Consider the following 72089-nt stretch of genomic DNA (forward strand, 5'->3'; position numbering starts at 1 on the left):
TAGAGGAAAATAATAGACTGGGAAAGACTAGAGATCTTTTCAAGATAATTAGAGATACTAACAGAACATTTCATGCAAAGATGGGCTCAATAAAGGACAGAAATGGTATGGACCTAACAGAAGCAGAAGATATTAAGAAGAGGTGGCAAGAATACATGCAAGAACTGTGCAAAAAAGATCTTCACAACCCAGATAATCAGGAAGGTGTGATCATTCACCTAGAGCCAGACTTCCTGGAATGTGAAGTCAAGTGGGCCTTAGGAAGCATCACTATGAACAAAGCTAGCAGAGGTGATGGAATTCCAGTTGAGCTATTTCAAATCCTGAAAGATGATGCTGTGAAACTGCTGCACTCAATGTGCCAGTCAATTTGGAAAACTCAGCAGTGGCCACAGGACTGGAAAAGGTCTGTTTTCATTCCAATCTCAAAGAAAGACAATGCTAAAGAATGCTCAAACTACCACATAATTGCACTCATCTCACATGCTAGTAAAGTAATGCTCAAAATTCTCCAAGCCAGGCTTCAGCAATATGTGAACCATGAACTTCCAGATGTTCAGGCTGGTTTTAGAAAAGGCAGAGGAACCAGAAATCAAATTGCCAACATCTGCTGGATTATCGAAAAAGCACAACAGTTCCAGGAAAACATCTATTTCTGCTTTATTGACTATGGCAAAGCCTTTGACTGCGGGGACCACAATAAACTGTGGAAAATTCTGAAGGAGATGGAAATACCAGACCACCTCACCTGCCTCTTGAGAAACCTGTATGCAGGTCAGGGAACAACAGATAGAACTATACATGGAACAACAGACTGGTTCCAAATTGGGAAAGGAGTACATCAAGGCTGTATATTGTCACCCTGCTTACTTAACTTATATGCAGAGTACATCATGAGAAATGCTGGACTGGAAGAAGCACAAGCTGGAATCAAGAGAGCCAGGAGAAATATCAATAACCTCAGATATGCAGATGACACCACTCTTACGGCAGAAAGTGAAGAAGAACTAAAGAGCGTCTTGATGAAAGTGAAAGAGGAGAATGAAAAAGTTGGCTTAAAGCTCAACATTCAGAAAATGAAGATCATGGCATCTGGTCCCATCACTTCATGGCAAATAGGTAGGGGAACAGTGTTAACAGTGACTGACTTTGTTTTCTGGGGCTCCAAATCACTGCAGATGGTGACTGCAGCCATGAAATTAAAAGACACTTACTCCTTGGAAGGAAAGTTATGACCAACCTAGACAGCATATTAACAAGCAGAGACATTACTTTGCCAACAAAGGTCCGCCAAGTCAAGGCTATGGTTTTTCCAGTAGTCATAAATGGATGTGTGAGTTGGACTATAAAGAAAGCTGAGTGCTGAAGAATTGATACTTCTGGAATGTGGTGTTGGGGAAGATTCTTGAGAGTCCCTTGGACTGCAAGGAGATCCAACCAGTCCATCCTAAATGTTATCACTCCTGAGTGCTTATAATAGGGTTGATGTTTAAGCTGAAACTCCAATACTTTGGGCACCTGATGCAAAGAGTTGACTCATATGAAAAGACCGTGATGCTGGGAAAGATTGAAGGGAGGCGCAGAAGAGGCTGACAGAGGATGAAATGTTTGGATGGCATCATTGACTTGATGGACATGAGTTTGCGTAAACTCTGGGAGTTGGTGATGGACAGAGAGGCCTGGCTTACTGTGGTCCATGGGGTTGCAAAGAGTTAGACACAACTGAGTGACTGAACTTCATATATTTCTTTTTTAGAATGGTCATTACAATACAAAATACAAAGTTTTAATCACTCAAAGCAAAGTGTTAGTGACCTCATGAACTGTAGGCCACCAGGCTCCTTTGTCCATGGAATTCTCCAGGATAGAATACTGGAGTGGGTTGCCATTTCCTTCTCTGGGGATCTTTCCAACCGAGGTATTGAGCTCTGGTCTCCTGCACTGCAGGCAGAATCTTTACTGACTGAGACACCAGGAAAGACAACACAGTCATTAGAAAATTTAAATTGCTCACATTATGTTTTTAATAGACAAAACTGAATCACATCATGAGTCTTACCTGTCCTGGAATCTTCCAAGTGTCATGACTCTTATTATATGGATTTGGAGGGAAAAAAGTGAAATATATTCAATGGATATTTTTTTCTTATTTACAAAAGATGTTTTTGGGCTGAGATTAACCATCAATTGTCTTTAAGCTTTAAATGTAATGAAATCAGATTGGATTCCTTATATCTTTATTTTTTAGTATCAGAGTTATTTGAAAATTGACATTAAAATGCTTTGACACTCAAACAAATAGTTTTCTGTACAGCTACAAGGGAGAAATACAAGTTCACAAAACTGAGTGGAAAATTCAAAAGTACTAAACTTTAACTCAGAAAGATACATACACTTCAGTTTTCACAGTAGCACTATTTAGCCAAAACATGGAAGCAACATAAGTGTCCATCAACAGGTGAATGAAAATAAAGAAGATGTGGTATATAACCATGACAGAATATTACTCAGCCGTAAAAAGGATGAAATAATGTCATATGAAGCAACATGAATGGGCATAGAGAGGATCATACTAAGTGAAGTAAGCCAAACAGAGAAAGACAAACATCATATGACATTGCTTTATATGGAATCTTAAAGAAATGATACAAATGAACTTATTTATAAGACAGAAATAGACTCACAGACATAGAAAACAGACTGAGTCATCAAAGGAGAAAGGGAGAGAGGGGTTAAATCAGGAGTTTGAGATTAAAATATACACCCTACTATATATAAAATAGATAACCAACAAGGTCAAACTGTATAACACAAGGAACTATGCTCAATATCTTGCAATAAACTAAAACCTTTTGAAGGTTCTTTTCAATATAACTGAATCACTTTGCTATCATCGGAAACTAACACAACATTGTAAATCAACTATATTTCAATAAAATTTTAAAAAGTAAGCAAGCATAACAGCAACTAAAATGAAACATGGATGTCAGGGTATTGAGTAGAATTCCTATTAGTGCTCTGGAATGAGTGGAGTGTAGAGCTGAAGACAAATAGACACCAAATATCACAGGTTTAAACAGAATGAATAATTGGGATGTTATTTCCTTGTGTAATTACTAGGAGGTTACCAAACAGGTTTTGTTGTCTGCAGACATTTTATTCCTTCTCTTCCCTCACTCTTTAAAGGGGAGGAAACATGGAAGAGGGAGAGAAGAATTGTAGAGGCATTAGCTATAAGCCAACTTAGAGTTGAAGTGAACTTGGCCTTTCCTTCCTTTCTCGTGGTAGAAGGGAACTGGCTACTTCTCCAGGCAAAAGCCAAATGGGGAACTCTCTCAGAGAATCACTTCCACAGAGACATGGAAATGATGACAAGAAGGGAACACTGGCATCTCGTGTCCCATCAGAATTTTGTATCTGCCTCTTACCTGTTTGCATGGAAGTAAAAAGAGGAAGTAGGGAGAGATGGCAAGGCCAGGAGTGGCTGCTAAGAACAGAGAATTGCATCCATTTTTTTAAAATGTGTGATTCTTACCTGTATTCAACAGAAATGGTTTCCTCCTGTGTCAGAGTCTAGCTACAAGAGGAGGTGCCTTGTATAGTGGTAGTGGACTGGAAAGTCTAAAATCAGAGTAATATTCCAGGGGCCTCTGTTCCCTATTAGTCTCCCCTTAAATGCCCAGCAACACACACACACACACACACACACACACACACACACGCCACACACACACACACACACACACACACACACACACACACACTTCACTAGTGATCCATATCCTTATAGCTTGCCAATTACCAGTCAACACTGGCCAGGAAGTAGGTACACCCAAGACAGTATTAAAATGTGATCTCAATTTAATTAAAAAGATTCCATGCCTTTCTCCTAGACTTCAAGACCAGAAGAGCTAAAAATAGCAGGAGGAAAGAAGTGAAGAAGCAACTTGAACCATATCCTTACCCTTATGTTCATTATGTTCAATACTGGCTGGAGCTTGGGAAAGGCAAGGCAATAAATATAAGTTAGACATGAGATTGACAATTTTACCTGGACTAATCTGGTCTAGAATTTTTCATAAATGAGAGTCGCCAGAAAGCTGTGAGGAAAACGGCAAATATTATCAAATTTCAGGGGAATAGTTCTTACAGAGATGATGCAAAAGCAGCGAGAAAAATAGAGCAATTTTAATTTAGAATCTGACTGACTTCAGTGAACAGGCTGCAAGCAAATCATAAATGTCTGCTTCCCATTTTCTAAGGTCCTGGACCACAAAGTGACAGAGATGTTAAGTAGCTACTCTCCAATTCAAGGAGATTGTAACAGAACAAAGGATCCCAAGGAAGGTAGCAAATGAAAAGATGAATTTAAGCAACCACTATTCCGAAGGACTTTCATCATAGAATGACCATCTTTTTCCTCCCTTTCGATTTCCATCCTTCTCTCTTTTTGTTCACTGTTTCACATGTACTCAGCAAGGCGTTCTTCTCAAATATATATTTTGCAAATATAAAATTTTACAACCATGGTGAAAAGATTCTCCCCTGTGAGGGACACCCATATGGCCCAGCAATACCACTTCTGGGCATACACACTGAGGAAAACAGATCTAAAAGAGACACGTGCACCCCAATGTTCATCGCAGCACTGTTTATAATAGCCAGGACGTGGAAGCAACCTAGATGCCCATCAGCAGATGAATGGATAAGGAAGCTGTGGTACATATACACCATGGAATATTACTCAGCCGTTAAAAAGAATTCATTTGAATCAGTTCTAATGAGATGGATGAAACTGGAGTCCATTATACAGAGTGAAGTAAGCCAGAAAGATAAAGAACATTACAGCATACTAACACATATATATGGAATTTAGAAAGATGGTAATGATAATCCTATATGCAAAACAGAAAAAGACACAGATGTACAGAACAGACTTTTGGACTCTGTGGGAGAAGGCGAGGGTGAGATGTTTCGAGAGAACAGCATGAACATTATCTATAGTGAAACATATCACCAGCCCAGGTGGGATGCATGAGATAAGTGCCCAGGCCTGGTGCACTGGGAAGACCCAGAGGAATCAGGTGAAGAGGGAGGTGGGAGGGGGGATCAGGATGGAGAATACATGTAACTCCATGGCTGATTCATGTCAATGTATGACAAAATCCACTGCAATGTTGTGAAATGGTTGGTCTCCAACTAATAAAAATAAATGAAAAAAAAATTTTTACCACCAAATAATTTTTGAGTTAGTAGAGATGATCTTAGGGTGGAAATTAGTATGAAATGTAGGAAAAAAAAGAGAAAACCTTCTTTGGTTACCAAAGGGGAAAGTGGACAGGGGGTGGATTGGGAGATTGGTATTGACATACATAATGAATGTGTGCTCAGTTGCTTAAGTTGTGTCCAACTGTTTGCCACCCAATGGTCTGTAGTCTGAAAGGCTCCTCGTCCATGGAATTTCATAGGCAAGAATCCTGGAGGGGGTTGCCATGTCCTCCTCCAGGGGATCTTCCTGACCCAGAGATCAAATCCATGTCTCCAGCATCTCCAACATCTCCTGAACTACAGATGGATTCTTTACCCACTGAGCCACCTGGGAAGCCAGATATATATACACTAGTGTATATAAAATAGATAGCAAATAAGAATCTACTGTATAGCACAGGGAACTCTCCTTGGTACTCTGTAATGATTTATAAGGGAACAGAATCTGAAAAAGAGATGTGTACACGCATTATACGTGTAATATATATCAGTTCAGTTCAGTCGCTCAGTCGCATTGGACTCTTTGTGACCCAATGGACTGCAGCACACCAGGCCTCCCTGTCCATCACCAGCTCCTGGAGTTTACTCAAACTCACATACATTGTGTCAGTGATGTCATCCAACTATCTCATCCTCTTCTCCACCTGCCCTCAATCTTTCCCAGCATTAGGGTCTTTTCAAATGAGTCAGCTCTTCAAATCAGGTGCCCAAAGTACTGGCATTTCAGCTTCAACATCAGTCCCTCCAGTGAACACTCAGGACTGATCACCTTTAGGATGGACTGGTTGCATCTCCTTGCAGTTCGAGGGACTCTCAAGAGTCTTCTCCATTCAAAAGCATCAATTCTTCGGTGCTCAGCTTCCTTTATAGTCCAACTCACACATCCATACATAACCACTGGAAAAACCATAGCATTGACTAGATGAACCTTTGTTGGCAAAGTAATGTCTCTGCGTTTTAATATGCTGTCTAGGCTGGTCATAACATTCCTTCCAAGGAATATATATATACACATATATGTATATATGTATATATACACATACACATATACATATAGATACACATACTTCTGTATATACATACATATACATATATATATATATATATACACACACATGCATTATATATGTATAATTGATTCCTTTGCTGTAGAGCAGAAACTAACATAACATTGTAAATTAACTATATTCTGATAAAAATTAATTTAAGAAAAACAAGGAAAAGGGACAGAAATCTAAATAAGACAATTGGATATGTAGTTTTTCTGATAGTGGTGAAAAATTAGATTTTTAATAGAATTGAAGTAATTAAAATGATCTTATATTCTCAGGGGTAGAAAAAAATATTGCAACCTTAGACAGTATGAGGGCTCCCCAGGTGGCATTAGTGGTAGAGAATCCATCTGACAAAGCAAGAGACTCGAGAAACTCAGGTTGGATCCCTCGGTCAGGAAGGTCCCCTGGAGTAGGAAACAGCAACCAGCTCCAGTATTCTTGCCTGGAAAATTCCATGGACAGAGCAGTCTGGCAGGCTACAGTCCATGGCGCCACAGAGTCAGACTGACTGAGTGAGCACACACACACAGACAGCATGACTTATGCTGTTCAGTGGCTGATTCATGTCTCTGTGGCCCCATGGACTGTACCACACCAGGCCCCTCTGTCCTCTACTATCTCCCGGAGTTGGCATGAGTTGGTGATGCTATCTAACCATCATCAGTATGACTAAAATGGATCTTTTCTGTTGAACTCATTCTAGTAATGGATCCTCTAAATTTAGGAAATATAGGAACTACAAAAAGAAAACACAAGTGACTTTAGTAGTTCACTATTAAATTGGGGAAGCAGAAATGCTTTTAATTATATCAATATTTGATCAATAACTGCTTTGTACTAAGTGAACACATGATGGGTCAGGGTACAATTTAAATAAGAAATTAATTGTGCTATGAATGATTACTTTTATAAGATAATCCATTTGGAATCTTTCAAGGGAAAACTAACTCACTTTTTCTTAAGTTGCATGCAAAGGAGATATATATATATATATATATATATATATATAAATATACACACACACATATATATGTATATATATATATAAAATCTCTGGGGTGATACTGACTCATTGGATAATTGGATCTCATGTCATAATAAGGAAGAATAATTCCCCTGAGGCAATGATGCACTTAAACAAAATAGGTCAAAGATATGAATAACAGAAGAGGCAGTTACAGAAAGTCAGAGTCAGCTTAGAGACTGTTTGAAAACAATCTCTGTCTCTGGAGACAGTTTTGTTTTCATTAATAGCCAAATATTCCTAAACAAATGCAGGAAGAATGAAGCCAGATAATGTATGAAGACTTAAAGGAGGATACCAACATCTTACCCACATGATACTGAGTATACCAGCAAAACAGTACAGTGCAATCAGAAATGTGGGCTAACGGCTAATTTGTAATTCTCCTCTTGGTTTAAGAACGACTAATTTTTCTTTTGCAAACCGATTTTGCACTTGGAATCATTCTGGGGCAACTCTATCCATACTGCTGATCACAACTGGCTGGTTCATTCCCACCAAGGCTGCCCTCACTCTCATCCCCTTGCATGGGCTCAATATCAGCATCTAAGCGTGACTGTGAGAGACTGCTGATAAAGAATTTTGTGGTGTAGACATTGCTAAGGGGAATTGAAAATAAAGATGCTGTTTCACTTATGTCTTCCTGCTCTTGTTTCTATTTTGATTCTGTCTTGCAAAGACTTTATTGACAACATTTTGGATAGCTTATATTTCCTGTCTCCTGTTTGAAGGTATCAGGATCTGATATAAGGTCATATATAGGGTCTGAATACATCCAGATGTTCTACAACATAAAACTTTTTAAAACAAAGATCATGCATGCTCTTCCTGCCAGTTTTTTAACCTCATTTTCCTTTCTCTCTTTTTCTTTGGTTCTGAGAGTTAGACTGACCACCATTCTCAGTTTTCAAATGGGAAGATTATGATGTAAATGAGAAAGTTGGTAGGAAAGTACAGATTCAGATAACAGGGATCTAGTTATTAGCCTTTGCATCATTTGGGGAAAGCCAAAAACCAAAGCTATAGAAACATCGATTATGAACATGAAGCTATGGATAAGCATGTCCTAGACTGTAGATTCAGTCTGTGATTCTTTATTGTTTCTCAACCCCTCCTCTTTCCCCTTAGTTTATAAAATAAAATCATGGTAAAAGTGCCTTTGGGACTGCTTATGTGACTATATGCCACATTATACACAATTCTGACCATAAGGTCAGGTAAAAATTGCATTAAGCTATTTGAGGCTAGATTCACTAGTTTAAATATAAGTACAACAAAATTATATCATTTGTGGCTAACCAAAGTAGGCACCTTAACCTCTGTCCTGGGGGAACATCAAGTTGGCAGGTGGTTAAGGAATTCTACTCAGTGCTAAAAATTGTTGTCCACTATAGCATTTAGGTTCAAAGAGCAGTAACTATATAAAATGGGATATAAGGCTGTGATCTTGGTTGACAATAACACTGAGCTGTAAATAATACAAAGGATTTACTGAGGCTAAGTTAATATTCCCTATTTTGAGTCAAAAGTTTAAGGACATCAGCAAAAATGAATTTGCAATTATCTACATAAAAAGTGGCTCAGATGGTAAAAATCCACCTGCCAGTGCAGGAGACATAAGAGACATGGATTTGATGGATTGGGAAGATCCCCTGGAGTTGGGAAGATCCCCTGGAGAAGGGAATTACAATCCACTGCAGTAATTTTGCCTGGAGAATCCCATGCACAGAGGAGCCTGGTGGGCTAGAGTCCATGGGGTTGTAAAGAATCAGACACAACTGAGTGACTAACACTTTCACTTTCAAGTATAAAGTAAACAGTAGTTAGTTAATCATGAATTTAATATGTCAGCAGCAATATCATGCTGCATTAATAGATTTGGTGAATTACAAAGAGCTTTGAATAGGGAGACAGAGCATCTGAGTTTGAGCCCAGGCTCAGTGACCACTTGACCCACAACAACTCTGTGGTGCTTAGTTTTCACATCAATACACTGACACAGTTGGATTAAACTCTCAGTTTATACTAAATCCTGAATGTAGAGTTAAGCAGGCAAGAAGAGCAAGAAAGGAAGAAACAAAAAATTGATTGATTCTATAGAAGAAGAGATTTGCACTAAGCCAATAGGAAAACCTTGGGATATAAGATTATGTAGAGTATTGTTGATGTTAGTGCTAAATCAGACAGGAGTAAGAGAATTAAAAAAAAAAAATCATAAGTAAGTTAATATGGTGCAAGTGCTGGCAGAAGGAGATATGACACACAAATAAGAATACTTTGAAGAATTTCCCAGTAACCCAATTATTCTGTATATTCTGTATAATTGTAATGACAATAGGAACAATTATGTACACATTTCTCACTTTTTGGATGGCATGGCTGTTAAGTATTTTACATGCACTATCTCATTTAAGAAGTTAATGTGAAGGACTTCTCAGTAGAAAACATTAAGACAGAAGGATCTGTTCAATAGTCGAAAAGCTAATGTAAAAACTGCAGGCTTCCCAGATGGCTCAGGGGTAAAGAATCTGCCTGCCAATGCAAGAGATGCAGGTTTGATCCCTGGGTCAGGAAGGTGTCCTGGAGAAGGAAATTGCAAACCCACTCCAGTATTCTTGCCTGGAAAATCCACAGACAGAGGAGCTTGGCGGGCTACAGTCCATGGGGTCACAAAAGACTTGGACACAACTTACAGACTAAAACAACGACTTAGCTACTAAAACATCAGAGTAAAAACTGGTGAACCGTGATACAAAGTTTTGAGTCTGAGTTCTGCCCCAGTGATGACTGGCTGTTAAGTTCTGAACAGCCAACCATTTTGGGAAGACGAACTTGGTGATAACTTGAGAAATAATTTGATTATGTTCAATTTCAGAGAATCTCTCTAGGGAAATATAAAACACAGGAGTAGCTATTTCTGAGCTATGCTATATACTATCATATAGATATATATACACACACATATATATATATGATGTGAGCTATGACTATTCACATCCTGAAAATAGATTAAATTTCTAAAGGAGCAAAAATAGATATAGAGAACCTGAATTAAAGTCTTGGTCTTCAGGAAGAGACAATTATAGTTTGATGAAATAGAACCAAAGAAAGAAAACAAGGAGAATGGAAGATGATCATCATAAATGCTAAAAGAAGGAAGAATTTCAAGATTGGACGAAATATGGCTAAGGTAGAGGTCAGCAGTGAAAATGCTACAGAAGTCAAGGAGGTTGGCTTGAGGTCTGGCACAAAACAGCTGGACTCAGCTAGAAGAACTAAATTGAAATTCCTCCTTCAATATCCACCAAAATATGGACAGTAGGCATTGAATTTCCCTAGTCAAGTGAACTGGGGCCTCACCTCTATAGTGTTCAATAAAAGTGGACAAAATAGTTCCAGAAGTTGAACATTTTATAGCTCAAAATCTTTCAAAAGAAAAATGAAACTTTTTTTTTTTTTTTTTAATATAATGAGAAATACAGAACAGATACTGGAGACCTAAAATCCAACTACTATTCCCTACCCCAACCTGCCTTGTTCATGCTGGCAGAGCCCTAAAGGTATTTAGATTTTCCTCCTCCTCTGCTCAGTCTTTAGCTTCATTAGGAAGTTGGCTCTACTGGCAGCCCCCGGGAAATTTTCTAATACACTCCTGGTGGTCCTACTTCTTTCATTAATCACTGTTCCAGAAATGCATATGTGACACAAATCTGGCCAGGGAGAAATAAGAAGTTGGCTAGGGGCCTTCTAGAAAATGTTTTTCTGACTGATTTAAAAAAAAAAAAGAAAAACAAAAAAATCAGACTTTGTCTTTCTTCCATAGATCTGGATGGGATGCCTGGGACTGTTGCAACCATTTTATAACCATGAGGAAAGTAGTCTCTGAGGACAAATGGCTGAATAGAGAGTTGAAAGGAGCCCGAGTCCTTGAGGACACTATTGAGCCATGCATCATACCATGCTGCGTCTCCAGGATTTTCCTTTATTTAAGGTACTAGAGTTTTCTATTCTTTGCATCTAAACACAATCTATTGTAAAACTCTGAAGATTACTATCTGATGGTTTCCCCCTCTTAATTTTCTATTATTATCTTTTATTCAGCTCTTTGTATTTCATGCCTGTGGAGTTCTTTTTTATAGAAAATATAACTACTCTGTAAAAGTTCAAATTCTAATTCCTAATTTTGTAATTACTGCTGCAGTTGAATTCTTAGCTGATGAGGTTGGGTGGTGCCAGGGTGCAAGAAGGTAAAAAGAGTGTGTGAATAAAGGAATAGCCTATTATTTCCCAATTTTGCTCTCTTTAATCATGGCATGGGTTTAAAAAGCACTGTGTATACCATTATTTCAGGGGGATTACAATAAAAACTAAAACCTTTATATAAATTTCTCAAGCCTTTTGTTTTGGGCTCCCATTTTATGGCTATTTACAGGCACGGCACTTTCATTAACATGTGCAAGCAAAGTCCCATTGTTCAATATGGCTCTCTAATGAGAAAGAATACGACTAAGTATTCAGAATGAACGTTGTACATTTTTATGTGGTGGTTTATAGACTATTACTTATAATTGAAATTTGAAGTTCATCTTTACAGTTAAGGTGAAAGCAGAAAATCACACATTATGTCCCCCTCTGACATAACAGACTCCAGACTGAAGTGAAAACTAGTCTTTGACAAAAGGTAATGCTTAAATATCAAAAGAAACATAGAGCTGGCACTGTCCTCAAAGGTTAAATTTGAATGAAGTCCAATGTCCATAAAGAGGCCATCTGCTGAAGTTAAGGACTTATGGCTATTGGAAATTTTTTGAGAGTGCTAAAAATGGGGTTGAGGGGGAAAATCTATTAGAGAGCTTGTCCAGGTAATGTCAGTGTTAAAGGATCCAGTTTTCTGATTGTTTCTTTTCCCCAACCTGAGAACTCTGCTGTGCAATTTTTTTTTTTTTGAAATGCTACAGAAAAGAACTGGAATGCTTATTTCAATCATTTTAGCAACTATATTGGATAAAATTTATAGTAATTGAGTTTTATAAAGCAATATTACATTTGAGTACTCTGAAATCTGCTGTTTCAATCTGCTACTTTATCTCATGCCCTCTCAGTAAGTCCAATACTGCCCATGTATATATGTGTGTGTGTGTGTGTGTGTGTGTGTGTTTGTGTGTGCGTGCTCAGTCATGTCCTACTCTTTGCGACCCTCTAGACTATAACCTGCCAAGCTCTTCTGCCCATAGAATTTTCCAGGCAAAAATACTTCAGTGGGTTGCCACTTCCTACTCCAAGGGATCTTCCTGACCCAGGGATTTAACCCACGTCTTCTGCATCTCCTGCATTGGCAGGTGGATTCTTTATGACTGCACCACCCAGGAAGCCCAATATTGCCCATACATACTGCATGCTAAGTTGAGTCATTTGTGACCAACTCTGTGCAAATCTATGGACTGTGACCCACCAGGCTCCTCTGTCCATGGGATATTCCAGATGAGAATACTTGAGTGGATAGCCATTCTGTTCTCCAGGGGATCTTTCTGACCCAGGGATCAAAACCAGGCCTCCTGAATTGCAAGAAGATTCTTTACCAGTATAGAAGAAGCTAAGAGGATTTCAAAAGAGATCAAAACAGAGCATTCCTCCAGTAGAGAGATTTGAAGCAAAGATGTCACCCAATGGGCCTCTTATAGAAATCACTTATGTTCCTTCAAAACAGAAAGCAGGTATGGAGTTTATTTCCACCCAGAGGGGCATTGATGGCCATAGGATGATCACAACATCCACTCAATGGAAAATAGTTTTGTCCTTTTAATCTTTACCACCATTTTTCCTAACCCTGAGAAGCTAAAAAAATAAGAGAATGAGAAAAGGGGAAGGGCAGTTACAACCCTTTCCACCCCCAAAACCAGAGACCAGGAGGAGGCAGGCCAAAAAAAGAAAAAATGAATTTGCAGTTCAAGTTTTAAGCTGGCAAAGCTTCCATACCTAGACTTCCCTAGCAAGCTCTGAGCTCTGTCACAGAGATTAGAGAAGGGAGATTTGACAGCGCATGTTTGAAGACAAAAATGAAAGAAAGCAGTAATACAATTCCTCTTCACCCACCTTTTGCCCCTTACCCCAGTTTAGACTGTTCAATAAATAGACTATTAAGGTCAATCTCCATCAGACTGAGGAGCAAATTTGACTCTACACAGAAACTTCAATTTTAAAAAATGCTTGGTTAGAATTTGGTTGCTTTCCTCTATATCTTGTAGTTTCTCTTTCAACATGCTCTAAAACTTAGCTTATTATCAAAATCTTTGCCTAAGGGTTTGTCCCCATATCATTAGACACATTCAATCACTAAGAATGGCAGTGTTCTTTATACAGCCAGAGAGTCATGTTCATTCTTCTGTACTGCTTCCCAGACTTCCAAGGGCTTCAGAATTATACAGAACTTTGGGTGTTTTTAAAATATATTCCTAGGGGTGTTATGGACTGAACATCATTCCCTCAAAATCCATATGTTGCTGTTTGTTGTTCAGTCACTAATTCATATCCAACTTTTTGTGACCTCATGGACTGCAGAACCCCAGGCTTCCCTGTCCTTCACCATCTCCTGGAGCTTGCTGAAACTCACATCCATTGAGTTGATGATGCCATCCAACCATCTCATCCTCTTCCCTTTATCTTTCCCAGCATCAGGGTCCTTTCCAATGAGTCAGCTCTTTGCACCATGTGGCCAAAGGATGGGAGCTTCAGCATCAGCATCAGTCTTTCCATTGAAAATTCAGGATTGATTTCCTTTAGGACTGACTGGTTTGATCTCCTCTCAAGAGTATTCTCTAACCCACAGTGTGATTGTATTTGGAGATGGGGACTTTAAATAAGCAATTAAGACTAAATGAGACATAAGGGTGGGACTGTAAGCTGGTAGGACTGAAGTCCATGTAAGAAGAGGAAGAGACATAAGAGATATCTCTATCTTCCCAGGCAACAGGAGAGGTCATGTGAGGACACAGCAAAAAGGCATCCTTCTGCAAGTCAGGAAGAAAGCAGACATCTTCATTAGGCACTTCTAGCCCCCAGAAAATAAATGCCTATTGTTTGAGACACCCAGCCTGTGGCATTTGCTATGGCAGCCTGAGCAGATTAAGGCAGGGCTTTTCTCTGAAGTTCCTAAATTACTAAGTCTGAGATGAATCCCAAGAATCTGTGTGCAAGGGTGTGTGTGTGGGTGTGTATGCATGTTTTCAGCATTTGAAATGACTGTTATGATCTGGTGGATTTGGGAGGCCCTACATTTAAGTTATTATCCTTATGAATATTCCTGTGTGTACCTCTTTCTTTCAGAGTTCTCTTTCCTCTACTCTTTATGGACATTTCTCTATTTCGAGAAATATCTATTGATCTACTACAATTCTAGGTGGTGAAAATATAGCAGTGAATTAAAAAACAAACAAACAACAACAACAAAAAAAAAGAGATATGGTTCTTCCTTCCAGAACTTGACATTCTAATGTAGATAAAGACAATATTGAATGACACATATATTTATTACTTAGATGTCTTGTACTGATAAGTGCTGCAAAGAAAAAAGAATTGATAAGCATTAGAGAGTGAGGCAGGGTGTAGAGTGGTTCTTTCTTTAGGTAGTCAAGTAAAGCATCTCTGATAAAATAACAACGGGGCCAGGACTTAAATGAAATAAAAAGAAGTCATGAGAAACTGCTCGAGGAATTGTACTTCAGACAGAGGAAAAGAAAGTGCAGAAGAGCTGGCCATCTGTTAGGGACAGCTCAGGGCCAGGATGAATGAAGTCCAGGGATTGAGGAGGAGTTGCCTGGGAGATTAGCTTGGAGAGGAAAGCAGGGACCAGATTAGGCACAGCAAGACCCAGTTAAGGAAGCTGGATGATGCTGAGTAGTAGAAAGTGATAGTCTATTTCCAGGTAGAAAGAAATATTTTCTTGAGCTAGGAGGTTACTGCAATTCACAGTGTGGCTTAATTTCTAAGCACAGAGTGTTCATAAACAGTGAATTTAATAGGATGCCATGGGTTGGCCAAAAAGTTCATTTGGGCTTCACACCATCTTACAGAAAACTTGAATGAGCTTTTTGGCCAACCCCATATTTAGTAGGCAAAACCAGGCCCCCAAAAATCAGGATAACTGAGGCCTCCTAGTGCTACCTGGAGTATCTTTTATTTTGACTGTTGTTGTTCTATTTTAGCTTGAGATCAAATTTGTAACCTTTGAATAATTCTTCTCCTTCAGCAGGAGACCCTAGATTTATGGCTGTTTTTAATGCAAGAAGACATTTGGATCTTCCAGCCCTGCCTTCTGTTTCTGCAATCAGGGAAACATGCAAACAACTGATTTGATTTTCATAATATGTTTTAGTAATAATGAGAACAGATGCATAGAAGGCATCCCCACCTAGTTCATATAAACCCTTTCAACATTTTCTAGTCAACTATTTAAGAGTTAGAAATAACTTCATTTGCATACAATGGAATTACAACTTTAAAAAATTTACCTATCCACCAGCAGAATTTACCAAATATCTCAAACACAGAACTTCCAAATGTCTGTCCTTGAAGGGTTCATATCCTTTGCACAGAACCACATAATTTGAAGAAAGTGTTATCGTGTTTTAGATTGAGGTTTTAAAGTGATTTAATTATGGCCATAGAATGTTGGGTTTTATGTATCATATTGACAAATTCAAAACCGTACTTCTGAATTTAACGTTCTCTAAGGAGGCGTTAAGAGCATGCCGCTTGCTCTTTCTTTTGGCAAAAGCTTCACACTAGGTAAAAATGCTTTCAATGATATTTTTGAATGATTCTATTTTTGACCCTAATCCTTTCCTTTGCTGTGGTTACAGCCCCGAGTCCCTAAATTACAGGCTCTCCTGCAGTTTCAAAAAGCTAATTCACACCACCATGCACATTACGAAGGTGGTGTATATAATATTCCACTAAGGGAGACCCGGTGAACATTAAACCCCCACTAGTAACTGGTCATGAGTCAGGCTACAACGGACGCTACTCATTTTTCTTCACTGACAAGTTTTCATTATGTGGCTTTCCCAGAACAATTTAGAAATTGATCCACAGCTGATGGAAGTTGGATGAATTGGGCCCAAAGCTTCAGAGTAAAGTCAAAGCCAATGCCAGGGCTCCAGCACTGAAACAAGAAGAGCAAGTTCCCCACTCCTAAGTTTCCAACCTCCCCTCCCCCACCTCCTGCACACACAGCTGTTTGGCTCCTCAAAGAAGCTTCTAGCTCTGGGCTGTCCCCCAGGCTTGGAGAGGCATGCAGACTTTTCTTTCATCATTTGTTTACTTACCTCCTGCCTAAATAGGTCAGAGGTTCACACCCTTGAGAAAACAATTCCCTACTTATGTGTCTATTGATACTAAAGAAAGGGTCTTTTGTTTTCAACAAAATTGCATATATCTGAGTGAAAATCTAGGACATTGATTTAATCTTGCTCTGTGTCATTCTAACATGGATAGGGTCAGTGGGATTAGGAAACAATGTGCAAGGGTGATGTCCTGCAAGCCCGGGGACACTTTGGATCCAGAAATATATTATGGCTGCAAGGACAGTTAAGGGAGATACATGAGACAGAAGCTGATGGAGTTTAGCCAGGTAGACAGTTGTTGTTTGTGGTGGGGTGTGAGTGAGTGTGTGTGTGTGTGTGTGTGTGTGTGTGTTATGTGTGTTATAAGATGAACGTAGGGGGCAAAGGAATTGTCTGGACTGAAGAAAGATAGAGATCAAAAAATAAATTTAGATCTACCATACAAATAGGAATACATCAAAACCTAACTAGATTGCCCATTTTCCCCAGTACCGCCCACTTTTTGTGAGTCAGCACCCACCCAATTCCCTGGAACTGGTGAAGACATCCCACAGTGTGTCTCCTCCTATAACAATAAGGAGAGCAGCAGTCATTATTGTAGAGCTGTTTTGGGCAAGACAAAGTGCCAGAGACTTTTGTGATACAGTTAGGAGACTGCAGCTGCTTAACCCTGACTTAGCACCATCTCATTCTTACATTGTGAGATAACTCAAAGCAAATAATGGGGGGTTTCACTCAAAAATTTTCTTGATGGAAGAAGGTCATCCTTCCACACACGAGAAGCTTCTTGGAAGTGCTTCAGGGCATCCTGGCAAACCAACAGCATCCAGCTTTCAGGACTATCTATCCAGGCTGCTGTTGTACCCGGATCGCGGAATCTCACCAAACATCACTGGAGTCGCGGATCGATGCAAAAGCAGTGAGGAACTTCATTACAAGCTGGAGCAGGACTCCCTCCACACAACCTAATGGCCATGCGGAGAGAGCCCCCAGTGATGGCGGAGATCTAGTTTTATACTGTATAGTGGGGAAAATGGGAAGCTTAAGGGGATTGGTTAATTCTTTAACTAAGGATGTCTTGTTAGCTACTGATTGGTGGGTTAGAGTAAGGGGGTGAGGGACTTCCTGTCCTCCCCTGATTGGCTCGTTGAGTTTCTTTGTCTTAAAGTTTCCTTTTCTCCCCTCGGGAGGGGGTTTTACTCAAAATGGTGGTGCTATGTTTTCTCTCCTCCGGAGGGGGTGTCACATTTCACAGCTGCCTCCGTCTTAGGCAGGTGGTCAGCCAGTGTCTACAGCCCATTTTTTTCTTTTAATTAATTAATTAATTTTAATTGGAGGCTAATTACTTTACAATATTGTGGTGGTTTTGCCATACATTGACATGAATCAGCCACGGGTGTACTTGTGTCCCCACATCTTGAACCCCCCTGCCATCTCCCACCCCACCCTATCCCTCTGGGTTGTCCCAGAGCACTGGCTTTGAGTGCCCTGCTTCATACTTCAAGCTTGTACTGGTCGTCTATTTTACATATGGTAGTATACATGTTTTGATGCTATTCTCTCAACTCATCCCACCCTCGCCTTCTCTCACATAGTCCATAAGTCTGTTCTTTAGATCTGTGTCTCTTTTGCTGTCTTGCATATAGGATCATCATTACCATCTTTCTATATTCCATATATATGCATTAATATATTGTATTCGTGTTTCTCTTTCTGACTTACTTCACTCTTTGTAATAGGCTCCAGTTTCATCCACCACTTAGGACAGACTCAAATGTGTTCATTTTTATAACTGAGTAATATTCCATTGTGTATATGTACACAACTTCCTTATGCATTAATCTGCCAATGGACTTCTAGGTTGCTGCCATACCCTTCCTATTGTAAACAGTGCTGCAGCAAACATTGGGATACATGTGCCTCTTTCAATTCTGGTTTCCCTGATGTGTATGCCCAGCAGTGGGATTGCTGGGTTGTATGGCAGTTCTATTTCCAGTTTTTTAAGGAATCTCCACACTGTGAGCCATAGTGGCTGTACTGGTTTGCATTCCCACCAATAATGTAAGAGGATTATCTTTTCTCCACACCCCCTCCAGCATTTATTGTTTGTAGACTTTTGGATGGTAGCCATTCTGACCAGCATGAGATGATACCTCTTTGTGATTTTGACTTGCATTTCTCTGATAATGAGCATCTTTTCATGTGTTTGCTGGCCATCTGTATGTCTTCTTTGGAGAAATGTCTGTTTAGTTCTTTGGTCCGCTTTTTGATTTGGTCATTTATTTTTCTGGCATTGAGCTACATGAGCTGCTTGTATGTTTGGAGATTAATTCTTTGTCAGTTGTTTCATTTGCTATTATTTTCTCCCATTCTGAAGGCTGCCTTTTCACCTTGTTTATTGTTTCCTTCATTGTGCAAAAGCTTTTAAGTACAATCAGGTCCCATTTGTTTATTTTTGTTTTTATTTCCATTACTCTGGAAGATGGGCCATAGAGGATCTTGCTGTGATTTATGTCAGAGTGTGTTCTGTCTGTTTTCCTCTTTGAGTTTTATAGTTTCTGGTCTTATGTTTAGATCTTTAATCCATTTTGCATTTACTTTTGTGTATGTTCTTAAAAGTGCTCTAGTTTCATTCTTTTATAGGTGGTTGACCAGTTTTCCCAGCACCACTTGTTAAAGAGATTGTCTTTTCTCCATTGTATATTTTTGCCTCCTTTGTTAATGATAAGGTGTCCACAGGTGTGTGGATTTATCTCTGGGCTTTCTATTTGGTTCCATTGATCTATATTTCTGTCATTGTGCTAGTACCATACTCTCTTGATGACTGTAGCTTTGTAGTATAGTTTGAAGTCAGGTAGGTTGATTCCCCCAGTTCCATTCTTCTCCAAGATTGCTCTGTCTATTTGAAAATTTTTGTGTTTTCATCCAAATTGTGAAATTATTTATTCTAGTTCTGTAAAAATTACCATTGGTAGCTTGATAGGGATTGTGTTAAATCTATAGATTGCTTTGATAGAATACTCATTTTCACTATATTGATTCTTCCAGTCCACGAACATGGTATATTTCTCCATCTGTTTGTGTTCTCTCTGATTTCTTTCATCAGTGTTTTATAGGGTTTAATATACAGTTTTTTTTTTTTTGTTTGTTTGTTTGTTTCTTTAGGTAGATTTATTCCTAAGTATTTCATTCTTTTTGTTGCAGTGGTGAATGGGATTGTTTCCAATGGACAAATTCTTTAAAAAAAATTGCAACCTTTCAATATTGAACCAGGAAGAAACAGAAAATATTAACAGACTCATCACAAGCACAGAAATCAAAACTGAAATAAAATCTTCCAACAAACAAAAGCCAAGGACCAGATGGCTTCACAGGTGAATTTTACCAAAAATTTAGAGAATAACTAATACCTATCATACTCAAACTTTCAGAAAACTGCAGAGGAAGGTAAACTCCCAAACTCATTCTATGAGGCCATCATCACCCTAATAACAAAACCAGACAAAATGTCACACAAAAAAGAAAACTACAGGCCAGTATCACTGATGAACATAGATGCAAAAATCCTCAACAAAATTCTAGTAAACCAGAATCCAATAACATATTAAAAAGATCACACATCATGACCAAATGGGCTCTATCCCAGGGATGTAAGGATTTTTCAGTATTCACAAATCAATCAATGTGATACACCACATTAAAAAATCAAAAGATAAAAACCATATGATTATCTCAACAGATGCAGGAAAAGCCTTTAACATAATTCAACAACCACTTATGATTAAAAATTCTCCAGGAAGCAGGCATAGAAAGAATGTACCTCAACATAATAAAAGTCATATACAACAAACCCAAAGCAAACATTATCCTCAATGGTGAAAAATTGAAAACATTTACTCCAAAATCAGGGACAAGGCAAGGGTGCCCACTATTCAACATAGTTTTGGAAGTCCTAGCCACAGCAATCAGAGAAGAAAAAGAAATAAAAAGAATTCAAATTGGAAAAGAAGAAGTAAAACTCTCACCATTTGCAGATGACATGATCCTCTACATAGAAAACCCTAAAGACACCACCAGAAAATTGCTAGAGCTAATCAATGAATATAGCAAAGTTTTAGGATATAAAATTAATACACAGATATCCCTTGTATTCCTATACATTTACAATATTGCCCCTGTTTTGACATGTTTGGAGCACACGTATCCCAAACTCTTCATGCCTCCAGATACAGAAGTGCAGGAGGCTGGCGGTGGCTGTAAAAAAAGTAGCTCAGAATGATCTGAGAAATGAAGTACCTTGGTGTGAGGTCACCTACTTTATAAACACTGCTTTTGAGGTTTATACTTGTCATATCATCATGACAATTTAATAAACACTTTTGAGGTTTAATAATGAACACTTAATTTCCATTACAGAGTTCAAAGATAAACTTCCATATCTGGCTTAAGCTGAGTGGTGGGTATGCAATAGGCAATCATTCTGGTACTTAAATTTATAGCAATTATATCAAGAAATTGAGGGCTACAGGAGAAACTTTGTTTCTGTAACCTGTAGAAAATATAACAGATTGAGATAATGTAAAAATAAAGAATTGGGTAAAAGGTTTATCTTCACTGAGCTTTTCACATATTAAATATCCAACTACAACATTTTATTTTAAATAACAAAAAAAAATTGAAGTTCTAAGGACAATAAATTTTTTTCCCTTGGAAGATTGGGGTTGACATATACACAGTAGTATTTATAAAACAGATAACTAATAAGAACCTACTGTATAGCATAGAAAAATCTACTCAATTCTTTATAATGACCTACATGAGTGTGTGTGTGTGTGTGTGTGTGTTAATTGCTTAGTCATGTCCAATTCTTTGCAATCCCATGGACTGTAGCCCACCAAGCTCCTCTGTCCATGGAATTCTCCAGGCAAGAGTACTGGAGTGGGTTGTCATTTCCTTCTCCAGACCTACATGGGAAAAGAATGTTAAAAAAAGAATATATGTATAATTGATTCACTTTGCTGTACAACAAAAACTAATACAATTTTGTAAGTCAACTTTACTCCAATAAAAATTAATTTTAAAAAGTTTCCTTTCACCTCATAATCATGTTGGCAGTTGGCTAACTGCACAGTAGGACAAGATGGTTGACAGTATGTTCACAGTGTGAGATTTGTAAGTATCCCCATAATCCTCTTTGGAATGATCAAAAGGGAGGTGGAAGGAGAGATGATGAAAGCCTCTAGGAGAGTGGAGAAACCTAAAACACACGAAGTCAGTTTCATCTTCAACAGAACATTATGCCTCAGCCAAAGTCTTTGCTTTCTTCTCAAGTCTGTTTTGGATATGGGCAAGTAAGATGTCTACAGAATGGGATGGTTCTCTCTCAATCTAGCCTTAGCCTGTATGACTTACTTGAGAAAAGATAGTCTCCACTGAAGGAAATGCTGCTCATAAAGATTTCTAAAGAGAATGAGCAAATGAATGAATAAATCCAATACCATTCAAAGAAGCAAGATTTTATAAACCCATGTGATCCAGGTATACCAGTGATATAACCACCTCTGCTTATTGGAAATAACTATATGCCTTGAATCCCTATAGATGATGACTGCAGCCATGAAATTAAAAGACTCTTGCTCCTCAGAAGAAAAGCTATGACAAATCTAGAAAGCATATTTAAAAATAGCGACATTACTTCACTGACAAAGGTCTGTCAAGTCAAAGCTATGGTTTTTCAGTAGTCATGTATGGATATGAGAGTTGGACCATAAAGAAAGCTGAGCACCAAAGAATTGATGCATTTGAACTGTAGTGTTGATGAAGACTCTTGAGAGTCCCTTGGACTGCCAGGAGATCCAACCAGTCCATCCTAAAAGAAATCAGTCCTGAATATTCATTGGAAGGACTGATGTTGAAGCTGAAGCTCCAATACTTTGGTCATCTGATGCAAAGAACTGAATCATTGGAAAAACCCCAATGATGGGAAAGACTGAAACAGGAGGAGAAGGGGATGACAGATGATGAGATGATTGGATGACATCACCAACTCGATGAACATAAGTTTGAGCAAGCACCAGGAGCTGGTAATGGACAGGGAAGCCTGGCGTGCTGCAGTCCATGAGGTGGCAGAGTCAGACACAACTGAGCGACTGAACTGAACTGATGTGGCTTCGAAGATTCAGAAGCCAAAAAGTTCAATTTGTCAGTCTTGAAGAATGATGTTAGTCATGGTGATGGCAAATCTTTGGTAACATTCAATACTGACAACCACTAGTAAGTTCTTTCAAAGCTCTTTGCAACTTTCATCTACTTAATCTTCAGGGACACAAGAGATGACCAAGAAAGACTAACAATTATTTTGATGTCATGAATCAAAATGATCAATTTTGTTTCAATTTTGATCAATTTCTTACCAATTCTATGTGGTCGCAATGATTTCTTCTTGGAATGTAAAATTAAGAAACCTTGGTTTTAATGGGGAAACATTATCATTTCACCTTATTTCTGGTTTAGCTTATTTTGTTTAGGTACTAACATTTATCTCTTAATTAAAAAAGAGTACCTCTTGTATTCTTCTTTATAGAAAAAAAATTTTATATATATATATATATATATATATATATATATATACACATATATGTATCTGAGAAAAATAATATTGTTGCTAAAACCACTCCAACTCCTGCCATATATCTATGTGTATCACATCAATCAAAGCATTTACAAACATTCACAAATGTAAAAACTACCAAAACAGCAGAGCAAGTGGCAAAAATTCCCACCATCTTCCTTTGGACTTTATTTTTTTATTTGAAAAGGAAAATGAGTCAGTGTGGTTGACCACATTGTCCAAATTCGTCATCAAATGAGATGATGGATGTAAGGGCATTTTGAAAAAATATGAAACTTCAAAAAATAGTACAATATTATAATTATTAGTAAGTTTTTACTTGATTCTGGGTCCTATGAAACTGTTTTAAATTGTGTACTTGCAGGACTTTATTTCTTTAGAGATAATCTGATTCTGTGTGCAATAATGTAAACATCTAGCTCACAGTTTTGTGTCCACACACAGGTAATCTTTGGGGGGCAGAAAATGAACTGCAGAGAAAGTTGTAAATGAAACCATTAAGATGTAAGAAACATTTCTGGCTTCTTGGTTCTTAATCTCTATTTACCCTTTTGTATAACAAACAAGAGAACTTCCTCAACTGAAAATAAATCTCTACAAGTGATACCTGAAAGCAGTTTAATGTCTATATCACATTTCATTGAAATTCACCTTTTCCCCCTAAAATCATGTATTAGAAATGTCTACATTTACCTGAGTCTATAAAATTTAATCATCTAAAACTATTGGTTCCGCTCTCTCACTGCAGCATTAATCATGCCTTCAGCAGGCTTACAGTAACAGAGATTGGACTAGATCAAGCCAGAAGTACAAATAAAACTCAATTGCAGGACTTTCTGTTTGAGCAAAACTTCCATTCCGTCCTGGAATCTCTTCTTCTGATGGACTTGGTGTTAGCACTGTGTGAGCAGAAACTCCCTGAGCACCTGCAGAGCCTGGGCTAAGAACACAAATGGAGATGTACATTTCAGACATATTTTAAAGTTATACTTTGGCATAGATGGTTAAATGAAATATGTTATAGGCACCTATCTTGCCTAATATACTTTCATAATAATAGCAATTTAAAAATGCATTGTGTGCTACTGTTTTTACTGACTGGAATATTAAAAAAAAAAAGTTTCAACTCATTCTCAATCAATTAAAGGCTAAGAATAAAATGCAACTGTAATCAGACCACATTTTAATCAAATACATTAAAGATATTTTATATATTTTGCTGAGTATATTTTCATCAAATATGTGGAGTACATTTTCAAATTAGACAAATAGATAATTTTATTTTATTTTCCAAAATAATTTTTCTAAAATGTCCAAAATATCTATCAATATTTCCATGGTGGCTCAAATGATAAAGCATCTGTCTGCAGTGCAGGAGACCAAGGTCCGATCCCTGTTTGGGGAAGAGCCCCTGGAGAAGGGAATGACCATCCACTCCAGTATTCTTGCCTGTAAAATTCCATTGACAGAGGAGCCTGGTGGGCTAAACTCCATGGGGTCACAAAGAGTCAGACACATCTGAGTGACTAACACACCAATGGCTGTATTTAAATGAAGCTTTTACCCAAGTTTGAAGCAATTAAATCTTATTAAAAATGTTTATAAAGATAAAATTGTTTACTATTCCAGCAGTTAGTGTACATTTAGCTGCCAATGTAAAAAAAATTATATCATGCCTTATTTTATTTGGCCTCAATCTAGGTACAAAATTAAGAATAAGTGAATTGGTTAATATTGCAAAATATCTGTCAGTCACTATGTCCAGCTCTCATAAAAATTGTAATTCATATATTCCTCCAGAACCATGGATTGGGATTTAAAGAGAAGCAAGAAAATGAACACTTAGTACTACTTGAAACTATCACATACCTGCTGTCTGAGAGGATCTGACATGTTAATGAATTTTTTTTCTTTTCTCTCACCAAGTACTTCCACTGCTCAAATAGTCCAGCCTTCTAAGGCAAAGCTCACTTCCTGTGCCCTCAGTATCTCACAGCTTACAAATGTCACAGCCTTTGGAAACAACTGCTAATAATTTTGAGGTGATGAGGGGAAGCATTTCCCTGGTGTGCAAAGAGATTTAGACAAAAGAGAGATGTTTAGGTTATAGAATGCCCCGTGGCAGAGCTCTGTTCAGAACTGCAAATGACAGAAGCATCTCTGTGTCTTTAATGAAGTCAAGATTTCTCATATCTGTGATATTTAGGTCCACAAAACATGCTTGCAGGACAGAATCACAGCTTTCCTATGTCTAAGGAATATATTCCATGTAAGCCTGAGAATCTTTGTGTAAAGCTCTAAGATAAAGCCAACACAGCCGAAGGCAGAGGGGCTGGATGGTGGGAAACTGGACCATGATGAAAATGTATTAACTCCAAATCCCATGGCACCTGAGGGTGCCATTCCAGACATACACCTGGAATCTTCATTTGGTGGCATAATATATTGTCTTTCTTTTCTTAAGCCATTTTTAGATGGAATGCTGTCTTGTGCAACAGAGAAGAGTTACAACTGATCTAGCTGGAAACTATTTTCTTTCCAGAAGTGTCATGCCAGCTTGGACTTCATTTTGTAGGATGTTAATAGGAACTAGAGAAAACCCAGTGGATTTAGACTCAAATTCTGGGCCATCTCTGAGTAGCAACTTTTTTCACTACCACCACTCAGACACCCATCCCTGTTTTGGCCTTCTGGTTTCAACTGGCCTCTCTCTGGATATCAAAGATCTCTTTGAACAACCAAAAATGACTGACAAGAGGATTATGAAGAGGTCTGAATATGTAAAGGAGTCTTGAACGTGCTCTTCATATAAGCATCATGATTGTACCACTGACACATCCATTCATTACATGTGGAATTTGTTAAAAGGGATAAATACTTAATTCTGTAGTAGTCCACTATAGAAGAAAGTATTGCATTTCTGAAACCTAAACAACCACCCATTAATGCTTAATTCCCATGATTTGAAAACCTTTTCTAATCTCATTTTTCTTTCCGTCTCCAGCTGAATACTTTTTTTTCCATCTATATTTAAATCATTAACATGGCATCAGTGTTGGTTGTAAGGTGATCCCACCAAGAAGCCTGCCTGGATGCTAATGGCTTAGTCTGAGGCTACACATTCCTAATGACTGACTATACATTCATTGAAAGCTTTCATTGCACAGTAGCAAAGTCAACCTGAAGTAAATCATAAACTTCATTTTAGTCAGTGTATCACATATCAGGATTTTTATAAGGACATGTTGACTTTTTGGTAAAGACCCAAGTCCCTAATCAGTCTTCCAAGAAAGAAAAAAAGAGAAAAAAAGCCTCAAAAATACAGTGAGTGGAATCATTCCCTACATTAATAATCTATTTCAAAGAATACCTTCTTTCAGACGACACAAAAATATAGTGCTTACATTTTTACAAACCCACAGTTTATGTAGAAATTATTTTATGTTTAGATATCACGCACTAGTAACTGGTATTGAGCCAGCCCAAGAGTTACATAAACACCAGATTTTACACATTACATAGCTCACACAACATTTTGCTCTAAGCTGGTAGTTAGTTATAAATCTACATGCAGTTTACAGTCTAACCCCACCCAGATAGCTCCCCTGCTCCCGCCATTTTTTTTTTTTTTTTTTTTTTTTTTTTTTTTGCCAAGAAAAGCAGTAGGGGATATATATATATATATACACTAAAAGAAATCAAATCATACATGTGCACTTTTGTAAACTAGGAATTCCTGTTTCTGTTACTGTAAATCACTACCAGATGTCAAATCACAAAATGTTCATTACTCCCCCATATAATAGAGTTGATTAATGAGGTACATTTACATTGTGGAATCTTGGTCTCTGTCATAACTGGACAAGGTTTAAGAAGTTTTTAAAAAATCATGCAGATGGGGAAATAACTTTAACTATTATGCTTCAAAGGCAAAGTAAATATTAGGCATCTTGGGGCAGGATTTAGTCATCTAAGGGGTAATAACTTCCAAATGAAACAAAGTTTTCTTCTTTGAAAGAGAAGAAATGGTAGCCATGTCACAAGACAGAAAGATAGATATGTTTCTGGCCAGTCTATGGGTTATAACTATTCAGTATAGAAAGTCTATTTGAGGGGAAATTCAGTGCAACACACAAATTGTTAAAGGAAGTCTGATTGCCCTTCTCTAGTTACCCAAGTAATCAACTCTTGGGCTGGGGACATGTGTGATGATTGTATTCATGCAGAAGTACTGTTCTAAAGAACATTCCCTTTTCTACTGGATAGGCAGGGAGTCTTCTTTGGAAAAGGAAAATCTATTTGAGTGAAGTCACCTGATTGTAGATAAAATTGGTACCAACAGCTAGCAACTCTCTCATAGTGACACTTCTCATGTTCTGACCACCATTCTACTTTATACTGGTTTCTGTGCATGGCCGTCATTTTCAAAATGGACTAAATGCATTTCTCACCTCTTTATTTGTGTTGTACTGCGTGAAGGTAAAGGGTGTGAAAAAATAACCCAGGAAAGAAACTTGACATTGGCAGCTAATCAGAAGTTTGTATTTTGTCAGCGAAGCTGACCTGAAATGACTCATTGGCAGCTGGAAGCCAGGTTTTTGTTTATAAAAATTGGTTCCGGCACTTTGGAACCGGTGTGAAGCAAGATCAACCATAGGAACACTGTCACCTGTATGTGTCTATTGAATCCATTTCTTCATTAAGTATTTATTTATTTTTATGCTGAGAAACTAAGAATGCACACATTTTCTGAGGCACATATTTGCTTGTGTGTGTGTGTGTGTGTGTGTGTGTGTGTGTGTACGTGCTTGTGTGGGCCATTCAGTTTCTTGGTAAGCAGTATTAGGTGATCATGAAGAACTTTAACTTTGGAATCAGTCACATACAAATTTAAACCCTACATCCATCACTCATTAGCAATGTGGCTTTTCAAGTAATCTACATTCAAGATTTCAAGTAATCTACATTCTCTGAGTCTCTGTTTCCCTATGTGTAAGAATGCAAGATGGAAACATTAATAAGCACATCAGAGACTTATCTGAATGACTAAATGAGGGTGGAATATAATAGGCTTCCTAGGTGGCATGTATAGTAGATGAAATCCCTAACATTGTGTTTCACACAGACTGTCACCCCACCCCAGCCACACTTAATAGTAATGAAATTTTTCCAATGAAAGATCTTTTCTTAACTCAGGCACACCCTGTTGGAATGCCCTAATTTTCCCTTTTTTTATTGCCCCAGTTGGAGTGACATGGACTCCAAGGACTCCCAAGTGGTGCTGGGGCTAGAATTCAGGTGTTTTCCCAGTCCCAGTCCCTGGTGCCCTCTGCCCTGATCTTGGGTTCTGCCACTTCTCTAGTTTAGGACTGGAGCCAAACACCAGCTCTTCTGAAAACACTAACCTAAGGAAAATGTGACAGGCAGCACCTGGGTCAGCTTTGTCACTAAAAGTGTGAGAACTCAGGGTGAGAATCATAGGGCATAACCTAGTCTAATAAACTAGGTTATGTTTCTGTGAGAATGAAAACCTGATAATGTAAGTGATAGCAAAGTATGAGAAAGTTTTATGTAATAATGAGTTACTATCATGTACGTCTCCTATAATCAAAGTACCCTTGTTAAGTTGAATTGGATAGAGGGTGAGATTAACGGAGAGAGTAGCTTGGAAGCATATACATTACCATATGTAGAACAGATAACAAGTGGAAATTTGCTATATGACTCAGGAAACTCAAACTGTGTCTCTGTAACAACCTAGAGGGGTGGGAAAGAGTGAGGGGTGGGAGGTGGGAGGGAGGTTCGAGATGGAGGGAACGTATGTACTCCTATGGCCAGTTCATATTGACGTATGGCAGAAATCAAATCAATATGGTAAAGCAATTATCTTTTGATTAAAAATAAATACTTTTTAAAAAATTGACTTGGATAGCTATTTGCTGAGCATACTTGGTGTTAAACAATGTGTACGCTATGGTAGATTTCCGTTATGAAGAGGAGCAAGGGAGCAGGAAAGAGTCATGTCCTAAGAGCTCTTAACACAAAATGAATTACTATCCCTTACCTTATAAGTGAAGCTTATAAGCTTAACCTTTGGTATGAATGAAATAACTGAAGCCTAGGGTGATAAAGTGATTGTTTTAAAATAGATACTAAATCCAGGTCAAAGTTAAAACCCAAACCTAATGCTGATGGGGGACTCTGCTTAGGGGGAAAAAAAGAAAAAGCATATTAGCAACTGAATGTTGGAAACTGAAGGCAGTTTAGAGGAAAAAAGGAAGTTAGGTTGGCATGGCTAAGTATTTTTTAACTCTCAGGAAGGCAGTTAAAACTTTAACGAAAATTCACATTTTATTTTTAAAAGGAATATTTAGTTATATTTCTTCTTACAGAGAGATATAACTTTTGTTAGACTCATGGCTATCAATCACTCCTTCTCTCATTCATCTAACTTTTAGAAATCTTCTAGTAGAAATTCATTCTTCCATTCAGCATGCCCAAGAGTTCTTAAATAGGAGACAATGAGTTGTGTTTGAAGAACTCACTGGTTTTCTCTAAGGGAGGATAAAAGTGTGCTCAAGTTTCAAGGCAGATTTCAAGGATGCCAAGAAAGAGTTATTCATTCTATTTTTGACCAAAACAAAAATCTAAAATCTCTGAGTAGTCTGGCAATGGGCTCAGTAGACTTTCCAGTTTCAGAGGCTGGCATCTCACATAGCCTCTAGGGAGCCAACTCTGAGAGTGTGCTCAAAATGGACAAAAGGAACCCAGAAAGCAGACAGTGGTTCCTCAATAGTGTAGCTTGACTGAAGTCAAGGATAAGGGCAAACTGGCATCTCTTACTGTCCTGTACTATAATGGATTCCTTGGGCTCCCCACTGGAGTTTACTATCTTAGTTATCTTCTTAGAATTCAAACTTTCCCTTTTAGGATAAGTTCAAGGACTCAGCTGGCTGTGCTAGGATGCAACTTTGAACATCTCAATATTGCAGATGTTGAAACACTGGCGCTTTGCCATCCTCTCCATCTAACTATTCACCCCCCACTCAACACCATTCTTTGCACTAATTAAAGGCTTTATATTGCTAGAGGATATTGTTTTGCCTTGTTTTTAGCAGGCATTTGCTACGGTGGCATTCTGCAATGGGAGTATTATAAGCTAGGTGCTGTGGGTTGAATGAATTATTCTGTGTGTGTAAGGTCAACACATGTAAAATGAAAAGACAAAGGGGCATCCATACTGTCCATTTTTGCCATCTTTACAATGAATATTGATCACCACATATCAGTGCAGCTGGAGCAATTAGTGGTAATCATGGAAATGGCCAGAATGAATTGATTGACTGTTATTTCGTCTTGTTTCCCAGCTGTGTAACCAGCTGCATAGCCACAGTCCAAGATAAATCCTGTTTATAGGGTCCTAAGGCTCTTTGATCATGAGAACACTTGGGCAAGATTTCAAGTAGGTACTTGAAGATTCCATAGCAGTTAGAGCACCTTTGAGGATGTCTAACTCATGGAGGAAGTAACTATTCATTCATCAGGATCCCAGCCAATGACAATTGCCACTAAATGATAAGCATCAAGGCCAAAGCAGATTTAACACACTGGAAAATACTCCAAATCAAGTAACCATTTGAATTCTGGAATTGTTTTATGACCCCACCCTGTTGTCAGTTGAAATTGTATTATCCCCCCACCCTGTTGTCAGGTGGAAGTTACAAATAAATTTAATAATAAAAATCATATACTTTAATTCATTAGCTTACAACAAATGTATACTTGTTAATTTCTAGTCAGACTCAAGACAATCACACATGCACACACACACATACAGGTTATTGAGAAAAACATGAAACAATTTTTCACTTCTACTGATATTGCTTATGACATGCGGGTGGCTGAACAGTATTTAAAGTCATGTGAACTGCTAGATGAGACTCTTACCACTGACAAGTTCTGTTATTTATTAAAGAAGTTTTGTTAGTTTAACATCAGTTCTGCATGAACAATAGTTTTGTATTTTTCTGAGTCATCTTTTTTACTTGCATGAAAATAGGACAGCCTGAGCCCGATGGCAACCGACTTTGACCTCTCTTATGTTTTCCATCTGCGCTACATTCATCACACCAGAGAGTTTGGAATCTATGGCCTTTTTATGCAATTTAAGTAAGAAAGGGAGGGAGGGAAACACTAATAAGCCTCCCTTAGGGGGACCCAAGTGACTTCTAGCACCATCCCAGGGATTAGGGTCAGTGAAAGACCAAAGCTGTACTGACAACTTACCTTTGGACAAGGGCAAACTTTGGTTTGAAAATGGCTCTGTGTCTGCTCGTCTTACCCTGCGGAATTCTGAGTCTCTAAGGTTGTTACAGTTTGAAATGAATGCCTCATATTTCTCCCATACAGATTGGAATGTTCAGGTTGCCCTCCTCCCTGTCCTAGGGGAAAGCATCTGAGCTTTAGGAAGAAACTGCTTGAGTGAACTTCCAAGAGAGGAAAACAGGAATGGTGACCTATTATCAGAACAACTTAACTGGGATCTGAGTGAATATTTTCCTATCAAAAAATGGTTGAAAATTCATGGAACACATGCCCTAATAACAGGACAGGATATTGGCAATCAGGACTGCCCTAGAAGTCAGAACTCTTCTTGAAAATCCAAAACACATGGCCCTGATAGTAATAACCCAAGTTGATTTCCAAATAGTACCATGGTGATTGCAAAATATTTGTAATTATGACACATCAAAAAGTTAGATAAAAACAATTATTTGCAGTAAAAATTTATATTGCTATATCTAAAATTGAATTTTTAAAATGCATTTTCTTTTTTAAAGCACTTGGATATAGATGTGCAAAAATGAGTATTTACATGACTTTTTTGGTGAAATGTAATTGCAACTTTCTATAATTCCTACCTTTCAATGAGTTAGCATTCAAGTGTGCGTTTTGCAACAAAAGATGGGAAGAATTTATTTTAACATGTGATTATTTCCCTTCAGCTAATTCTACCATTAGCCTTTGAACATTATTGCTAATGAGGAGGAACAATGTGAGAATAACCCCAAAATAGTAGATAATTCAAAGGTCATGTATACTTGACTTAGCAATGTTTTCTATTTATTTTTGAAATGTGAATATGTCTGCACTTATTGGCATTCTCATGACTTTGGATAGCATAATTAAGTCATATTACAAAGTAGTAGCTCACAGTGAGTGACACAATGTTTCAGAGCATATTTTATTGGAAATTAAATGCATCAGCTTGAATACAGGCAATGCTAGTGCATTTTGAGAAGTATTAATAGATAATTTTTGCAACCAGCCCATTTTCTCACTTTAGGTTCTATTTCCCCATTCCATCACTCTGCACTTCCATCACTCCATCACATTGTTGTCTCCTTAAAATCTAAATCTGTGATACTTGATACTCTAATGGTTCACTGATATCTTCTCTGATTTGCTAGATACACTCAACTAATTAGTAAATAGTCTCTGTCAGCCTCACATCTTAATTTGAGGAAGGAAGAGAGCTGAAAATGAATAAAATGCATAGTTTCGTATCCATGACTTTATACTAAAAAAAAGCCAGGATTTTTTGTTTTTAATTGGTAGAAAATTGGTTTACAATGTTGTGTTGGTTGCTGCTATACAACAATGCAAATCAGTCATAATTACATATATATTCCCTCCCTCTTGAATCTTCCTCCCTTCCCCTATCCCACCCCTCTAGGTCATTACAGGGCACCAGATTGGGCTCTCTGTGTTGTATAGCAATTTCCCATAATCTACACATACATGATAGTGTATATATGTCAATGTTACTTTCTCAAATCATCCCACCCTCCCCCATTGTGTCCACAAGTCCATTCTCTACTAGGTTCATCAGTACCATTTTTCTAAATTCCATGTATATGCATCAATATGTGATATTTGTTTTTTCTCTTTCTGACTTACTTCACTCTGTATAAGAGGATCTAGGTTTATCCACCTCAGTACAACTGACTCAAATTTGTTCATTTTCCTGGCCGAATAATATTCCATTGTATATATGTACCACATCTTCTCTATTCATTCATCTGTTGATGGATGTCTAGGTTGCTTCCATGTCCTGAAAAGTCAGGATTTGGTATTAAAACCCCTGAGTCAAAGTCTTGGTTTTAGTTGGTCACTATTTCTGTGATGTTGCATAAATCAGTTTGCTTCTTTGGATATCAGATTCTTCATTAGTAAAATGAGTGTGTTGAAACAGGTTAGTGCTTCCTAGGGGAAGTCCCAGGTTCCCTCAGAATTGCCTTAGAATGCAAGGAAGTCCTTGATAAATGAGGATGAGGATGTTGAGGCTGAATGGCCAGAGTTTTAGAACTTTCCTCCTGGTTCAGAAAAAGCAATGGTGCATTTATCTGTTTATATACTAGTTGTATTGATATTTCCTATAATATTGTGTGGGGAGAAAAGAAGGGAGAAGAAAAATTGAAAACTGGACAAGGATCTTCAGTTCTAACATACGTTGTAATCTGATTCATTGGGACATCCTTGAAACCCTTGGGCGGATTTACAAAGTTGTGCCGAGTTAGTTAGACACCTCTTAACAATTATGATTGGAGATCTCAGGGTGAGTGATGTCACATTTTAAGGATAAATTAGGTTTGAGAGAGCTTGGTTAAACTGAAAACTTTGAAAATTTGTACATAAATAGATGGATAAGTAGATACGAGAGTTTTTACACTCCAAATCCAGATTTAAAAATAAAGAGCATTAAGATAATATCAATGGCATCCTTTACATTTTAAATGAGTATTAAATATACCACAATTGATTTTCATAGGTCTTTGTCTTGAGATAAAGTGGATTCCTGGCTGTTCTGGTGCTGATGCAGAGTGAAGACAAAGAAAGGGTTTTGTTAAAGAGAAAAAGAGGCTCTAGATCCCTCCCCACCCCATTCCATGAGTTTCTGCACTGTCTTAGACACCCAAGTTTGATAATTAAATTGTATTACTATTGACCATGTTTGAACATTTTATTCTTTTGCAAAAAATTTTTTCTCTGTTCTTTTGAAAAGCACAAGGAAATGTAAACTGAACAACTAAGTTTGAATATCCATTTCCACCTCCTTATATATTTGCCACAAATCATTCTAGCCCTTCCTAAAGGGATCCATTTCCTTCTCTTTATGAGAATATTTCAAAAATAGAGTAAGAAATGGCTGGAGGATTAAGAGACAGCTTCATTGTTTGTCTTCAATCCTTCTGTTTCTCTTCATCATCCCAGAATGATCACAAGGTCTTCTGATAGAGTATGAGAGCAGAAATAAAGCTGTTTGGCAATCACTTGACTCAGTGTGTTTGAATCTCCTGGTAACCAAATGTTTTACAGATGCTTTGTTAAAAAAAAGTATACGTGTGTATGCTGGGGAAGAAGGATAAGAGAAAATGCAAAACAAGTCAGAGCTGGAAGAGAAGTCTTCACTGGGGAATACAGGCAGAATTCTTCCTCCCCTTTCTCTGAGTTCTTTTCTTTCACCGAGGACTTGGTCTCTTTCTGTCAATTTTTTTTTCTGGCAATGGCTCCCTTGGAGTTGTTTCTGGGGGAAAAAAAAAATTGAAGGATGCTAGACTTCCTACATAAATCACTAGTTGAGCAGGGGTGGGGGGAATTTGAAAAAACAGGTTCATGTTCCTCTTGTTAATAAAAACTCACAGAATTATCTCTCTTTACTAGTTATGGATGCCTCTTCCTTTTTCTAATTTATGCTTCTCGTATATACTCCTCTAGCCAAAAAAAAAAAAAAAAAAAAAGACAAGTAAAATAAAGAGAGGAGTTATTCATTGGGAAAAGGAAAAATAAAAGAATAAAAATTAGATAGTTTAAAGTTAAAATAACTTAATAAATTTCCTGTTTGACCCTTAAACTCTTCATTGCAGTCTCAATGAATTCCAAACTCTATAGCAGGGCTTTACAAGTTCCTTTGTATCTGCCCTTTACTTATCAGTTTGATATTAGTTTCTTAGAATAACTCCTTCTAGATATGGCTTCCAACCTTGCCTAAATATGTCCATTTAGAGATTTCTAATTCCTCTCTCACTTCTTGGCCTGAACAAAGAGCATTAACTCTGTCTTGATCACCTGCCATGTATCTCTCCCTAGTCATTTGGTTTCAACAAAAATATACCATCCCCAAAGAAGTTTTCTCTCCTAAGAACCTCATACCCCATCTTCCAAATAAAGTTTTCATACACTTTATTATGATTATATGGGAAGAGGAGGTAAGTTTCACAATTCACAGACTCAGATAACAGCACTCAGTTTTTAAGTTATTGAAAACAAATTCCTAACACTCATTTTAATATCTACCTTTGGTACAAATACTATCTAAGAACGGAAAATGCCATTTCTTCACTTCTGGGTAAAGTCAGCCAAAGTAGTGATTAGTTCACTATTCAGTGTTAGAATCTCAGCAAGCAAGCTATTAAGCTCAGGTCTGAATCCAGCTCCAGCCTTAGGGATTGTCTAAATCTGGAGGGGGATTTGAAGTAATAGTTCCAATTAGAACAGCTAACTCACAACAGGCCCTGTTAAAAGCTTCTATGTATTTATTCAGTCCTCAAAACAGCCCACTAAGCTAGTACTATTATTATTTGCCCAGCTTATAGGCAGTTCAACCTGGGTTTGAACCTGGATACCCTGGGTTCAGAGCTCTTACAAACCCAACTATATTATCTCCATGAGGCATGAGTTCCAAACCAACTGAACCAGAATCTCTCCTCCCTAGTAAGCATAGTAGGTGACTGTTCTGTATCCAATGAATAGAAAGAAAGAAAAATAGAAAAAAAGAAGAAGGAGGAAAAGGAGAAGTCAACATAGAGCCAGCTACCTGCTGTGAAGAGGGAACAGGAAATGTGTTTCCCTTTCCCAAATGTCTCTCACCCGCTGGGCTACCTGTGGCTACATTGTGGCTCTCTATTGGAGCAATCTGCAGATTCAGTGAGGGGCTGTCAGTCATTACTACATGTTTCTGCCTGCTGGACACACAGAGGGTATAAATCTATATATGCTTAATGTTTGCATTTTTAAAAGGAATTACTTTGTTATCGAGTTCATAAATCCTCAGGTCTTGAGAGACTGGCAGAAGTAAAGCAGAAGCAGAGCAGGTGGGACTGACCCGGGGGGCCTGCTGGAGATTTGCTGGCTTGGATCTGGGAAGGTGTGAGAGGGTGTTAGAAGAGCATCATATATGGAGACACCTGGGGAACTCAGGGTAGCTGTTGACTGCCGTGCATTGCAGGGGATACTGGAAAGTAAAGGGGTTTCTCCTTGCTAGCGGCTTTAATACTAACTTGCCTGTGACCTTGAGCAATATTCTGCATGTGTACTAAGCTGCTTCAGTCATGTTTGACTCTATTCGACCCTATGGACTGCAGCTTGCCAGGCTCCTCTGTCCATGGGATTTTCCAGGCAAGAATAATGGGTTGCCATTTCCTCCTTCAGGAGATCTTCCTGACCCAGCGATGGAATTGTGTCTCTTTACGTCTACCTGCATTGGCAGGTTATCTCTTTACCACTAGTGCCACATGGGAAGCGGTGTCCTTTTTTTGGTCTCACTTCAGTTAAAGTTCATGTTCTGAGTAATTGCTTTGGTCTTTACTAGGCTCAATGCTGTATGCCTGTGATCTGCGCCGCTTTGTGTTTCTAAGTCCCCACTCCCTTCTCAGGTTATGGCTCAAAGCTATTGCTCAATGTTTTTCCCATCCTCTCTCAGGAAAAAAAAAATGTACTGTTGAAAGGGTGAGGATGGAGAGATTGAACTTTGCAAGTTATTTGAATCTGCTCCTCCCTGATTAGTTCTTAGACTTTCCTAATCTTAGGAAGAATAATTCCCACACATTCCATTAGCTCTTCTGTGTTCTTATGTATTATCTTTAAAAGCTTATTTTTCAGACCTGAATGCACAGTGGGTAATTCCAAGATATCAAGAAATGTGGCAACTATAAGAATATTCTAGTTGTTTCTATTGTATTGATATTTCAATTAATAAAAGCAAACTGCACAATCAAAGTAGGAAGTTCTTTTTCTCTCTTTTATATTGAGCTGCACTCAAGGAATTGTTTAAAAATTTGACGAAAAAAGCTGTAATGTAAAAAGAAAGTAATGTGTTCTCTTTTGTTCCTTGGTATTTTTTAATATACTACATCAAACATTTCCTCATAATTAATAACTACAAATACTTTTAACAGTAAATTTCCATCCATTCTTCTTATGGAGTATCCCTGGGTATTTGAGATTTTTACTAAATCATGTAAAAGATTTTAAAAGCATAAGTTAAAGTCACTAATTAATGTTGATATTATCAATATAATGTGTTAGCTGTGGGTTTTTGTCTTCAACAACATACATTAATAAATGTGAACAAACATCAGCTCTGTAGGTAAATGTGGATGGGAAACTAGTTACAGTACATGACAGGCTTGTTTTCAGATTTGGAATGCTAAACCACTTCCCTTTTGTTTCTTTGACCTTTAAATTACCGTCAACCATTTATGATGGGTTATTACAGTCAGAATTTGACTGTGTGGATCACAACAAACTGTGGAAAATTCTTAAAGATATGCCTCCTGAGAAATCTGTATACAAGTCAAGAAGCAACAGTTAGAACTGGACACAGAACAACAGACTGGTTCCAAATCGGGAAAAGAGTACGTCAAGGCTGCATATTGTCACCGTGCTATTTAACTCATGCAGGGTCTATCTTGAGAAACGCTGGACTGGATGAACCACAAGCTGAAATCGAGATTTCCAGGAGAAATAGCAATAACCTCAGATATACAGATGCCGCCACCCTTATGGCAGAAAGTGAAGAAAAACTAAAGAGCCACTTGATGGACATGAAAGAGGAGAGTGAAAAAGTTGGCTTAAAGTTCAACATTCAGAAAACTAAGATCATGGCATCTGGTCCCACCACTTCATGGCAAAGAGATGGGGAAACAGTAGAAACAGTGGTGGAGTTTATCTTTGGGGGCTCCAAAATCACTGCAGATGGTGACTGTAGCCATGAAATTAAAAGACACTTGCTCCTTGGGAGAAAAGTTATGACCAACTTAGACAGCATTTTAAAAAGCAGAGACATTGCTTTGCCAACGAAGTTCTGTCTAGTCAAAGCTATGGTTTTTCCAGTAGTCATGTAGGGATGTGAAAGTAAGACTATTAAGAAAGCTGAGTGCCAAAGAATTGATGCTTTTGAATTGCGGTGTTGGAGAAGACTCTTGAGAGTCCCTTGGACTTCAAGGAGAGCCAACCAGTCCATTCTAAAGGAAATCAGTCCTGAATTTTCTTTGGAAGGACTGATGCTGAAGCTGAAACTCTAATAATTTGGCCACCTATTGTGAAGAACTGACTCATTTGAAAAAACCCTGATGATGTGAAAGATTGAAGACGGGAGGAGACGGGAACAACAGAGGATGAGAGAGTTGGATGGAATCACCAACTAAACAGACATGAGTTTGGGTAAACTCTGGGGATCTGTGATGGACAGCGAGGCCTGGCATGCCGCAGTCCATGGGATCACAAAGAGTCGGACATGACTGAGAGACTGAACTGAACTGAACTGATTGCAGTCAGAAAACTGATTTCTTCTATTCCCATATTTCTGAGTTTAAAGCTATATATAACACTGCTGTTTAAAATCCATCGACAAGGTCATGGTTAGATGAAATGGCAGGGTTGAGAGAATAGTCACATCCATTTCACTTTTTTTGCTATATGCTCTGAAATGCTTGTATCCCTTCCTTGGTGCATGTGGTTGTGTCAGCATCCCTGTAGAAAAGAAAACTGGACTAATTGTTGTTGCTGTTCAGTTGCCCTATCATGTCTAACGCTTTGAGACCCCATGGACTGCAGCATGCCAGGCTTCCATGTCCCTCACCATCTCTTGAAGTTGGCCCACATTCAAGTCCACTGCACAAGGGATGCTATCCAGCCATTTTATCCTCTGATGTCCTCTTATCCTTCTATTCTCAATCTTTCCCAGCATCAGCCAGTTTTCCAATGAGCTGGCTGTTCACAACAGATAACCAAAATACTGGAACTTCAGCTTCAGTATTGGTCCTTCCAATGAAAATTCAGGGTTAATTTCCTTTAGGATTGACTTGTTTAATATCCTCACTGTCCAAGGGACTCTCAGGAGTCTTCTCCAGCACCACATTTTGAAGACATCAATTTTATGGTGCTCTGTATTCTTTATGGTCCATTTCTCGACAATCATATGTGACCACTGGGAAGACCATAGCCTTGACTATGCAGATCTCTGTCAACAGAGGGATGTCTGCTTTTCAATATCTTATCTAGATTTATCGTAGCTTTCCTGTCAGGAGGCAATCATCTTCTGATTTCATGTCTACAGTCACCATTCACAGTAATTTTAGAGCCAAAGAAGAGGAAATCTGTTACTGCTTCCACTTTTCCCCATCTAGTTGCCATGATGTAATGGGATTGGATTGCATGATCATAGTGTTTTTAATATTTAGATTTAAACTGGCTTTTTCACTCTCCTCCTTCACTCTCACCAAGAGGCTCTTTAGTTCCTCTTTGCTTTCTGCCTTTAGAGTGGTATCTTCTGCATATTTGAAGTTGTTGGTATTTCTCCTGTCTATCTTGATTCCAGTTTGTAACTCATCCAGCCCAGCATTTCTCATGATGTGACCAGGCTAATATACAGATAGAAGTACTGTGAAAATACATACTGGTTAATTGCTAGAAATTTCTAAAGTAAAATCTTTAATTCTCATTTTATTTGTGAAGCTGTTGCACTAAACTGTGGCAGAGATGACCAGTAGCCTCGTTTGTTCAATGATTTGCAAAGATGGCTGCAGTGATTCCTCCAAAGTATTTTCATTTCCATACGTTTAGATTGAAATGGTATGGGTCTAACAGAAGCAGAAGATATTAAGAAGAGGTGGCAAGAATACACAGAAGAACTGTACAAAAAAGTCTTCACGACCCAGATCATCATGTTGGTGTGATCACTCACCTAGAGCCAGACATCCTGGAATGTTAAATCCAGTGGGCCTTAGAAAGCTTCACTACGAACAAAGCTAGTACAGGTGATGGAATTCCAGTTGAGCTATTTCAAATCCTAAAAACTGATGCTATGAAGGTGCTGTACTCAATATGCCAGCAAATATGAAAAACTCAGCAGTGGCCACAGGACTGGAAAAGGTCAGTTTTCATTCCAATCACATAGAGAGGCAATGCCAAAGAATGCTCAACAACCACACAATTGCACTCATCTCACATGCTAGTAAAGTAATGCTCAAAATTCTCCAACCCAGGTTTCAACAGTACATGAACTGTGAACTTCCAGATGTTCAAGATAGTTTTAGAAAAGGCAGAGGAACAAGAGATCAAACTGCCAACATCCACTGGATCATTGAAAAAGCAAGAGAGTTCCAGAAAAACATCTATTTATGCTTTGTTGACTATGCCAAAGCTTTTGACCTGTGTGGATCACAAATAAACTGTGGAAAATTCTGAAAGAGACAGGAATACCAGGCCACCTGACATGCCTCTTGAGAAATCTGTGTACAGGTCAGGAAGCAACAGTTAGAATTGGACATGGAACAACAGACTGGTTCCAAATCGGGAAAGGAGAATGTCAAGGCTGTATAATGTCACCGTGCTTATTTAACTTATAGGCAGAGTACATCATGAGAAATGCTTGGCTGAATGAAGCACAAGCTGGAATCAAGATTGCTGGGAGAAATATCAATAACCTCAGATATGCAGATGACACCACCCTTATGGCAGAGAGTGAAGAGGAACTAAAGAGCCTCTTGATGAAAGTGAAGGAGGAGAAGGAGTAAGCTGACTTAAAGCTCAACATTCAGAAAACTAAGGTCATAATGGCATCTGGTCCCATCACTTCATGGCAAGTAGATGGGGAAACAGTGGAAACAGTGACAGACTTTATTTTGGGGGGCTCCAAAATCACTGCAAATGGTGACTGCAGCCATGAAATTATAAGATGCTTGCTCCTTGGAAGAGGAGTCATGACCAACCTAGACAGCATATTAAAAACCAGAGACATTACTTTTCCAACAAAGGTCCATCTAGTCAAAGCTATGGTTTTTCCAGTAGTCATGTATGGGTGTGAGACTTGGACTATAAAGAAAGCTGAGCACAGAAGAATTGATACTTTTGAACTGTGGTGTTGGAGAATACTCTTGAGAGTCCCTAGGCTGCAAGGATATCCAACCAGTTCATCTAAAGGAGATCAGTCCTGAATATTCATTGCAGGGACTGATGCTGAAGCTGAAACTCCAATAATTTGGCCACCTGATGTGAAGAGCTGACTCATTTGAAAAGACCCTGATGCTGGGAAAGATTGAAGGTGCTAGGAGAAGAGGACAACAGAAGATGAGATGGTTGGATGGCATCACCGACTCAATGGACATGAGTTTGAGGAAGCTCCAGGAGTTGGTGATGGACAGGGAGGCCTGGGGTGCTGCAGTCCATGGGATTGCAAGGAGTCAGACACGACTGAGCAACTGAACTGAACTGGTTTAGATTTATCCTGTGATTTGCTTTGGCCAGTAAAATATTGCAGAAATGATAGTGTGTGGCTTTGAAACTTTGACCTCAAGAGACCTTGTCGTTTTTCCTCTTGCCCTTTTGAAATCCTGCAACCATGATATGAAGAAGCCCAACTAGCGTCTTGGAGAGAGGCCACTTGGTGAGAGTGACTCAGTCAACAACCAGTCCCAACTGCCAAGCATAGCAGTGAGATTGTCTTAGAAAACCCATGCTCATGTACCTTCTGTTCCTCCTCTTTTTGGGCAAGCATTTATTATGCTTAATCTGTCACTATCTCACTAGGATTTTTGGCTCCATGAGTGGCAGGTAATTTGCCTTTTAGTTCTTAAGTCTTTAGATTAAGAGCAACCACACCTTAGGAGCTGTACTTAAGGAGCCTCAGAGGCAGTGAGACTTGAGGCAGTTAGCAAAACTGTGGAATTCAAAACTGATATTTCCATAGTATGAGATTTGAGGGAGCCTTGAGAAGGGGTGAATATGTTTTATACCTGAAAGAAATATAAAATATTGCAACTAGGGTAAAGAGTGTGAAGATAATTTCATGGCCAGAAGTTTCCCATTTCAAATGGAAATGGGGACTTTTTCTTGACTTCTTGAAAGGTTGACCACATGACTGGATTTGACCAGTAGGATACTGCAGAAGTGGCATTATGAGAGTCCTGAGACTAAACCCCAAGTGTCCTTGTGGGTTCTACTCTCACCTGGGTGGAACACCGACCCTCATGAGACTAGCACAGGAAGAAGTTCAGTCTAGTCTACAAGTGTATGAATAAAATCATGAGGGGAAAGATGAACTGCAGCAGCTAACATTCCCTAGACAAAATAGGTGGCAGCCAACTCCAAAAATGAAATGAGTGAGTAAAGTCATCTTAGACAAGAAATATAATGAATAACTAAAAAAAAAAAAGTCTAAATATGGATAATAAGACTTGTACCAAATCTAGTTCCTAAGTAAAATGCAGTGGAAAGAGGAAGCGATAGAACAATATTTTATCTCACATACATTGTGTTAACAGTGGAGGCGTGCTAAGTCACTTCAGTTGTGTCCAACTCTTTGCAACCCTATGAACTGTAGCTAGCCAGCTTTCTCTGTCCATGGGATTCTCCAGGCAAGAATACAAGAGTGAGCTGCCATTTCCTTCTCCAGGGGATCTTCCTGACCCAGGGATTGAACCAGAGTCTCCTGTGGCTCCCACATTGCAGGGAGATTTTTTACCACTGAACGATGGGAAAAGTGTATGCAGCCTCTGAGAAGAACCTCAAGGATCCCTTCCTCCTACTATTTACACCCTGTGTAATCCTCTCTCTTTGACTATATGCTGAAATTATTGCATCCTTCTCAGAAATAGAATATGGCAGAAGGGATGGGAAGCCAATGTTTTAATTTTTTTTTAATTTTAATTTTTGACTGCAATATTTAGCATGTGGGATCTTAGTTTCCCAATCAGGAATTGAACACACTGCCAGTTCCCTGCACTGGGAACATGGAGTCTTAACCCCTGGACTGCCAGGGAAGTCCCAAAAAGTCAATTCTGATAAGAGGTTATGAAAAGAAATAAACTATGGCTCCTCTCTCTGTCTTTCTCTCCCTCTCTTTCTCGTCTCCTCTATCTCCCCTCTGTACCTATCTCCCTCCATCACTCTCCCTCTTTGTCTTTTTTTTTTTTTTGTCCTGGATCACGTATATTGAGGGAAATGAGCTGTCCTACATGGCAGAATGAGAAACTGAGATCCTCAAGTCCAACAGAATCTTTCCAATAACCACATAAGTGAGCTTGAAAGCATATCCTTTTGCTTCTTTTGAGTCTCAAGATGAATGCCACCTTGGAAGACAGCTGGATTGCAACATCATTGGGAACCTTGAAACACAAGAACCTAGTTAAGCATCAATTTAGTTTCCTGATCCAAAGAAGCTGTGAGTTAATGTTAGTTGTTTTAAGCTGCTAAACTGGGCTATAATTTGTTATGCAGCACTGCATAACTCATATATACATATAGTAATTTATATATCCATTCATTCAGAAGATTCTAAATCAAGCATTTGCTGTGAGCTACTGTAAAGAGAATGATGGATATTGTTCTCAACTTGTCTTCAACTCAAAAAATGGATATTTTTGCCATGCAAAACATCTTCACTGGAATTATGTTGGAAGGCAGGAAAATGAATTACCTCTTGGATATACAGTGAAGGGGGTGGTTGATTACAAGAACTCACACTAATTCTTGTGTTTGATAACTCCACTTGATGGCTAGTTCAATAAAGAGTAGCCTGTGTTATTATTTATAACTTTCCACTGAATGAATTTTAATGGAACTCTTGAAGTTGTGTAGGAATGTGTTGACTTGGAAAACCAGACTAAATGTGACTGGGGAAGCACAATCCTCCATGTGCATATCAACAATTAAAATCTAGCAGAACAGATAAGACAATTGCATAAATAACCATGAAATAAAGTGCACTAAGTCAGGTTGTGAGAGGAATTAATTTTGCAAACAAAACATGAGGATTTAACAGAAGTTCAGGATGCAGAAATAATTGAGCCTAAGGTCCAGGTTTTTGTTGTTTATTGGTTTTAACTTTACTATTGATGGCATTAAGTGGCATGTCACTCTCAGTGCCAGGCAGGAACGGGTTGTGAAGCTGTGATGTTTGATTGAACATATGTGAGGTCAGTTGTAAATAGAGGTGACTTTCCTTCTCTGGTCACCTTAATGAGGTTTCGGATACTAGTGGCTCCACTTGCAGTTGAATTTTCACGAAAGTTTATAATTCAGTTTTTCAAATAAAATCTCTTTTAAAAATCACAATACACTATGGAGCAAACTGAAGATGAATTGTGTACTCAGAAGATTCCCTGAAATTATAGACAGTAGAAGCTGCTAGAACTCTTCTACAAGTCATAGAATGCTCAAAACTAGGAGAAGCTGATATCATCTGTTCTTGAGTTTTAAAAACTTAAAGGAGCTGAACATCTGTTAATGTCTTCTGGATGACTTTTAAATGACTTTGTACAACTTCTGTTGCTGTTCAGTTGCTAAGTCATGTCTGACTCTTTGTGACCCCATGGACTGCAGCACAACAGGCTTCCCTGTCCTTCACTATCTCCCTAAGTTTGCTCAAACTCATGTCTATTGAGTTGATGATCCCAGCCAGTCATCTCATCCTCTGCTGCCCCCTTCTCCTCCTGCCCACAATCTTTCCCAGCATCAGGGTCTTTTCCAATGAGTCATCTCTTCACACAGGTGGCTTGGGCTGCAGAAAGTATTGGGCTTCAGCTTCAGGATCAGTTCTTCCAATTAATATTCAGGGTTGATTTCCTTTAAGATTGACTGGTTTGATCTCCTTGCAGTCCAAGGGACTCTCAAGAGTCTTCACAAGCACCACAGTTTCAAAGCATCAGTTCTTTGGTGCTCAGCTTTCTTTATGGTCCAACTCTCCCATCTATTTATGACTACTGGAAAAACCATAACTTTGAATATGCAGACCTTTGTTGGCAAAGTGATGTCTCTGCTTTTTAATGCAGTATAATATAATGCATAATAAATAGTAATAATCTAAAAGCAAATAATTAAATTGAAAACACACAAAATCTAAATCTCTAATACAGCTTACCAAGTAGAAAGGCAAGCTATATATCTTAGTATCTTTTTTATATATTTTGAAAATATATGTTAATTTTAAGAATGCTAAAAATATGAAAATAGCTAGCATGTGTTAAGAAGAAAAGTACTGTTTCAAAGCTATGCCAAATGATAAAACTCAAAATGATTCAATAAATTTTAATATTTGAATATGAAATATTATTAAACTCAAATGTAGTCAAAAGAAAATAGATTATAAAATAATAGACATAAATATTTATTATCATGGTAAAAAGTGAGTTTTTAATATGATAGTCCTTATTTGTTCTAGAAAAATTGTTATTAAACTGGTGATTCATTTTACAGTTGAAGACAGTTAGTCTTAAAAATGCATTTGGCATAACAAAAAAATATTAAAAGGCAAATCACAGAAAATTTCCTAACCAAAATATAGGTGGTAAGAAATATCCCAAGAATACTGATCTTTTGTCATATTATTTGCTTTGCTATTTCAGAATTGTTTCACTGTATATATATATACATACACATATATTTTTAATAAATTGCCTTTTAGCATGTGCAGTGTATTAGGTACAGATACCTATTAGTAACCAAATCTAAGTACTTTTGATTCCTTTTATGGAATACTATTATAAAGACAAATTATTAAAATGAATATAATTATCTATGCTTGATTTATCTTTTGCAAGGCAGAGTCTTATTAATCTTGATTTTCTAAGTCTATTAGGCAAATTCTCAAAACTCAAATTAATAGAATTTTGGCTTCCAGAGAATCTAATAACATCCATTGTAAGATGAAAAAGTATTTAAAATGCCAACTAGTAGTGGTCAGCTAATGATCTAGGACTTAAGATTGAATTCAGCATTGTTGAATTGAATGCAATTTTATTCTATCCTCTATTACCCACACCAATGAAGAGACAAAATATGCATAACCCAAAACTTATGCAGGTATAGTACAGGAATAACAATGGCTAATTATTTTCTCATTGTTTCTGAGTTTCATTCTATGCTGTAATTTCTGGAGCCTTTGCATGAGGTATCTACCAAATACCAAGATCTAATTGTAAAAGATCTTTTTTTTCCTGCAAGACAGTAAGTACTTTCATTTGGAAGGAATAACAAAAAAATAAAAATAAAAACAATAAAATTTGAAGTAAGTAATATATGAGATACACCTTTTATACAGTAAGCTATTTTTCTTGTAAATGACATGAAAACTGATCTTAATGGTTCATATAACCATGATGGTGTGATCACTCACCCAGAGCCAGTAATCCTAGTGTCTGAAGTCAAGTAGGCCTTAGAAAGCATCACTACAAACAAAGCTAGTGGACGTGATAGAATTCCAGCTGAGCTATTTCAAATCCTAAATGATGATGCTGTGAAAGTGCTGCACTCAGTATTCCAGCAAATTTGGAAGATTCAGCAATGGCCATAGGACTGGAAAAGGTCAGTTTTCATTCCAATCCCAAAGAAAGGCAATGTCAAAAAAGGTTCAAACTACCACACAATTGCACTCACCTCTCACGCTAGCAAAGTAATGCTAAAAATTCTCCAGGTCAGGCTTCAACAATAGGTGAACAGAAAATATCCAGATGTACAAGCTGGATTTAGAAATGGCAGAAGAACCAGAGATCAAATTGGGAACATCCATTGGATCATCAAAAAAGCAAGAGAATTCCAGAAAAACATCTAATTCTGCTTCATTGACTACAATAAAGCCTCTGACTGTGTTGATCACAACAAACAGTGGAAAATTCTGAAAGAGATGGAAATACCAGACCACCTTACCTGCCTCCTGAGAAATCTTGATGCAGGTCAAGAAGCAACAGTTAGAACTAGACATGGAATAACTGACTGGTTCCAAATTGGAAAAGGAGTACATCAAGGCTGTATATCATCTCCCTGCTTATTTAACTTATATGCACAGTACATCCTGCAAAATGCCGGGCTGGATGAAGCACAAGATGGAATCAAGTTTTTCAGGAGAAATATGAATAACCTCAGATATGCAGATGACACCACCCCTATGGCAGGAAGTGAAGAGAAACTGAAGAGCCTCTTGATGAAAGTGAAAGAGGAGAGTGAAAAAGTTGGCTTAAAACTCAACATTAAAAAAACAAAGATCATGGCATCTGGTCCCATCACTTTTTGGCAAATAGATGAAAACAGTGAAAACCATGAGAGACTTTACTTTTCTGGCCTTCAAAATCACTGCAGATGGTGACTGCAGCTATGAAATTAAAAGATGCTTGCTCCTTGGAAGAAAAGCTATGACCAACCTAGACAGCATATTAAAAAGCAGAGACATCACCTTGCTGACAAATGTCCATCTAGTCAAAACTATGTTTTTCCAGTAGTTATGGATGTGAGAGTTGGAGTATAACGAAAGCTGAGTGCCGAAGAATTGATGCTTTTGAACTGTGGCATTGGAGACCCTTGAGAGTCTGTTGGACTGCAAGAAGATCAAACTAATCAATCCTAAAGGAAATCAGTAATGAATATTGATTGTAACAACTGATGCTGAAGCTGAAACGCTAATACTTTGGCCACCTGATGCCAAGAACTGACTCACTGGAAATGACCTTGATGCTGGGAAAGATTGAAGGCAGGAAGAAACGGGGACGACAGAGGATGAGATGGTTGGATGACATCACCAACTCCATGGATATGAGTTTGAGGAAATTCTGAGAGTTGGTTAAGGACAGACGGCGTGTTGCAGTCTGTGGGGTGGCAAAGAGTCATTCACGACCGAGCGACAGAACTGAACAGAGGAATAAAATCATGTTTTACGTCTATTAAGGACTTTTCAAGTGCACTGTTTCATACGGCAAGGCTTTCAAATTGGATTCAGTTACAGCTTTGCTCATTTTCTTTTTCTTTTTTTAAAATTATGGCCACTCTTAATGAAATGGAAAAAATAAGCTGCAAACTTTGAAGTTATTTCCTCATATTTGAAAAATCTCAGAGCATAAAAAAAGAAAAAAAAAAGTATGACACTGTAGGTTGTTCTTCCAAATTTTCAGAAGGATCTTCTAGAAAAGTCTATTTTCATTTCTGACATAAGAATTCTGCTTTTAGGAGGCTGGCTCTAACTTATAGAACAATTAACTTGGACATTTTAAAAAGCCTTAGTCAATGTTTCCTCATGTCTTCATCTCTCATAAGCAGAAGGGACCATTAATAATGCAGTTATAAACATTTTCACAAGTCAGCCTGGTTTTTTTGTCATGTCCCGGGAAGCCATCATGGTCAGAGAGCCAGAGCCTGAATGAAGGACAGCAGGTTAAAATGACATTATATAAGCTCCTCTAAAGTTACTATTTTAACATAAAAGGCCTGAAAGTAGCAGTCCTCTATAATATAATATTATTCTTAGCACATGGAGCTAGCTTTATGACAAGTTTTTAAGAGAATCACATTCCCTTCATTTCCTCAGCACCTCTTTTATCTTCTTTTAAGATGTTCCCTGTCTGACCTTCCCTACCAAGGAAAAGGCAGCCCAACTTTTCTGGGAAATTAGGGTAAGGTCACACAGGATGATCTAAAGATTTGCTCAGACAAAGCTCTTTTCACAGCTGCCCACAAGCCAGAGCCCACAAGTGATTGACCCAGAATAGGACCACTTAAGTCTGTATTCCTTTAAAAAAGTATCTTAATTGACCTTTACTACTTCCCATATTAATGAATAATCTGAAGTTTAACGATTGTTAACGCAGATATCTCAACTATGAATGCTTCTTGCATACTCCATTTTTGTCTCTTATATTTTCAGAACTTACCTAAATTCTCAAGTGCCATGTTAAATAATTAGCGGAAACACTATTGAGTACCTCAGACTCTGTGGTGCCTAGTCTGTAATTGTCAAACAACTTCCAGGAACATCTCTGACAGTTAGGCTGCAAGGAAGCTCTGGTGGTTTTTTTTTTCCTCTTCCTTGCTAAAATATGAAGATCCTAGGACTTCAGATTCTGCTAAATAAACTTCTCAGTGATGAACACTGTTATATATGATATATTCTGCCCATCTGAATATCTCAGTGGAAAAATAATTCTTTATAACATATTTGTAGGAAATTCCCTGGTAGTCCAGTGATTAGGGTTCCACATTTCCACCGCAGTGGGACCAGGTTAGATCCTTGGTCAGGGAACTTAGATCCTGCATGCTGTGCATGACATAGCCAGAAAAAAAAAAAAGTTTGTGTATATATTATATAATACATTTCTACTCACTAGCAAATTTCTCGTAAAATCTCAAATGTAAAGTAATTTGTTTGATAACATATTTTATCAAACAGGATTCTAGGGACTGCAGGATTCTGGAGAAATATTTCTGCCAAAACAAGTGTTTGTTAGCCCAGCTAATATTGATATGTTCTACGTAAGTATTCACTTCCTAAATTTCCCTATATAAAATGAGAACCAAATGTGGAGGACCGCACTGAGAAGCTGTGTTATTTTGGACCAGGTGTTAAACACCTCTTTGTGCTTCTGCTTTTCGTCTATACAATGGGGATAATAATATTAAAATCATCCACCTAATAATGGTCAGGGGAGAATGAAGTCAGTTCATCCGTGTGCCTTCAGCCAATGTCAGTTCTTACCATGTGCTTTCCTGTCAGTCCAGAAAGACATTCAGACTTCTTTCAGTTTCCTTTTCCTTTAAAATTCAGTTTTGATTCTTCTACTAATGATGTACACTTAGATCTTTCATTTATTGAAATTTACTTTAAGTTATTTTTCCTTCCAAATATATTTGCATTTAAACTTACATTAAAAATCCCTAAGTGTATATTAATAACCTAGATTTTAGACTTAGATTTTGTTCCTTAAACTTCCTGTGTGGTCTTGGGCCAGGTAGTGAACTTAGTTTTTCATCTGAGTCTTAAAGTTTTAATTTGTTAAATGAAGATAATATTTATCTTACATATTAACATGAGAAAATTAAAGGAACTTTAGTAAAGATGTACACTTTCAGTTGAAAGAGAGAAAATCTAACACCAACCGGCTTAGGCAAAGAAAGGAATTTATTAACACATTTTTATGAAAAATCCAAGGAAGACCTGGCTTCAGGGACACCTGGACCAAGCTGCTTAAATAATGTCCTCAGGCATTAGCTTTTTTTTTTTTTTTAAATTCTGCTTTATTCTGAGACAGCTTCATTCTTGGGTGACTCTCTGCTGAAGACGCCCCTTGTCAGCAACAGGCAAGCATCCTCACAAATGCGAGTTTAATGCAGCAGATGTCTTCTTCTCCCAAAGATACTAGTGAACTAGAATGCATCTCACATGGAGATGTAGTTTGGTTCACACGTCCATCCCCAGACCAAGTGACTGTGGATAATGGAGACCATACAACCTGGCTTCTGGGAGTGAGAGAACCTCTTTCACTTTCCTCAGTAGCTGGAAAAATTGTAATTATTTTACACATATACATACATCATATATAATGCATGTGTGTTCAGTCATGTCCAACTCTTTGTGACCCTATGGACTATAGCCTGCCAGTCTCCTCTGCCAAGGGGATTTTCCAAGCAGGAATACTGGAGTGGGTAGCCATTTACTCTTTCAGAAGTTCTTCCCAACCCAGGGATAGATAGAACCTGAGTCTTTTGTGTCTCCTGCATTGGCTATACATGATTAATATGCATTATACACCTTTTAAACTCATTTTTTTTTCCAAGTAAGATGCCACCTTTGAACATTGGTATTTGAGAGCAGTAACAGTGGATAGTTAAAGTGGATGGAAAGTTTTACAGGCTAATTTTACATCTGGCACCACAGGTTTATTGGATCAAATACGAAACTCATATGAATGTGGTTAATACTGAGCATTGCATTTGGTAATGCATTTTAGTCCTTTCATGCCCCCTTGAAAGTGCCTATCTGTGCATGTCACTTTCACACTGGCACCAGGGGCTTTATAAACATTATACCACCGTACAAAACTGCCAAGTGAGTGTTTTGAAATTTAACTACAATACATCTGGCCACAGATATAGAAGTCATTAGGATCCAGGAAAAAAAGGAGAGGAAGAAAAAGAAACAACAGGTCTGGTATCTTTATTAGTGGGGCCAGGTAGAGACATTTGTTCAGAGGCGCCAGCCTGATTGTCAGTGATTGTTTGCTGAATTTTCCTTTTGTCTCATACCACAGAAGATGTCTCTAGGGCACACTGTGGAAACAGGTTTCACTTCTAAGTCAGAAGGTTCTCATTATGATTATTCCTCAACTATCTAGGGAGAAAAGAAAACACCCCGGCCTTTCCCCCAGAGGGCTTTGATGTGGCCCAAAGGACCGGCAGCTAGTGGGGATTGCTAACCTTCATCCAGGTGAGGATGAAGGGAATCTTTCCTCATGAAAACACGGGATAGACATAAACATTCACAAGGGTTAAACTTGTGTGGCAATTGCTTTAAAGCCATTCTTCTTACTACTTATACAGAACAATATTTCTGTTCTAACTCCTCTTTAAAAAATAGTTTTTGACCCTTCGAAATTTGACACCAAGTTGTGGTTTTGTTGTTTGAAGGCAGAGCCTTTCTTTCCGGGTTTGTCCTTCTTGCCATCTATATTACCTAGAAAGAAGAAATTGCAAGCTGTTCTATTATATTCCAGAGTCAGAGAATCTGCCCTTGGCCCCGCTGGCTGCACCCAAGGCCTGGTGATGTGCAGGGCGAGCATTATTTGTTCCACGCACTCTTCTAACAGCATTGAAAAAAGTGAAAGTGAAGTCGCTCTATCGTGTAGATTCTTTGCGGCCCTGTGGACCGTAGAGTACCAGGCTCCTTCGTCCATGGGATTCTCTAGGCAAGAATAGTGGAGTGGGTTGCAATTTTCTTCTCCAGGGGATCTTCCCGACCAAGGAATCGAATCCTGGTTTCCTGCATTGCAGGCAGATGCTTTAACCTCTGCGCCACCAGGGAAGCCCATTAGGCACCACGTACAGTTCCAGCCAAATCCTGTCACATCCTCATCAGCTTCTTTCTCTTCTTCTGGTGGTAGCTCTGACCTGCAGACCCCATTGATCCTCTGATGTGCTGACTCAAAGGGAAGAGGAAAATATATAGAGGAAGGTGCCGAGCTCTCGGGGAGTTCTAGCGGAGCATGCCTGGCTCTGTGGCAGCAAGGCAGTGATCCAGACCAAACTTCAGTGAAAGCTACTCTGCGCCTAGCCAGAGATGACCCCTGATAGCTGGCAGGAAGTTGTCTACAACCAAAATTTTCTCAGGCTCTGACTCTGAGGCCAAATGGAGGCATTAACTTACCCCCCAAACAGATAAGCTTTTCATTATAGGGCTTCCTTGGAAAGCACGTTTGACAAGTTTGATATTTATACTGGGATCGTGAAGTTTACTGGCAAGTTCAAAGGCATAATCCATTACTTCAAGCAGCTGCAAGTGAAAAGATGTTTAGCTATATTTTCACATGAGTGATGGAAATCCTCAAGAAGGCATGATTTTTTTTTACAAGGAAAAGGCCAAGGTTAGGTAGGCAACACTTGGGTTTTATCAACTACTATTATACTGTGCAAAACTGCAAAATAGGGAAATGTGTGCTTTGATACTCAGCCCTGTTGTGGGCTGTATTTCTTCCCTTCTGCCGTATGCCTATGACAAACTCAGAAACCTAAACCAATAAACATTTTATATCTATATACACACACTCCAACTATGTGCACGTGCATACATACACAAACATTCATACATGAAAGCAAAGATGTTCACTCCTAAAGACCCATTGAATTCTGCCTCTCCCTTTCCCTATAAAAATACAGAGGAAAAGGATAAGTCATGTCAATAATTTTAGAGCCACAATATGATCTCATATCTTTATTGGGATTATTTGCATTTTAAGTCTTAAAAAAATCTGAAGAATCAACTTTCATGCAGTTTGTGGAGAGACAGAGGAGACAATAAGTGATAACAAAATGGGGCCTATGCAGAGGGATATAGATATTCTGACACCAGGTAATTGTTGGCTTTGAACAAATGATATACTCTCTCTGATCTCAGTTTCTTCATCGGCAAACTGGGAAGACTGGTGTAGTGTTTCAAATTTTTCTTTTTTTTTTTTTTTTTTTTTTTTTAAATATTATTTTATTAGTTGGAGGCCAATCACTTTACAACATTTCAGTGGGTTTTGTCATACATTGACATGAATCAGCCATATAGTTACACGTATTCCCCATCCCGATCCCCCCTCCCACCTCCCTCCCCACCCGACTCCTCAGGGTCCTCCCAGTGCACCAGGCCCGAGCACCTGAATCATGTATCCCACCTGGGCTGGTGGTCCGTTTCACCATAGATAATATACATGCTGTACTTTCAAAACATCCCACCCTCACGTTCTCCCCCAGAGTTCAAAAGTCTGTTCTGTACTTCTGTGTCTCTTTTTCTGTTTTGCATATAGGGTTATCGCCACCATCTATCTAAATTCCGTATATATGTGTTAGTATACTGTAATGTTCTTTATCTTTCTGGCTTACTTCACTCTGTATAATGGGCTCCAGTTTCATCCATCTCATTAGAACTGATTCAAATGAATTCTTTTTAACGGCTGAGTAATATTCCATGGTGTATATGTACCACAGCTTCCTTATCCATTCATCTGCTGATGGGCATCTAGGTTGCTTCCATGTCCTGGCTATTATAAACAGTGCTGCAATGAACATTGGGGTGCACGTGTCTCTTTCAGATCTGGATTCCTCAGTGTGTATGCCTAGAAGTGGTATTGCTGGGTCATATGGCAGTTCTATTTCCAGTTTTTTAAGAAATCTCCACACTGTTTTCCATAGTGGCTGTACTAGTTTGCATTCACACCAACAGTGTAAGAGGGTTCCCTTTTCTCCACACCCTCTCCAGCATTTATTGCTTGTAGACTTTTGGATATCTGCGTTCAGTTATTTTTTTGATGAATTTCTAGGAGAGAGAGTGGTCTCTCCGTCCTACTCCTCCGCCATCTTGGCTCCTCCCCCCTCAAATTTTTCTAAACATATACCCTAAATGATAGCAAGTTTAAGATAGCATGTTTATTTAACTCCAAGAGGCCAATATAAGCAAAGATTTTCTTTGTAATCTTATTATTATTATTTTTTTGCAGAATCCAGCCAAATACTGTGACCTCCTCCATATTTGGGTGCTGATAGAAAGATGTGGGCTTCCCTGGTGGTTCAGATGGTTTGAGACTGCAATTCAGGAGGCCCAGGATCAATTCCTGGGTCAGGAAGATTCCCTGAGAAGGAAATGGGAACCCACTCCAGTATTCTTTACTGGAGAATCTCATGGACAGAGGAGCCTTGTGGGCTATAGTTCATGGGGTCGCAAAGAGTTGGACTTGGCTGAGGGACTTTCACTTTCACAAAAATGTATTTTGCCTTCACAAGTTTCAGGCAAGTTTGATGTTGCAGAAAACCATGCAATATTTAAATCCTATGAACTTATAGGGGGCTTCCCAGGTAGTGCTAGTGGTAAAGACCAGCCTGAAGATGCAAGAGACATAAAAAATGCAGGTCTAATACCCAGGTCTGAATGATCCCCTGGAGGAGGGTATGGCAACCCACTCCAGTATTCTTGCCGGGAGAATCCCAGGGATAGAGGAGCCTCATGGGCTACAGTCCACAGGGTCACATAGAGTCAGATGTGACAGAAAGAGCAGCACACACACAGACATGGACTTATAGAACCCCCGACACATTATCAGTTAGTCCTGGAGAGACACATAATCCAGTTTGAGAAGCAGTGGATTTTCTTGGATTTAGTATTCTCTGAGGTCTCACAGGTCTGAGGTTTGTAGTGATGGCCAGTTAAAATAGCACGGGGAAGTTTTCAGATACCGCTTTTAGGAAGGGGGCACATTAGTACAGAGATAAAGATTCTGAGGTCTTGGCCATCCCAAGATGCCATTTTGGGCTCAAGGGGACTCTATTGGGGTTACCTAGAGGGACTGAAAAACCAGAGATCCTTGTGCAAATGGTAAATCCTTGGGCTCTTAGGAGATGTGACTTGTTTTGGAGATTCACAGATACTTCAGCAGGGCAATTCCCTCGGAGCTGTGGTACCTTGCCTTAGTTAAGTCCCAGACCGTCTTGTACCTACAGTAGGTTTGGAAGCACCCAGAACTGGATGCTGTTTGCATCTGAAGCAGAGCCATCATGAACTCTGTTGCAGGTATATTCTGGGTATTTCGATGAGTCTAAGTTTCAGATGCACTCAGTCAAGCCTGGCCTCTATCCTAGAGATGGGTCTAGAGTTTGTAAAGATTGACCAAGGGCCCTGCTTTGAGAACAGGTACGTTCACGAAGAAGAGAGATGAATGACAGGCTGCAAAGCACTCTTTGGGGCAACATTTAGCCAGCTGATCACACAGACTATTGTTGGGTCTTGAAAATGAATTGGTTAACTTTTCATGTATTATTGGAAGTTCAAGAGGCAGAAAAGCTCAGCCTAAAAGTCTGCTATCATTTTTTTCTTTTTTCTCTTGAAATGAGATCTTGCTGAACCCATTGGAAGCTTTGCTAATGTTCTGTTTACATCGATTCCTTATTTTTTAAAAAAGAAATCTTTTAAAAAAGACTTTCTCTCACGTCCCTGCTAAGTCTGTTTTCAGCCACCTGTATAATATCCTTGGAACTCCTGATGGGCCTGTCCAACTCTATAGAAAACATAAAAATCAACTTTCAGAGACAGCCAGAAACTGTTCATCCAATAATCAATTCTGAAGGGATATAGAAATGTAGTAAATAAAAACTTCAAGTCAAGAGAGGCACATGATTAAGAAGATTAGGTTTGAAACATACAGGTTCTGGACTTTTGTCTGAGTAAAGAGGAATAAACTTAAGGTGATGTATTTTCAAGATGTTGTGGCTTTTATTTAACTCTATAAGCTAAATCACAAAGTATTAGGAAGAACTGAAAGTTTTTTGGTTCTTCTAATCTTCATTACATGAGACCATCAAGCCAAGGTTATTTATCCTAAACTGAAGCCTATAGGGACATGGAAATAGTTTAGGGGCTGTTTTATAGATCATTAATATTATAAAGGATGAATATTCAAATAGTCTGTGGACTCATGCAAAATAATTTCTAGTGTGGGTTTATTAAAATGAAGATTCTTGAACTATCTACACCTTTGACCAAGTGAATTCTTAGAAAACCCAGGAATTGATAATTTTAATACATCTCCAGCTGATTTTTTTTTAACCCTAAATTTTGAGCACCACTTCATTAGGAAATAAAAGTTTTCTGGATTTGGGAAGAATAATGATAATTGGCTGCTTTCTTCAGAAGAACATTAGTTAGATATTTTCCCAGTTGGATACTAAATCAAGAATTAGGCAAAAGATGAGCTTGGTAGGATAACAGGTTGGAGGCAGACTGTATTAAATTGATTTCTAAATATGACTCAACTATGCAATTTACAAAATGAACTTTGTGAGAAATATTCCCCTATAAATGAATGCTTGTGAAAATTGTAAAGTAACACTTGAAAGTCTAAGAAACAAGATTGTGCTTTGGACTCTGTTTCCTGCTTACATGTCAAATTAACCACGTAATTGCTGTATCCTGAGTTCCTAAACAGAAAATTGTTCTTCGTACTTCAGATGGTTTAGTGCTATGTTTAATTGACCTTCCTTAATTAGGTTGGCTTGGTGATTCTTTCATTAAAAATCCCAATATTGTGATTACTTACTTTTACTCTTTTACAAGGAAACTGAACCTGGAGCTGGCAACAGATAGAGCTTGTTTAGAGTCAGCAAATATATTAGAGAACCTTGTTTAGAATGAGTGTTTGTCAAACATGGTAAAGTGAAAGAATTTTGGAAATGAAAAAGAAAATAGCAATACATGATAGAAAGTATTAGAGGTCCTAGTGTATTCCCAGTCCTGCAATTAATTTCTCTCTGGCAAGTCACATATCATTTCCTTCTGTCAATTTCTTACATAGGTCATGAAAATGACCTTATCTATGACAAGGTTGACCTATCAGTGCGCAGTAGCCAAAACCCCTTAGGAGACTGCAGGAGATAAGCCCAGCCAACTTAGATGCTAACTGCTGAGATAAATTATTTTAGGTAGGCCTGGTGTTCTAGAAATAGTATACTCATGGCTGATTAAGAACTGTCTTAAGATGTGAGACCAATGCTGAGATGAAACACTAGGAATTGAAATAAGATCAGAGTTTAGAGTGGGTAAGTTTTTCCTGCCACAGTAACTAGGCTATTTATACATAAGCACTGAGACCTACATCCTCAGCTTAGATCCAGTACTGGAACCAATCAAAGTCTAACTTGAGATGCTAGTAAGACTTAATTCTCCAAAACTTTATGTCATTGGTTTGTAGCATTCCTCACTAACCTTCATTAATCTTGGGCATATATCCATCTGCTTTGACTTTTATTTTGTACTGTTCTCAATGCTAAGTAACATTTGACTGATGCTATCTGTCATTAGCAATCCACCTCCTCGGACCTGCATATGCACTGTGAACTCCAGACCATAGACAAAGACCCTATTTCAGCCCAAATGGGCCTCTGACAATCTCTGCAATTGCAAAAGAACTGTCTTTTGTGTCCAAAGATTCCTGCTGTGGGGTCCCTGCCTATGTGTTAAATCAAGGATATCTGGTCAGATTGGGTTAAGTCATATATTAGATCTTGGACAAAGAAATGGGCATCATTGCGTCTTCTCCTCAGGGGTGATATCTACTACAAGGCTAGTTCTCTTACCCCTTCCTTGCCACTTACCTCCTTATTGCCAGTTTGCTATGATGTTCCAGCTGGTCTCATGGGTGAGCTTGTATTAATCATACCACTCAGACCTCAGGGCTATGGAAGAGGCAAACTTCTATCAAGATCACACGTTATTGGTGGTTTTCTTTCCACACAGATGGCTTGTCTCATCTGGATAATCTAGTTGCATTTACCCTTTTAAAGGCCCCCAAAATCTGAATTTATTCTATTGAGAGAAGAAGAGAATTAAAGAGATGGTTCATGTATTTTAGGGCCAAAATATAAGAAATTCTAAAAATAAGTACATTTGTTGAGTACACTTCACTACTATGCATGAAGCACTAAGATATAAACACAATATATGCAGTTAATCTTTAGCTGAAGGATATACAATACCTGCCTCGATAAGATTCATTTTAACTGAGACCACGACACATTTACTTTGATAATACATTATCTTTATGGATTATTGTGAGCATCTTGGGAAAAAAGGCTCCATGTTTCTGAAAATATTTTGTACTGAATTTCACTCAAAAACTAATTAACTCAATGAAAGTTTATATTTACTAAAGCGATCTATTCTACCTACAGCTCCTCTGCCTTAAGTTATTAGTAACAATCACTCGTCAAGATTCTTGAAATAGTGATAACGCTGGGCATGTACCTGACTATTTTGAAATTCATTTATTCCTCTCACATTTCATGAGCATCTATAGTAGTTTTCCCCTATGGCAGGTGTCATGGAAAAACAGATGACAAAATGCTCAAGGGATTTATAATCCAATTGGGAAGATCAGACATAGAGACAATCTTAGTATAAAGAAAGAATAAAATGAGCACCATAATAAGTTATGAGTTAATAAAAGTATGAGTTAATTACAACAAGACTTCAAAAGTGGAGATAATTATGGGGTATTACTGAAGAACTTCTGACCTCATTGAAACTGCTTTCCCTCAATATTTAGGGTAATGACAGTGTCAGGTCTTAACAGTTTTCCCATGGAAATATTGGACATTGGCTAAAATATTCTGGAAACATGCCTAAATTGGATAGTGCAGAGCCACTATGCAAAGAGTTTCTTCATGCTATGAGTTTACTCATTCCAGTGCAAACCACCAAGCATTTTATCCCAGAGCTGTATGAAAGCCCTCAGCTAAAAGAATCAGGTCCTTTGCCAAATAAAACCACTGATTTTCTTCTTTCTCTCTCATAGGTTCTTGAATAGATTTTGCCCTGAGGAGTATGTCCGTGTTTCTATAAAATGTATGAGGAAGAAACGCTAAAATGTAGTTTAGATTTCCAGGTCCAAAACACCTCCAAATCATTTATTGGCATATTTATACGACTGTCCCTAGGGGCTGTTGAAAAGTGCTACCCAGGTTATCAGTGCTAAACATCCCCTCTCAGGAACTGATCATAAGCTCAGATTAAGTATGCAAAGAGCAAAAGTGAGACCATCTCTTCTTCACTGACATAGAAGATGTACAGATTGAGAGGAGGAAATGAAGTGGAGGATGGTTCTGATAAACCGGTTCTGCAAGTCTTATCTGGGTGTTATTTATTTAACAGTTACCAAAGGACAGAAAATGTCTTGATTTTGACAAATGAGGAGATGATCAGAGATAAACTATCAGGGCCCTCTTTCTATTATGCCTTCACTCTGGCCTTGCCCCCTGATTTACAACAAACTATCTCATCTTGGTAAAACAGCATGAGTCCAGTCAACCAAAGTAGTTCTGCTTACTGGAGCCGACCCCTTGCTAGAGCTAGCTGACAGCATGGCTTTCTAGCTAGAGGCCCATAAGAGGCAGTGAGGTCTGAACCTTATCTGGAGGCCATTTTTTGATACCTCTTCAAGGATTCTGATCAGCAAAATATAATGTAGAATAAAAATTTGCTGCTTATCTGACTATACTGTTTATCTTCATCAGTCAAAAAACATCAGAATTATTAGCAAGCATGTAAGATTTCTGTAAGAGACCCTGATGCTGGGAAACATTGAGGGCAAGAGCAGAAGGGGGTGGCAAAGAATGAGATGACTGGATAGCATCACCAACTCAGTAGACATGAGTTTGAACAAACTCAAGGAGATAGTGAATGACAGGGAAGCTTGGTGTGGGAAGTTCATGGGGTTGCAAAGAGTCAGACATGACTTAGCGACTGAACAAGAACAGCAGTGTAATATATCTATAAGAGGTGGAAGAGTAGCTCAAACATACAAGAGGATTATATGAAATAGATTTTAAAGCCATGGGAAGTTTAAGTTGAATTTATCATAGCATAGCCTAGTATTTTTATCCTACTATCTTGGTCAGTTATACTAAAATGAGAAAGGACAAATTTATAGTGTATATCTGAAGGGCATAACAACTATGCCAAATGAATTTATTTCCCAAAAAATCATGAACATATATATGTGGAGAGAATACACAAAATGCATCATTTCTCCACAAGTACAACCCATAAATTGTTCAGGTCTAAATTACCAATGAAGTGTTTGCTAGAGTTTTCCAGCAAAGTGAATGGAATCTTTGGGTGTATTTTATATTATAGAACTTCATCTATTTTTTAACTGTTATTTTAAATAACTCTTCAGGCAAAAAGCAATTTTTGCTTGTGTGCGTTGGATAGGCAGGACCTTTGGCCTCCTGCTGGTCTTTTCTGGCTGAATCAGTCACCACTAGGAAATTCGCCTTCACCACCAGGAAGGAAAACCATGGATGCTCTCATTGTGGAGCACTTGTGTTCTGCTCTACCCCCAGCCCTGGGGTAAAATGCATACATCATGGGAGGACAAATACGCAGTACAAGCTATGCCAGAGGCCTTGTGTACTAGGGCAGCTAGGAGAGATGTGAAGATGTGGATATCACAGTAGTTTTGGTTTTAGTTAAGAAAACAATGTGTCTGGGTATGTGTGTGTTCCTGGCAGATACTTTAGCTTCAAGGTTTTTGCACTTGATATTTGTGCTCACTGTTTCTCAACAAGGATGCTACTGGAATTTTTGTTGGACTCATCTTCATTTTCTGTGGTTGTCCTGTGCATGGCAGATAATGGAGCTTCCTTGGGTCCATCAACTAATTACCCACAGTAGTGCTCCTCTTCTATTCACCCACCACACAATCACTGCAACAACCAACACACTTCCACACAATTGCAATTGCACCCTGGGTAGAGGAATACCAATATAGGTTGTGGTTTATGGTGCTCTTATACCAACTTTGCACATAATTGCTCCTCACCTCCTTCAGGTCTTTACTCCGATGACACCCTTCCTGTGAAGCTGCCCATGAAAAATGAGTCTCAAGTGGGCAATCTGCCCCTCTCTTCTCTGCTTCCCCTTCTTCCCAACTCTATTTTCCTCCAGAGCACTTATCACCATCTGGGATGTAATTTTTGCTTGTTTATTTTCTGTCCCTACTCCTCACCCACCATAATTGGTGCTTGATAAATATTTGTCAAATAAAAAGATCTAAATAGAGTGGGATAAATTGTTCTTCCGCTGCCTCCTGAACTTTAATGTAAATCAAGCTAGGGTAACATGCTATTCCAAAATCTCCCACAGGCTTATTAACCTGTGCAGTGCCACACACTAACCATATTGAAGCAGTCCATGACCTGAAGCAGACCACTGTAGGCTTCCTTTCCTTCTCCTCTGCTGCTTCTCACCTTGCTGGATCCCAGGATGAAAACAAATGACTGGCAAGCATAGGAAACAGATGGTGCACCCAAAGTATATCAATGCAGAGATATTTTTGTTAAGATATTTTTATCAGGCATGATGGGCTTCCCTAGTGGTTCAGCGGTAAAGAATCTGCCTGCAATGTAGGAGATGCAGAAGATGCGGGTTCAATCCCTGGGTCAGAAATATCCCCTGGAAGAGGGCATGGCAACCCACTCTAGTATTCTTGCCTGGAGAATCCAATGGGCAGAGGAGCCAGGCAGGCTACAGTCTGTAGGGTCACAAAGACTCAGACATGATTGGAGTGACTTAGCACTTCAGTCCCCAGCGGGTAGGGTAGGGGGTGGTTGTTCTGGGCTGTGCTTACTCGTTCAGCCGTGTCATAAGGATCGGTGACTGGGACTCCAAACATGAGAGTCATATGGAGAAGGAAGATATAAGGAAGCCTTAAACTTTGAGGATTAACCAGTTAGAGCTGACTCTTTAAAGAAAGAGCTGGTGGGATAAATATCCTGATCTCTTATCTCCCCCTCCTCTGTCTCCTGCTTGGGCTCCATAGTGATTGCAGTAAAGGCAAAGCTAGAACACTGGGGTGCTCACTGCAACAGTACACAGAAAAAGCTGGGTAGAAGAGAGCAGAGAAATAAGCTTATTTCTTGAAGATAAATAAAATAAGCTTCGAGAGAAACTGGGGAAAGAAAGTGAAGTGGGCAGAGAAGTTTCTACCAAACTTTCAACCACCATATGGACTCTGTAAAATCTGTTTTTGATTTAGTAAAATCAGGCCAATGTCAAATACTCCAAATTCATTAAAAACCCCAGATTACTTTGAATCACCTTTTAGGTCTTGGTGTACCTGTGCCAACCTGTGCTGGCATTTTTATCTTCCTTGGTCCTGATAAAGTTAGAAACTTGGTGGTCCTTGACCAAAAAGGAGAATTTCTGGGTATGTTCTTATCACTGGTGTTTAGGGGGTTGTGAGGGAACAGAGAAAGATGACCCCATCCAACCAGGGGAGGGAGCTGCTAATATCCAGCAAACTATCTAACACTCTTTCAGGATGAAGGTATAGGGCTAGGGTTCCATAAGTATAGATATTAGAACTGTGAAGTATTCCTTCCTCTACATCCGTTGCTTACTAGAAAATGAGTGTTACTTTTAATGAAATGGATGAGATTCTTCAGAAAATAATTGCATTCTCCATTAAGAATGAGCCCTGCAAAAATGTTTTTGATTTAGTAAAATCAGGTCAAGGTCAAATACTCCAAATTCACTTACAGGAAAAAATAAAATAAAATTTCACCCATTAAATGGCAAGCACGATCGTCCATCCTATAGAGTAGCCACATGGTATTTACAGAGATTGTAGAAAAGGGAATCCCCTGTAGCTCCCATTAACGTTATGAAAGTGAAAAAAAAAATGAAAGTGTTAATCATTCATCCATGTCCAACTCTCTGTGACCCTGTGGGTTGTAGCCCACCAGGCTCCTCTGTCCATGGGATTCTTCAGGCAAGAATACTAGAGTTGGTTGTCATGCCTTTGTCCAGCGGACTGTCCTGACCCAGGGATTGTGTCTGCATTTCTTTTGTCTCCTGCATTGACAGGCAGGTTCTTTACTCCTAGTGCCACCTAGGAAGCCCCACAGGCACGGGTACATATACATATATCAAGAAAGCCTTTACTTACCCTTTAGCTCTGGGTAGACAAGAAACTACAAGTGTGTGTGTGTGTGTGTGTGTGTGTGTGTGTGTGTTATGTGTAGTTGGGGAAAAGGCTGGTGGATTGAAAAAAAGACTAAAGTGGGTTGCTCTGCTAATTGTCAGAAAAATTAGAGTAGAACATATATGTCTCCAAGCAAATTAGATATTAGGTTTTCAGATAGTTTAAAACACACGGATCTCTGAGTCCTCTGCAGTGGCACGTGACAGCCTGGTCCCAGCTGGGCTTTGGCTGAGGCCATTCTAATTCCTCCGCTAAGCCCCTTCCAAATGCCTTGTGGACCAGCTGGGGCCCAGCAGATGACTGGGAGAGGCCACCATTCTCCAGAACAGAGCAGGCAGCTTTCACTGGCAACAAGCCCCTAAGGACAGAGCAGAACGAGCTCTCCAACAGTCAGCACTCAATTCCTATAATCACCTATGATTGTGGGTTATGACATGTTTTTGGTATTAGCAAGAACATTTAAAAATGAGTTTATTGGTGAGATTTCTTGAGGGATTTTGAGGACAATGAGAGGCCAAGTGGGAATACTTTTGTAAAGAAAAGAAAACAGATGGAGAGATTGCTCCCAGAGAGACACAGAGCAGATTTTCTTCTTTCCCCATTGTTTCATTCTGTGTCCCAAGCAGTGGCAGGAACACAGCTGGGACTCAGCAAAGACTTCCTGGCCTTATATGTAACTAAGAAGCAGCAGATCCCTTTGCTGTCAAGGGACCCCCACATCCTTGAACAAGGAGGATGCTGGCAGTCACTGTGATCTCTGGAGGCCAGTATGCTTGCCCCTGATTGCTGAGTATCACATAAATATCCTATTATTTAGTCTGAACTGATCAGGAGTCAGGTCAGGGAATGGGCACAGGAATAGTGATGTCTATGATTGACTATCTCACTTCCCAGTAAGGATGGAGACTTATAATTATTTTTATTTATTTAAAGAAGAAAAATGGACTTGAGATTTTTGTGGACTTGAGAATTTACACTGCTAAACATGGATCTTTTGAAAATTACTATATTGATAACCAAAACCAAGTAAACTGTATTTCTACTTTCCCTTATCTTTTTTTGGCCAGATTTTTTTTTTTAGAGTAATACACAGCTTTTTAGTAATGCATCAACAAAGTTGCAAGATACAGAACAACAAAAGCAAATCAATTATATCTCTAAATATTAGCAATGAACAATTAAATTAAGGGTCTGATTATAGTTAATACACAGACGTAAGTAAAAATGCTAAGTTACTGGACATTCCTCCAACAGAATGGATAAAGAGTCATTTGTGGGAGAATCCAGAAGGACGAGGGAAAATGGAACAGAGAAATGAATGTATCAGATAGGTATTAATACCATAAAGATACTTATAAGAGTCTCTAGAAAAAAAATTCTGGAGAACAACCAAACATGAGAGAGGGAAAATCACAATTATACAATTATATAACATTTATATGTTAAATAATACTTATATAACACATATATAATATGTAACAAGTATACAATATTTACTATTTCATTTATTTTATATAATATATATAACATTTCTCTTAGGCTACTTTCTAATTTTCTTTTTTTACTGGAGTACAGTTGCTTTACAATGTTGTGATGGTCTCTTTTGCACAATGAAATGACTCCTGCTATATGTATACATACATCCCTTCCCTCTTGAGCCTCCCTCCCACTGCCCCATCCCACCCATCTAGATTATCACAGAACACTAAGCTGAGCTCACTCTGTTATAAGCAGCTTCCCACTAGTTATCTGTTTTACACATGGTATTGTGTATATGTCTGTCCTAATCTCCCAATTTGTTCCACCTTCCTGTTCCCCGCCTTGTGTCCACATGGACATTTATCTTTATCTACATCTGCATCTCTACTCCTGCCCTGCAAATAGGTTATCTGCATCATTTTTCTAGATTCCACATATATGCATTAATGTACAATATTTTTTTCTTTCTTTCTGACTTACTTTCCTTTTTATGACAGACTCTAGGTCCATCTGCATGTATATAAATGAGCCAATTTTATTCCTTTTTATGACTGAGTAATATCCCATCATAAAAACTATGAGGTATCACCTCACAAAAGTCAGAATGGCCATCATCCAAAAATCTATAAGCAATAAATGCCAAAGACTGTGTGGAGTAAAGGGAACCCTTATGGTGGGAAAAGAGAACCTTATTGGTGGGGATGTAAACTGATACAGCTACTGTGAAGAACATTATGGAGATTCCTTATAAAATGAAAAATAGAACTACCATATGATCCAGCAATCCCACTATTGGTTATATATCCTTAGAAAGCCATAATTCAAAAAGATACATGTACCTCAGCGCTCACTGCAGCACTATTTACAACAGCCAGGACATGGAAGCAACCTAGATGCCCATCGAGAGACAAAAGGATAAAGAAGATGTGATACATATCTAGTTTTCTATTGACCACCCTGATTTCCTGGGGGCCCTGAATGGGCCTTAGAAATAAGTACAGTCTGAACATACCTTGTGAGAAATCGCCAAGCTTGTTTCATTTCTCTACAATGGCTGGTTTTGCTGCCTCACATGCTGGAGTCTTCATATATCAGATCTACATCTTGACCAGCCTCCATCTCCTTAAATCATGAAGGATGAGCCCCACCTAGACCATGGCTATGTCTGACCCCTGAATCTTCCATGCCTGGGTTATGCACTGTATCTCACTCACTTACATCCTTGATCTTGTCTTTCTGATCCTTCCACTCCCCTAACCAGCTGCCAAATCCCAGGTGCACCCACATCTTTCCTCTTCCTCATCCCATCCTCAGCCATTGATCCCTGACATTTAAATAGTTTGTGGATCATTCTGGTTAGAAGGCTGAGGTATGTCCCATATGAAGTAATAGAAAAATGTAAAAAGGGACAGGAGAAAATGGTAACTGATATCTAGGTAAAGCAGTATCTATCTTAAGGGGTTTCCCAATTAAGAAAAACTGAAATATGTACATTGATACCAAAATATATTCTCTGCTACTTGATCCTCTTGAAGACCTCAAACTGGGATGTATTTGTCTTTTTTGTTTTGCTTTTTTTCATTTTTTTCTGTGTCACTTTTCCCTTGAGGCAATACTTTCCTCTATCTCCTTAACATGAACTCTCAGTTTCACTTCAGCTTTATTAAAACATTTTTAGACAAATTGAGTGAATTTGGCTGTAAATAATTCAGGCTACTCCCCCTATTGGAATCTACATCTCTAGTCATGTACTACCTGCATTATAAGCATCCTGAAGCAAGCAAATCTAGGAGCCCATTTCATTAATTGAATAGATTAAGAAGAGTTTCATTTATTCTGCCAGAGGCTAAGGCCAGTCATTAATTTATCAAGAGAATTAAATATACTCCTGGGGGAACAGTCCAAACATTATTTTTAACTCTGGCAGAAAGAATTGATAAAATGTCGATCATCCAAGATGGCAACATCTTTTTTGATTTATGTATTTTATAGGATGAAAATAAAAATGCCAAACAGTAACACATTCTGAAATGGTCCATGAGAGATTGTAGTAACATTAAGAACTCTTCTGGAAAGGTGCAGGAAATGTCACCAGTCAATCATAAGCCTCTAGAGGTGGTTCAAAGGCCTCCCAATCTGATCATTTCTAAGTGAATTTGCTTGTTTGAAAACGGTCTTTGATTAAGGCTTATTTAAAATGATGCAAATAGTTTGGATACTTGTCCTTTCACATTTTGATTGTGGGCAGGTCAGAAAGCACCCTCACCAGCCAGCACTGTGCTGATCAGAATCTGCATACATTAGTCAATGAATATACCCAGTAGAGATTTATTTAGGGCCTCGTAAGTGTCAGGTACAGTGCCAACTCTGAGATAAACAGTGGCAAGGTAAACCCTATCTCTATTCCCTTGGAGCCTCTGATCCAGGAAAAAAAAGATTGTAAACAAATCAACTGAGTTTCATGCTATTTTAGAGAATAATAAGTGATACAAAAACCATAATAGAATAGAGAGTTAGAGAGTAACTGGAAATGGTCACATTCTAGAAGGTAATTAGGGAAGATATTTCTGAGAAGACTAAAATGATTTATGAGAAGGGGCCAACCTTGAAAGAATGTAGGAGAAACCCTCCAACAGAGTGAATAACATGTATGATGGCTTGAAATTGGGAACAATTTTGGAGTATCTGGAGAAAAGGGGGCAGGCCAACACAGATGAATCATAGAGAAAAGAGAGGAGAGTGGTATGAGATCTGAGCAGAGAAGTAAAATGGACCCAATTAATGATACAAGCTTTATTTCAACATACTAGAAGGTCACTGATCTGTGAAGAGGTAGGATAGGATTTACATTCTTTAGGTACTCCTCTGGCTGCTACAAGGAGAATAGACATTAATGGGACAAGAGAGAAAGCTGGAAGCCAAATTGAGAGGCAATTTCAGAATTTAGGCAAGAGATGATGATGATTTGGACTGAGATTTTTGCAAAGAGAGTGGGAAATGGATGGGTTTTATAAACAGTTTGGTAGTTGAACTGGCAGATGAAGTGATAAATTAGCTGTGGGGAGAGTGATGAGCTAACTCTTTGGCTTTTGACTTGAACAACCTGTTTGATTATGTTTCTGTTATTTCCCTGCTTAATTAAACAAAGGCTATCACCGTGAAAACAGATATACCTTCTTTAGTAATCAGTAACAGGAAAGTGGAATGTATTGACCCAAACAGTACCACTGCTTGTTTGTGTGTGTGTGTTAACCAATAACTTTGTAGCTATCACTGAACTGTCGCTATTTACTCTGATGAATTTTCTCAATTTAGCAATACATTATTTTGACTCAAGCAGTACCTGTTTTCAAAATGGTGATAAACATATCAGTCACAGGTGTATGGATTAGACATGATTCTTCCTAGGAAAAAAATTTTGAGTGAGTAGAATATTTGAGTTTTTGCCAAGGTGTGCTTCGATTTCTCTTGACTCCTTTCCTCTTTTTAAAGGTCAAGACAATCCATGTGGATAGCATGGAATTTATGCCAAATGCTGATTCTCATCTAGGATGAACATATCTTGAGTTCTATTCAGCAAAATTATTTCTCCTTGAGATTTCACCTAAAATTTGCTTTATTACATAATGAGGTAAATTAATGCCCTACAAATGTAATGTGTCTCCGTGATATACAGAGTATTTTAGATTTTATACACTTAGCAAAGCATTTATCCTATTATCACATAATCACTTCCAGCCTAAATAAAGAATCTGGTGCTTAATGCACAATGAATTCTATCTTTTAGCAGCTTTATTGCTGTATCAGTTATTAATTTAAATTTGTGTCATTTTTAGTTAACAAGAAAGATAGCATAAAGATTTGTTTGTATTAGATTATATTGAATATCCTTACATTGGAGTATTTAACATTGCAGGAATAAGCTATCATATTATTATTGCAATCTAGACACTCTTATAGTATGTTTAATCCTCCGGCATCCAAAAGTGCTTTTTAAAACCATAAATATAGGGAGCTCGTTTAACTTTCAAGTGGTAAAGCAGTCTAGGAGATAGGTGTCTGAGTCACAGGAGTGGTGAGGCTCTCAGTACTTAATGATCCAATAGCTTATGCCATGCTTTAGCCCATGACACCTCCGTAAGTGTGTGTGTGTGTGTGTGTGTGTGTGTGTGTGCACACGCGCGTGCACATGCATACATGCTCAGTTGTGTCCAGCTCTTTGTAATCCCATGGACTGTAGCCCTCCAGGCCCCTCTGTCTATGGGATTTTCCAGGCAAGAATACTGGAGTAGGTTGCCATTTCCTCCAGGGAATCTTCATGATCTGTGCACCAAAGCTGCGTCTCCTGCACCTCCTGTATTGGCAGGCGGATTCTTTACCACTGAGTCACCTGGGAAGCCCATAAATATGTTGTTGCTGTGCAGTCGCTAAATCATGTCCGACTCTTTGCGACCCCATGGACTGCAGTACGCCAAGGTCCTCTCTCCTTCACTGTCTCCCACAGTTTGCTCAAATCCATGTCCATTGAGTGTATGATGCTGTCTAACCATCTCATCTTCATAAGTATGGTGAAGATTAATTAGGTTACACTTAGCAAGAACTTAGAGCTTTATAATGAAGACCCAAAAACATACCACGTATGCTGAATTTTTCTTGCTTCTGTAAACCTACTTCCTGAAATGGATTACAGAATCCCTTTGCCCTTAACTTTGCTTTCCCTTGAGCCTGTCTCTTCATGGTAATATTAATGGCCACCATTCCCAATCATCTACAACATAGTGTATTCTCTACAGACATCTCTTATGAGAGCTTCATGTACCCACGGATCCTCACAGAGAGAATGCTTAATTACATCTTATAGATGAAGTGTATTAGCTTCTTAAGGTTTCAATATTTACTCAATTTATAACTTCAAAATAGTTTCATATTTCTGAGGGGGTGGGAGGAAGCACATAGTACTTCAAGAAGCAGAACTGAGTGTGTGGCAAGTTATCTTGAAATATTATTCTCATCTTGATAGCTTACATGATTTCTTTTTCACTCTATTCCCAACCAGGAAATATACTTTCAGGCCAAAACTGAGGAGCTGTTTTATGCCAATTAAAATGTAGATTCTGGTTTGAGGCCCATTGCATATGAATAGTTGTCAGTGAGATAAGTACAGATATTGAGAGGGAGCATTGAGAAATAGTTATAACAACTTGACAGTAATTTTATGTCTCTTGACTCTGATATAATAAAGCAAATTGGCTTCACTTCTTAAAATTTAACTTTGATTTCATCTTTGTGTATAAAGTATTACACCATAACAAAGCAGGGAGCTGGGAAAATGATGCTTCATCACAGATACTTTGAGAGGACCTGGACTAGACAATGGGTGTGCAAAAAATGTGTGAACAGTTAGTGACCCCCAGATAATGAGACCCTGTCTCCACACTTTTGGGAGCCAGAACATCATGAACACAAACATACCCCAGGAAAAAGTAAGCTCAAGATGAATTGAGCTAGTTGGAACCCTAGTCTAACTGGTAGAAATCTTTATGCCCCCACAAGTCATGGAAACTACAGGTCGTAAGCCTCAAAGCAAGTCAGAGACAGAGTTGAATGAGACACTGGCCACACAATGATTAGTTGAAAAAAAGTGAAGACCATTCCAGCAGCCACCTAGATAGAAACTCAGAACATGATTGACAACTCAGTGACCACCTGAAAAGAAAGCCTGAAGTCCAAAAATGTTTCCTCTCTCTCATTTTCGTTTTTGTCCTTAAACACTAAAAATTCATGCATAATACCTAGGTAAAGAATCTTGGTGCAAAAATGTGAGTTTATAATTTTGCTACCATGGCTTACATGAACTAAAAATAAAAGTTAAGCTGAAATATTGTTATACATTTCTTAGCTTATTAACCAGTGATAACTATCTCAAACATATTCAAAGTCAACCACCAGATGATACAATGTATTAGCAACAACAGGCTAAATTCCTTTATTTGCCCCAAGGGAATATATCATCTTAAAAGTCAAGAGCATTAACTTTCCCCAAAAGGGAATGGGCTCCCAAGTTGCCATGATTTCATAGTGATTTTGACGCCAGAAAATCTTATGGTATCATTGATTCTGTTTTCTTTATCCACTTCTATTCCTAATCAGTTATAGGATTCTGCCAACTATTTGATTCATATATTCTCATATTTGTTCTTACTTTTTATTTCTACTGATTCATGTTATCATTTCCTCAAGCTTTAATTAGTAAAATATCTAATTTCTCAGATTCTAGTCTGTCCTATCTTCCATACAAATTTTTTTATACCCTAAAACTAAAACATTCTTTAGATCATGACAGGAACCTGCTCAAAATCCATTGGTTCTTATTGTAAATAGAATAAAATCTAAGTTCATGGATCTGACCACAATCAGCCTTTCCACGCTTACATCATATTTCCCCCACCCTTAGATCAGTTGTCCCCATTAGTCAGGGCTTCCAGCTGTCTTCTTAACATATCAGGCTTAATTTTGCCTGGTTTCCTTTCTTGTTGTGTTTTCCCTGAAACACCTTTGTCCTACTTAAATGCTCCCCATTCCTAAAATCATAGATTTCTACCTACTCCAGGAGATCTTCTGCCTCAGCTGGATGCTTACTCAGTATTATGTAACATTCAGTATAATTTCTGCCTGATATTTATAGTGACTGACTCATTCCTGTTTTCCTAGGTATCTTCCAGTTTTAGCACCTTTGTCTTGGGAAATTCCTTAATCTTGGGGTACTATTATTATGTTCTGGAGGTCTCATTCTCCATTCTTAATTAAACTGGAATCTTGTTGTCCAGCTAATTTGTATGTTGAGGACTTCATTTTACATTTACCCTACACAAATTTACCCAACACACCACTTATAATAAGATGCTCAATTAGAGCTAAGAAGTTAATGAACTCTTTTCTGGGAAATCCTCTTGTCTTCTACCT

This window comes from Muntiacus reevesi, chromosome 3 (assembly GCF_963930625.1).
Source record: "Muntiacus reevesi chromosome 3, mMunRee1.1, whole genome shotgun sequence".
Classification (NCBI taxonomy): Eukaryota; Metazoa; Chordata; class Mammalia; order Artiodactyla; family Cervidae; genus Muntiacus; species Muntiacus reevesi.